The sequence below is a fragment of the Helianthus annuus genome, chromosome 4, assembly GCF_002127325.2.
Source record: "Helianthus annuus cultivar XRQ/B chromosome 4, HanXRQr2.0-SUNRISE, whole genome shotgun sequence".
NCBI classification, from domain to species: Eukaryota; Viridiplantae; Streptophyta; class Magnoliopsida; order Asterales; family Asteraceae; genus Helianthus; species Helianthus annuus.
The window spans coordinates 181,967,337-182,039,425 of NC_035436.2; the positions used below are offsets into that span (position 1 = coordinate 181,967,337).

General features: G+C 38.0%; 3 protein-coding genes and 1 long non-coding RNA gene across 4 annotated transcripts in view; 1 reads left to right on the forward strand and 3 right to left on the reverse strand.

Annotated features, from left to right (window-relative positions):
- Positions 1–6,789: 6,789 nt before the first annotated feature.
- Positions 6,790–10,730, forward strand: LOC110885435 (LRR receptor-like serine/threonine-protein kinase FLS2). Its single transcript, XM_022133124.2, has 2 exons — positions 6,790–10,167; positions 10,299–10,730. Exons 1-2 carry the CDS (start codon positions 7,032–7,034, stop codon positions 10,634–10,636), a joined length of 3,474 nt encoding a protein of 1,157 aa, XP_021988816.1. The 5' UTR covers positions 6,790–7,031; the 3' UTR covers positions 10,637–10,730.
- A 29,894-nt stretch (positions 10,731–40,624) lies between these two features.
- Positions 40,625–41,032, reverse strand: LOC110882187. Its single transcript, XM_022130268.1, has one exon. It carries the CDS (start codon positions 41,030–41,032, stop codon positions 40,625–40,627), a length of 408 nt encoding a protein of 135 aa, XP_021985960.1.
- A 14,228-nt stretch (positions 41,033–55,260) lies between these two features.
- Positions 55,261–55,962, reverse strand: LOC110882188 (uncharacterized mitochondrial protein AtMg00860-like). The gene has a single exon (XM_022130269.1). It carries the CDS (start codon positions 55,960–55,962, stop codon positions 55,261–55,263), a length of 702 nt encoding a protein of 233 aa, XP_021985961.1.
- A 13,657-nt stretch (positions 55,963–69,619) lies between these two features.
- Positions 69,620–72,089, reverse strand: part of LOC110885436 — a 2,509-nt gene continuing 39 nt past the window's right edge. Inside the window, exons 1-3 of the long non-coding RNA XR_004890630.1 lie at positions 71,737–72,089; positions 70,606–70,656; positions 69,620–70,464 (exon numbers count right to left, since the gene is read on the reverse strand). The exon at positions 71,737–72,089 is cut by the window's right edge and continues 39 nt beyond it. This is a non-coding gene — a long non-coding RNA (uncharacterized LOC110885436). The remainder of the gene's footprint in view (positions 70,465–70,605; positions 70,657–71,736) is intronic.

Consider the following 72,089-nt stretch of genomic DNA (forward strand, 5'->3'; position numbering starts at 1 on the left):
GGTGCACCGGTGGCGATTTATTTTTCTTATATTGCCTCTTATACAAGAGGCCGTGCGCTCTCGCCTACGGGTTGGCGCAATACTTCGCCTCCGCGCATCATCGACAGGAGCGCGGACAGTTATTCGGCGGAGCCTACGTGACTAGGATAACCCTTTCGTTGGGCTATCATCCGGAGACTGACCACGACAATGTAGGCCCGCCGGCACAGCCGAAGCGGATGGGGAAGAACGTTATATCTGGAATGCACGTTACCAAAGACTTCCCAGACGGGAAGCGGTTTAAGAACAAGGACGGCACGCAATATCAGCTTCAACAGCTGCCGGCGGAGTTCCCTCCGTATTATCCCCCGCACGATCCGGAGCCGCCGGAGCCGTATGAGCCGGCCGTCGTCATTCCGCAGCCACCACCGCCGCGTGGACCACAAAGGGCGCCTCAGTTCCCACACCATGATTGGCCCGGTGCTGACCCATCATATCAGCGGCAGCTTCGGTTATCTGAAATGAACAATTATCTGTTGGAGTGGGTGGCTGCGGCGCTGCAGCAGCAGCGACAGCATGACGGGTTACCTCCACTACCCTTCATTACGGATGCGAAATGGGATCAGCATCAGCAGCATCAGCAGCATCAGCAGCAGCAGCAGCAACAGTAGTAGTATTTTATCATTTTGTTATGTATGCACAAACTTTTATTGTATATATCAAACTCTTGTATATATCATTTTGTTATGTATGCACAAACTTTTATATTGTGGTGTACATATAAAATTATGGCAGGTTATATAACATGTTATGTTGTATCGATAAAGTTCTGGAATATAACAGGTTATTTAACAGGTTCTGGAATATAACAGGTTATTTAACAGGTTCTGTGTGCAATTAAAATTCAGAAGGTTATATACGCTGCGTATTGACCTATACGCAGCGTATATAAGTGTTCATATACGCTGCGTATTGACCTATACGCAGCGTATATAAAGTGTCCATATACGTTGCGTATAGGTCAATACGCAGCGTATAAGATAACTACTACATATAAGGATTAAGTTTCATATTCTAACAGCTCCGAGACGGAGGATAAACTAGTTAAGGCGTTGCGGTTCTAAACGATAGGTCCCGAGTTCGATCCATGCAAGGGCCGGTTCTTTAAAGAAGACCCCCTTTTATACAGATTTTAGATATATTTACACCTTGGTCCCTGAAGTTTCAATTTTTACACAAATGGTCCCTGAAGTTTCGTAAATTGACAAAAGCGGTCCCTGAAGTTTCATAAATTTACAAAAATGGTCCCTGATGTTTCTAGGATTTACAAAAATGGTCCCTGAAGTTTCAAAAATTGACACAAACGGTCCCTGAACTGTTCAGTTAAGTATGCTAACGGAGTTAGTGTTTAAAGAAGAAATCTTTATATGAAAGTTAACCTGGCTAAAACATTCAGTTAAAATAGTTTCAATAATGACCATATTAGTCCCTGAAGTATGAGTTTCATAAAATGACCAAATATTAACGTAACTTTTTTTTAGCGTTTCATGTCTCTAACTAATTTGAAGAATTGGGTACAAGAAACGGAAAAGAAGTATGGTTACGTAATTGTTACCCGCTACGCAGCGTATATAAAACAGCTGCAAATTTGGGGTCATTTTGGTAAGTCTGAAGTTACAAATTTTTGCCAGGTTTGTATACGCGAGGTTTGTATACGCTGCGTCGTATACGTTGCGACGCAGCGTATACAAACCTGGCAAAAATTTGACACTTCAAACCTACCAAAATGACCCCAAATTTGCATCAGTTTTATATACGCTGCGTATTGACCAATACGCAGCGTATAGGAACCTTGTTTTCTGTGCAATGATTGGTAATCAGGCACTGAGATCTATGGTCTATCTACGCTCCGTATTGGTCAATACGCAGCGTATAAGGTTAACCCTATACGCTGCGTATTGACCAATACGCAGCGTAGATAAACCCTAATTTTGCTAGGGTTTGGTGTGCCAATAGGCACACTCAAAAAAAAAAAAAAAAAAAACAAAACAAAAACCATACACTAATGAGTGGGCATAGCCACAAAATCAAAATATCAAAACATAAACATAAGGACTAAAACAATGAAACCGTAGAAAAAGAACGAACAGACAACAATTTGGATGAAAGAAATCTTGCTTTCACGCGAAACACTCACACATTCCGTCGCTGGCGGTCTCTGCACACTACTACAAAACAGAGCATTAGACGGGGTGATATGGGTTTTAAGACGGTGTTTTCAACACCATCTTAAAGCACACTGGTTTAAAATCAAGTCTTATTAGACGGTGCTCAATTTGAACACCGGCTTAAACTTGATGAACACCGTCTTTTAATATAAAAACATTTTCACATATTTATTAAAACAAATATTTATTAACACCGTCTTATAAGCATCTGCTGAAAAAAAAATTATATAAACATGTGAGAAACCATCGGATCTAGACATGGGAGACTGATTAAGGAACATATCACCGGGATGCAAAATTAAAATGGTTAGAACTTACCTATATTGGAGAATCGGCCCATAATTGTGTTGATTCAAAAATCATACCGGAAGATCCTTCTTACCGGAATCACCATGGAACCCTATATAAATCGTATATTTTACAAAGCAAATAAGAAATCCAACAAAAAGTTAAAATCAACAAAACCGTAATTGTCATGAACACGTTTTCAAGCATGTAATCAATAGGGTTTCCAGGTTTACCTTAGCCGTCATGATTTGGCCGGAACAATACATGCACTTTCTGATCTAAGCAGGATATCACCTGTTTTAGGGTCACCAATCAGGAACTACCCTCACAAGATACCGCTTCCTCTGCCATCTCACCCAGAACCAACCTCCATCTTGTTCACATGAATCATAATTTCATAACATTTTATCGAAAAACATGAAAATGTTTGATTTGTTTCTGAAATCATGATTTTTGAAAAACCCATAATCGATGAAGAAATGCCTAGACCTTCAGTTTTGTTTTAACAAATAACATGACAAAGGGAAAACATTTATCATAGGAGGATTCCAAACCTGCTGAATCTCTTCAATCTCTGTATAGCTGGAGTTATAGAGTTTGAAAAAGGAATGAAGAAACTAAAGAACGGATTGATCGGGCATATTATTCATTAGGGTTTGTTGATAGAATAAACGTTAGATGTGAAGTTGAAGCAGAAGCAGGATGATGAACAACAGGCGTGAAGGAGAAGCATGTGGTGATTGAGACATTTAGGGTTTTTGGATGGTTTTATATACCTAGATCCGAACTCATGGGTCGGGTTGCCTAAAAACGGGATTCGCGAGTAAAAAAAAAGACCCATATTATTTTCCCGCCAAAAATGAATCTAGGAGGCTCTAAGGTAATGACATCTCAGTCCAAATCTTTTGATTTATTATATATAATAGATAATAGAAATAGATTGTATGAAACTCATTTTTATTAAATATTCAGTTATGTGTATTTTTGAAATTTGAAAATGTGTTTATTTATGGCAGATTTCTAATTCAATTTCAGTCATTCTTTAATTTGTAATTATCATTTATTAACATCCTAATTTTAACAACTTAGGATCAATGCGTTGCAACGGGGTTGTCAATCAAGTAAAAATAGACTTAAAAACGTTGAACCACACACACGAACGTTGCAACGTCTAACTCGCATATTTTAGACTAAAACGTATTTTTTTATAAAACATGAAAGTATAAGAGAGTAAAGTTGAAAGTAGAAACGTGTTAGGTTAAAAATGAAGAACATTTTCTAGTGAATTATACATTATACATATTATACATAACTCATCATGAATAGTGAAATTCAACTTTTCATTTATTATATTATATTATTATTATTATGATGTTGTATTAATTATATTATATTATTATTATTATGTTGTATTACTATAAGTATAAATATTTTTATTATATTTTGTTTTTCGATGTCGTTCGATGTGGTTATTTTAATCTACGTCTAGATTTAACTTTTGCTCAACATGGATGAACTACTTTTTCGGTATTGTAAGTTGTAGTAAGTGTTGGTGCTGTATTGGTATTGTAACGAACCAAACCGATTGCAATCGAACAATATCGGCACCGACATCGAATATCGAAGCTTGTACCGGTATTTGTTTATATGGTTTTTACCGATGTTATAAACGTGTAGATATATATCTTTTAATGTTGTACCGATATTGTGACTTTCTAAACCAAATCCAACCATCGGCACTGGCATTGAATATTGAAGCTTGTACCGATATTTGTTTTTGTGGTTTTTGTCGGTAAAACATGTGTCATATCTTTTAGGGTATATAAAAACTTTTTTTTGTTTTTTATTTTGCTCGCTATAGCGAGTGTTGGTATGATATGGTAGCGATACGATATTAGTTTATCGAAAGCAAAAACAATAAAAATAACATACCGGTACCGATACTAATGGTGTTTAGTTGGTTTCGGTTCGGTTTAGTATGATAGCAGTACCATAGCCGTTTTCAATAAAGCTTGTATGGCAATGTTGAAAAAAATAAACATAGAATGCAAATCAACCGAACCGATATCAACTGGACAATATTGGTACCAAAATTGATATTTGTTTTTATTGTTTTCGATCAATGGAAGGTTTTCTCTTTCGATTACTATATATAACGAGTGTCAGTACCATAATGCACTCAACATATACCAATCAAATTTCCGCCGCGAAGCGCGGGGAAAAATCACTAGTTTGGAATTGAAGTAAAGTAGAGAGGTTAAAATATAATAGCATACACAAACAAAATCTCTTGGTCATTAAACCAAAAAAAACAAAATTACCGATTAATAAAAATGACAAGCACTGAGTGGATGTAAAAATAATAGTAAATGTGTGTCGATGGAGTAACTTGTAAATTAACAGAGGTATAATTTTCTTAAATTGTTAGAAAGAAGGAAAATCCAAAAACGAAATCGATATCACGAGTTGTCTTATTTGTTGCAACTTGCAAGTTGTACAATGGCTTTGAATTTGGCACACGGTTTTACACTACGGAAATATTCGAGACATGAGTGAGACGGCAGTCATTTTGAATCCCAAACTTGTACATTGTATATCTCTGCTTCTACATCCTTGTCATTCTTACAAGCAAAAAGTGATTGCATGCATGCATCTTTACAATATATGTATAGAATTGGACCCAATGGTTTGGACGCTAGATTCTTCACCGTAAAGCAGATGGTGATGAGGTGTGTTGTTTTGATTGGGTGGTGGGTTTTTATTTGATTTTCTTTTTAAATATAAAATAAATATAAAGGGTGTAAGTCATGTATCACACAATGCCACCTTTTTACGCCCCGTCCCACTCCGTCTTTTTTTGCACCACACCACTTTTTTGGCAGGTGCTGATGTGGCTAACACATGGCACTTCACGCCCCTTTTTCATGTCTTCCCACTCCGTATAGTCTAAGGTTAAAAACATATCATTATAATAACAAATCTTTTGTCGTATATCTAGGGGTATTCTAATATTTTCTCTAGGGACTTCCGATACATAAACGACAAATTATTTTTTTCACTTCACCAAAAACCGAGGGGAACCACGAGCACCCCCTTAACCCCACATAGGACCACCCTGTATTTACTGGATTTAAACTGATACATATGATGGTTTATTAAGGGTTTTTTTTATATAGGGGGGGGGGGGCGAAAGTAACAGGATCCAACATTTTTTTTGCATCGCTAAGTTTCAGGTCTTATGTTCAGTTCGCGATCCGGTTTGGGTCGGGTCAACCAATTATCACATTTATCTTCAATCGTTCAAATCACCGTTTTTACACAAAAAAAAAAGAACCAAATTTTGTTAATAAAAATAGACCTAAAATACTTATGAATACCTAAAAAAAGGATTATAACTCAGCTCAACGACCATTAAGATTTTTTGAAGTTATCAATTACGGATGTCAAATCAATTTTCAGCAATTTCTATTTCTATGTAAATCACCAAATTATTCGCGAGAAAGGCATCTGACATCTTATTTTGAAAATGATTTTGAATATTTTCATTGCTGAAAATCCCGTCTATGTTGCTTGCAATTTATACTTTAAAACTGTTATTGTATTTTACACATCCCTATATATATGATTAGAGGAATTGTATATTTTTTTTAATAACTTTTAAAATAGTAAAGTTGTCATATATTGAATGGGAAGTCAACTTTTTTTTTTTGGAAGCCATGCATGTGATTGATAGGTGGGGTGGGGGAGTATGACCACCATTGACTCGGAAGAGGCGTACTTATTATTTTCTAGACTCAAGGAATATGTATCATGGACAATATTTGGTGTTCTCAAAAAATATTGTATGCATATAATATTATCTAACTAAAATGATGACACTAATAATCTAATTTTCATTGTATTGGCGAACGACGAATTCAAGATATTTTACTGGGCCACCTAGACTATCAGATACGTAAATAATCTATACAATAACAAGTATTAGATACCATACCACACCGTATATAACTTTTTAGCGATGTCAAGTGACATTGGGGTTTACTATGGGTCAGACCCGATTGTCAACATAGATTCGTAAGTAAAAGTATTAGGCTGGTCCAGGTCCGAGAAATCTACAACTTTCCTTTCAAATTGAACTAGTTTGGTTAGAATACAAGAACAATACAACCCACTTGTCATACTCTAAATTCTATACACAATAAATAAGAGTAGAAACCAATAAATGCCGGAAAAACTCATCATACTCAGTAAATCCCACCAATAGCAAAGCTAAGGTAGGGTCTCAGGAGGGTAAAATGTAGACACTATGATTATTTTTTCTTATTTTCACATTTAAAATGATTGGTATTCAGTGGGTGTGAGTTTCGAGTACGAGTACAATTCAGAATAAATGGGACTTTTTAAGTTTCTACGCAGTAAATATTTTGCTTTCACACACTAAGGTTTGAAAAAAACAAACTCTCCAGTTGATCTATGAATTCTGCAATATAAAGACAGCTTCTTGCTCATACAATCATCACCACTTCAAAGTTAACAATGGCGCTCAAAAGCCTTATACTTTTACCTTTCATGCTACTTAGTGTTCTATCTGCAGGTTCCATCTTGGAAGATGAAGCAGAAGCTTTAAAACAGTTCAAGAATTTAATCACGGATGACCCAACTGGTGCACTCCTGGATTGGAATGCCGATTCCAACCACCATTGCAACTGGACTGGAATCCAATGCCATAATATCACCAAACGTGTCTTTTCTATTTCGATTCAACAAACATACCTCAAAGGCCACATCTCTCCCTTTCTTGGAAACCTTTCCAGCCTCCAGCTTCTTGATTTATCTTATAATTCTTTCACTGGCAACATTCCATTCCAGTTGGGATGCTGCACACACCTTTCCACCCTTATTCTTTACACCAATTCCCTCTCTGGCCCAATTCCATCAGAACTGGGGAGACTCCGGAATCTCCAGACACTAGACGTGGGAAACAACTCCATCACTGGAATCATTCCTGATAGCTTGTGCAACTGCACTTCTTTGCTAGAGCTTAGTCTTGATTCCAACCAACTTAGTGGTACAATTCCAGATGGAATCGGTGATTTGGTCACTCTTCAACTTCTTGGAGCATTTCATAACCGTTTAGAAGGTTCAATTCCACCTTCGATTGGCCGTTTGAAAGAGCTACAAATTCTTGATTTGAGCCAAAACCAACTTTTTGGTGTCATTCCTAGAGAGATTGGAAATTTGTCAAGATTACAAATTCTTCAGTTATTGGAAAATTCTCTTTCTGGAACTATACCAACCGAAATTGGCCGTTGCAAAAATCTCACTCTTCTGAGTCTATACAGCAACAAGTTCACTGGAAGCATTCCTAATGAGATTGGAAATCTTCGAAAACTACAGGTTTTGCTAATATACAATAATCAATTGAATTCCACAATTCCAAGATCGTTGTTTCAGTTGAAATCATTAATTGCTTTGGGACTGTCAAAGAATAATCTAGTCGGGAATGTTTCTTCAGAGGTTTCTTCACTGGAATCATTGCAATCATTGACCCTACATGAGAACAAGCTTACTGGTGAAATTCCAGCATCCGTAACCAGGTTAGTCAATTTGACTTACTTGACCATTAGCTTAAACTTTCTCACTGGATCAATTCCTTCAAGCATCGGGTCTCTTAACAACTTAAGAAATTTATCACTAAGCAATAATCTTCTTGAGGGATCTATTCCAGATAGCATCACAAACTGTACAAATATCCGCTTGTTGGATTTGTCTAGAAATAGGATGACTGGAGAAATTCCTTTGGGTTTAGGAAAGTTATCAAATCTTAAATTTCTTAGTATCGGTCACAACAAATTGTCTGGAAAAATCCCAGATGATCTCTTCAATTGTTCAAGACTTGTTACTTTAGATATAGCACATAACAATCTTACAGGGTTGTTGAAACCAGGAATTGGAAGACTTTTTGATCTCGAAATCCTGCAAATTCATGGTAATTCCTTTTTTGGGTTAATCCCACAAGAAGTTGGAAACTTAACGAGTCTTATGCTGTTAAATCTTGGGCAAAACCAATTTTCTGGCACCATTCCTGTAGAAATCTCAAAAATTCCTTTCCTTCAAAGCCTTTTAATGGGTAATAACAATCTAGAAGGTCAGATTCCTGATAAAATCTTCGAGCTTAATCAGCTGACTGAACTCTACTTGATGAACAACAAATTTGAGGGTCCGATTCTAAATTCTGTTTCAAGGCTGAAGATGCTTTCGCGGTTGGATCTTAGTGGAAACAGGTTTAACGGGTCGATGGGGGACAGCTTGACAAAACTGAACCAGTTAATTTTGATAGACCTGTCACACAACTATCTCACTGGATCGATTTCAGGGTCAGTGATTTCAAGTATGAAGAACATGCAGATATATCTCAGTTTCTCAAACAATTTTCTTACAGGAAACATCCCAAATGAGTTTGGGAAGATGGAGATGGTGCAAGCCATTGATATCTCAAACAATAATCTGTCAGGAGGTATTCCTGTAACAATTCAGAACTGCAGAAACCTGCAGAGTCTTGATTTGTCAGGAAATCAGCTTTCTGGTGGCGTCTCTGATGAAATATTCCCTACTCTTGGCGTTCTTTCTTACATAAATTTCTCAAGAAATCAATTGGATGGAAAGATCCCAGAAAGCATGGCGAATCTGACACTTCTTACTTCGGTTGATCTTTCACAAAACAAATTCAATGGCACGATTCCTGAAGACTTTGGCAACAACGTGGCCTTAAAACACCTCAATCTGTCGTTCAATAACCTTGAAGGACGTGTTCCCGATATGGGAATTTTCAAAAACTCTAGCGCAATTGGATTACTTGGAAATCCGTCTTTGTGTGTTACCAACGACACCAAGTCATGCGCCTTCTCGACTCAATCAAATCATTCACATCAAATATCAAGAAAAGCCGTATTGATTCTTGCAATACTCGGATCTCTAACGTTGCTTCTTGTACTGTTTTTGGGAATTTTGTGTTATCGTCATGTCCGAAAACCGAAAGTTAAACAATCTGAGGATCCAGAACCAGAATACACCCGACGGGCCACTCTCAAAAGATTTGACAGAAAAGAACTTGAAGATGCTACGAATGGATTCAGTGAAAGTAACATTCTCGGTACAAGCAGTTTAAGCACAGTGTACAAGGGTACACTAGCAGATGGAAGGATGATAGCAGTGAAGAATTTGAATTTCACTGAGTTTTCAGCTGAATCTGATAAGAGCTTCAACAAAGAAATGAACACATTAGCAAAATTGAGGCATAGAAATTTAGTGAAAGTTCTTGGTTTTGCATGGGAAAGTGGAAGACTAAAGGCTGTGGTTCTTGAATTCATGGAAAATGGTAATCTGGATACGGTTATACATGATTCTGGGACCGATCGATCAAGATGGGATCTTTCCGAGAGAGTTGACGTTTTGGTTTCAGTTTCAAGAGGACTTGTTTATTTACATTCCGGATACGATTTCCCTATAGTTCACTGTGATTTAAAGCCTTCTAATATACTTTTGGATGAAAAATGGGATGCTCATGTTAGCGACTTCGGGACAGCTCGGATTCTGGGAGTTCATAACCAGGATGGAAGCAGTGTTTCTTCTGCATCAGCATTTCAAGGCACCATTGGTTACTTGGCACCAGGTAATGCATCACCACCTCTTTTTTTATTCTTTAAGAACGAGTTTAAAGAATTTTTAACACTATATCAATTTTGATGTTAAGATAACATTTGACCGAAAAAGTCACACTAATGCATTTTTTATATGTATCAGAGTTTGCATATATGAGAAAAGTGACAACAAAAGTGGATGTATTTAGCTTTGGAGTAATAATTATGGAATTTATCACTAGAAAAAGACCAACAGGACTCACCGAAGACGACGGAATCCAACTCACTTTGCCACAGTTGATAGAACAAGCACTTTCAAAAGGAACGAATGAGCTGATTGAAGTTGTAGATCCTGATTTGGCTTCCGATTTCGCCACAAAACACGGCGTTGTAGAACAGATTCTTCAGCTGGCTTTATGCTGCACTCGAACAGATCCAGATGATCGACCAGACATGAACGAAATCTTATCTTCACTTACAAAGATCAGCAAGAAAGTGTAGTTAGGGTTTTAAATTGTTGATACACTTTTGGTATCTGTCGCTTGTTCTTAATTTTGTATGCGTTGTAATGTAATGAAACGGTCTTTTCGTTTAATCGAGTCTGTATGTTTGGTCGAGTCGACCAAGTCAAGATATCCTCCTATCTTGACTTGGTACGACAATTATGTTGTGTTGATATGTAATGCAACTGCTATGAAAGCAGTTTGCACATGTTTGGCTCTTAACTTTGTTGTCTGCACATAATTAACTGTCATACCCTTCTGTCTGCAGCCTCCCACGAAGAACCATTCTTCGTGGGGTATGGCTTGCACGAAGAACCTACTTCGTACACCTTTGGGTTCTTCGCAGTGATAGTTCACAAAGAACCTATTCTTCGTGGGCTTTGTTTCTTCGTGGGCCCAGTAACATCCTTCGTGATGTTATTGGGCTGGCAGGTCTATATAAGGCAGTTTATGGTGCAGAACAAGGTAAGAGAGCTGGTGAGTCTGTAAGAACACTGTGTGTATGTGTTTGTGTATGTTCTATTCCATTTAATCAAAGCTAGTGAATCTTTGGTTACGTGTGTTTGTTATACTTTGTTTGGTTGCATATCTACAAGGATTCTGCACTTGTTTTTGTGTTCTAACAGCAATAAAGTAGGTTTCTTGATCCTCCGAGTGGACCTACAAGTGGTATCAGAGCTCTCTTTCTTGTTGAAAACCAAGCTTAGTAGTGCATTTGAACAAGTTGTGAAGAATCTTGAAAGTGTTCTTGAGCTTAAAACAAGATTTTTAAAGTTTTTGTTGAAAAATGGCCTGAAGACTTAAGAAATCTTGGTGTTTTGCTGAAAATTTTTACAAAAACCTTGTTAAAATACATGGTAACATGATAAAATACGGTTTTTCTTGAAATTTCTTGCAAAACTTTGGCTCGACAACTTTTCCGGCAAGGGTTTTGACCGGAGAAGTCACCGGAATATTCCTTTTGTTAAAGGATATTCCTGTTCTTTTTCAAAAATTAGATCTATCGAATGTTTATCTGTTTACCAGGTTAAGTCTTTCACCAAACACCTTTCAAAGTGCAGGGATAAGATTTTGCCACTTTAAGTAATCTTTCACCAACCAAATAACGGAGAACCTATCCTTGAAAAACACTCCTAGACGAAGAACTCCTAGGCGAAGAACCTGTTCTTCGTGTGTTACCTCTCAACGAAGAACCATTCTTCGTGAGATTGACTTCCCATGAAGAACCTCCACTTGTGAAGAACCATTCTCAACGAAGAACCTGGTTTTTTGTTGAAACTGGTTGTTCGTGAGCCTATTCTTTGTAACAAGTACTTCATGTAACTTAGTTCTTCGTGTGAAGTAGTTCTTCGTGATACAACTGTAACAACCGTCAATAAAACTGGTAATTAGAATAATAATTATCCAATAAGAAAACCCTAATTAAAACACCCAAGTAATTTGGCGTAAACCCTGAAATTTCCGGAACAATCGGAATCAGGATCAGGGCCCCTAAAACTCGAGGGGGGCAAACCCTAATTGATAATTATCTAATTTAATTCGTTGCTAGATGCTGATTGGTTGAAATTTTTGATTCACCAAGGCTACAACCGAACTCAGCTAGGCTAGGAAGTAGGCTGCACCCTTTACGGACCGTAAAGGTTGGTCCTTACGGACCGTAAGCAGACCAGGTTCCCTTACGGACCGTAAGGGGTTAGGCATACGGTCCGTAAGCGAGACGAAATTCTGGCTATAAATAGCCGACCTTGGCACTTAAACTGTGAACTTAAAACGACGTAAAACTTCTGTGTGTACGTCGAGTTACATGCAATACAGTTCACAACACACACACACACGATCACGAGGTGCTGCCATAATCAGGGTAATAACTCAATCGCTATTACGATTCAACGTCCGATCGATTATAACTATCCAACGATAGTCCGGGTGCTGCTCGAATTGAGCTTATACTTTGATTATTTGTCGTGATTTCGACTTGAATATTAGAGTGCTGTTCGAATTCGGACTATGCTCTGTTATGCGTTGTGAATCCGACTGAATTATCGAGTATTGCACTGATTAATCGTTGTGAGGGTTTAATCTCGTGAATTGACGTAACTGCTGTATTAGTTACTAACCTGCCTGTGTGTGCATTGTGTTAAACTAGGTTTAATCAAGGCTAATCAGTAGGCTTATATCTATTGCTCGTTAATCTGCAATGTGAGTCATTCTTCTTTTAAACTGTTTTCTCACAGTTTGTGAGTAAGTTTACAAAACTCCAAGTTATTTTCAAAGGTTATAATTACAGGGATTAAGTCTATGTAATCACCATATTACAGCCGGTATGTGGGGTTTTGTATACATTACTTATTTCCCGTCACACTTGGACAAACGGGTGGCCAAGGGGTGATCTGACCACAGTCACAGACACCATTGGACAAATGGGCTAGCCAATGGTTGGTCGAGTGACAAATACTGTGGGTAGTTGGTTTGATATCAGAAACATTGTAATTCCCCTTAATACTGTAATTTATAACTAACGGGTCGTTTTAGAAAATAGAATGATTCACTCAGTATTTCCCCGCTGACAAAACCTTTTTCAAACATGTTTCAGGTGATCTGTGTGATCCAGGAAAAGTGCAGTAAAGCACTACAAGCTCAGAGAAGTGGCTCATTGTGAATAAATAAATAAAACATGTTTTGGCAAATAATGATTTCTGTGTGGAATCAACGTATTGTAAATTATGGGAATTTATCCCTAAAAACTTTGTATAATATACTAGCATTTTTACGGTGAAAAGATCCTATAATAAAAGACTTCCGCTGCCGCATAAACCAGATACCACGGGTACCACTGGACTGCTCGTGGCTCCCGATTCCGTCCAGGGTGGGTCGGGGGGCGTGACAACAACAGTTGAACAATTTTTCACAGAAGATTTTTATTTCTTTCATTGTCAATCATTTCACACTTTTAAGTACTTATCTTAACACAACCATTCAAAATGAGTTCAAATCCTTGGGATTGGAGTGATAACTCAAGTATACCACAAGATCCTTCACAATGGGTCAAAGGTTTAATGCCCAAACAAGAAATTACCGCACATCAATGGGCATGCGTCGCGAATCAGAATCATAGCATACAAAATCTTCTCTTAAGCGAGAGTGAAACGGGAAGCAACAATCGCCCACCCAAGCTAAATCACATGAACGATTATCTAACATGGAAAGGTCGTTTTCATACGTATGCCTTTGGGAAAAATACCGAATTGTGGACATGCTTTATTACACCGTACAACGTAGCTCTCGAAGAGGCAGGTTCCTATCCAGTTGCTTTGGTGGGAATGAGCGATAATGATAAGAAAGCTTATGATCTTGAGAAGAAATCCTTTGCTATCCTTACTCAAGCACTTCATAAGGATATTTATCATCAATTCGCGTATTGTACAATTACAAAGAATTTGTGGGACGTCTTGGAAGCTAGGGGAGAAGGAAATACCACAACGAGAAAGATTCGTTATGGCTGAAGAAGGAATTTGAAGGATTTATGTTCATGGAAAATGAAACTTTGTACGACATAGCTACTCGGTACTATCACTTGCTTAGTGAGATGCACTCATACAAGGTTACTGCTACACAACAAGAAATGGTCATGCGTTTTGCTGAAGCTTTACCACCCAAGTGAAGTCAATTCATTGACTTGCTAAAGCATACCAGTGTTTAAGATATGCTTAGCATTTATGAATTCGTTCAGAAGCTTGAAAACAAGGATGAAGAAGAAATTCGAAAATCAAAATGAATTCCAGTTCCTCAAAATCCCAAGATATACTTTGGAGGTATTAACACCGGAGTTAGTACCAGTCAGCAGCAACCGAAGCTCCAAACCGCATTTGTGTCAAATACAGATCCTTATGGGAGACCATTTGATCCAACAACCTACCTACCGCCACCGAAGCCAACTCAACCTTCTGGTCCTCTCGTAGACCCTTATGGAAGACCATTCGATCTGAATTCCTATCTTTAATTTTCGCAAGCTGCTACTCAACAAACCCAACAACAACCATCTTCATTTGATCCAAAAGCCTACTTTCCCTTCACACAAGCTGCTCAACAACAAACCCAACAATCTTCTCAACAACAACCCTTTTATGGAAACAACAACTCTCAACAATCAAACCCCAACACCGTCAGATTTGATACCTCAAACTTCACCAAAGTCAGTGTGGAAGGTGCTCAGGAACATATAGAACTTCTAAACACAATGGTGAGTGCTTATTGTGGATTAGTCGCCGGTCAAATTGGGAACATTAATTTGACAGATGAAGACTATCAACAAATAGACAGGGAGGAAATGGAACTGATGGATATTAAATGGGCGTTTGCAAGTGCAGTGAGAAGAGCTAAGGACTACATGAGAAGAACTGGTAGAACAAGCTTGGAGAGTAAAAGGGATACTAAGTATGGTTCTGATAAGGATGCAGTTACGTGCTTCAATTGTGGTGAGAAAGGTCACTTCAAGCAGGAATGCACTCGACCTAGCAGTCAAGGAAATCAAAACCCTTTCCGAAACCAATCAAGCCTGTCCAATGCAAATCAAGCAAACAATGAAAAAAGAATCGTAGCAGTTAACGACCTGAGTAGCTCAAACCGCCTTCTAATTCAAACAGAGCTTTAGTAGTTCATGCTGATGAAGGATGTGATTGGTCAGTTCAACTGGGAAATCAGGGAAATTAAGGAAATGGAGGAACTGCTTGTTATGCTAAGATCATCAAGTATATCAAACATGTTCACAGTGAAGAGTTTTCTGAGGATGATGATAGTTCTGTGTATAGCGGTAGTTCAGATGAGGAAAGCACCAATATGGGTGGTTATGGTTCAGATTCGGATGTAAAAGAAAATCTGGATGCTGAGGTTGACAGTTTGCTTAAGGAAGCTGAGGAACTGAAAGAAGCTGAAGAGCTTAAAAGTCAGAAATCTTTGTTGGTAAGGAAAGCTGAAGTCACATCCAAGGAAATGGAAAAGTTCTTCACTGAGGATGGATTTTTCTCTTATCAAATTGCCTTTATGGTGAGTGCTGCAGCTTCGACTAGTAAGGTACACACCGAAACTTCTAGTGTATGCAATGATTGTGTAGAATTGAAACATAAGCTAGAAGTAGTTACTAGTCACAATCAGGGGTTGGTAGTTGACCTTCGAAATGCAAGGAGGCAAATATGGCTCTAACTTATAATGAAAAAGAATTCAAATCTGTAACTGAAACGCTTAAGAAAAGTGTATCTGAGTTAACAAAAACATTTTTGAACAAGCAAATGAGTATTAATAATTATACTAATATCATTGAAGAATTAAAGAAAGAGTTAGCCATTGCCAAATGCGAGCATGATGCGATCAAGCTCAAATTGGAGAGTTATTCTAACTCCCGATATATGCTTGATCATATCATTGAGGTTCAAAAGCTGAAAGGAGATGTTAAGTGTATTTGGTATAAATCGTGTCCAGCTCCGTTGAGACACAATTATACCAAGTTTCCTGATGAGGAAGAAATGCCACGGTTTGAACCATCTGTACCTCTTAATCCCGAAGAGTTTGCAGCAGGTTTAGGGTTCAAACTGGATGATTCATCTAAGGAATCTGAAAAGACAGAAGGTGTGTCTTGTGTTGCGGAACAAAGTCCTCCAATAATTGAGGATTATGTTTCGTCAGATGATGAATCAGATGAATCAGATGCGAGTTATCAGGATTAATCTCTTGATAAGAAGAAATGAGTAGAAATTCCAGTTGAGAATCATATCTTGTGTGACCCTCCTACTCCAGTTGACCCTGTTATATAATCAGCTGCAAAACAAGAGATTGATTCGATCAAATCTGTGGAGGAATTTGTGTTTACGTTTAAGGGCGATAATGTGTTGTATACTTTGATTGGTGATGATAAAATTTACTCAAACAAGGATTTCCCAATTAAAAATGTTAATCCATCCATGATTGATAGAGTTTTGGAAGATTCTACCAGTAAGTTTTTGGGTAAGGCGATCCCAAGACTTATAGTAACTCAGTGTGATCCTATTCCAAAATCTGAAGTTAGAAAACAATATGGGAATCAAAAATTACCAACTGAGGAACAACCAATCGCCCCTAAAGGTAAACAACAGGAAAAACAAGCTCAAAAACCTAAGTTTGAACCAAAAGGAGCTCGAAACAAGAAAAAGGGAAGGGATGTTAAATTTGTGGCCTCAAGCGGTACTGACAAAGTTGAGACTTTTGAAAACAAATCTAATACTAGTTTTGTCCAACAAGTCAAAATTTTGAAATGTAACAGTGATAACAATTACACTCAACATACAAATGGGTGTGATAATGAAGCAAGTACCTCAAGGCCTACAAGTTCAACATCGGGACATCGAAAGGAATCTCCTAAATTCGTTGAAAGGAGATCATGTTTTAAATGTGGGGAGTTTGGTCATATAATCAAAAACTGTACAAACCCACCAAAACCAAAGTTTGTTGAAAAAGCCCCTCCTGAAAAGGATTACCAACGTCGTCCTGTGTCACCTAAACAAGACAAACGTACTGTTAAGGAACAAGAAACAAAACAACGACGTAAAAATGTTAAGGTCATCGAGAAAGCGTTAAAACCGGATGTTATAGATAAGAACCAAGTTCATCAAACTCGTCAAAACCAGAAATGTCTAAATCCGTAAATAATAATCAATCTGGTAAACGACAACAATCTTGGAAACCTAAAACCGGTACAGTTTCAGGGGGAGGCACACCATTTCCAAATCATCAAGAAATAGAAATCACATTTCTTGATGATAAGGGTCGACCCAAGACCACTAAGGCTTGGGTCCCCATCTCAAACTGATAGTGTAGTGTGTTGTGCAAGGTGTTCCAGGAGGAACTGTGAATAGTCTTTGGATTGTTGACAGTGGAGCATCCCGGCACATGACAGGCGACTTAAGGCTCCTGTATGATGTGAAAAGCGTTAGGGGAGGTTATGTTGCCTTTGTTGGCGATAAAGGCGGTTACATCACTGGAGAAGGAATGATTTCCAATGGTGTTGTGAGTTTTGACAAGATCAATTATGTTCGGCAAATTGATCACAATCTTCTTAGTGTTTCACAAATCTATGATAAGAAGTTCACAATTCATTTTAATGATACTGTTTGTTATGTGCTGAAACCCGGTTTCAAAATTCCTAAAGAATGGATTCTGTTGCCGGCTCCAAGAATTAATGATCTGTATATTCTTGACATGAGCCAAGCTATTACCACGTCTGCACAAGTTACATGTTTTATCTCAAAAGCCACTGAAAAGGAGTCTATATCTTGGCACAGACGTATGGGTCACATTCACTTGAGGAAAATGAACCATTTGGTGAGAAATAATCTAGTGAATGGTGTGCCAGTCAAGAGTTTTCTTTTACAAGACGTCTGTGTATCGTGCCGAAAACGAAAACAAGCGAAGAAGTCCCAACCAATCAAGAAAGTCAACACCGTCAACATGCCTCTTGAATGTCTTCCTATGGACCTCTTTGGACCTATGAAGCACAAGACTACATTTAGAGATTCTTATTGTTTGGTTGTTACTGATGACTATTCAAGATTTTCATGGGTAGCGATGATGGCACATAAGAGTGAGACTCTGGGAATCCTCAAAATTTGCTCACTATACTTGAGAATTTGTACACTTTGAAGGTAAAGCGAATCATAAGTGACAACGGCATGGAATTCAAGAATCAGGTTATGGACGAGTTCTGTACTTCTACGGGAATTCTGCATGAATACAGTTCTCGTTATACTCTTCAACAGAATGGTTTCGCTGAGAGGTAGAATAGAACGCTTATCGAGACAGTGAGAACTATGTTAGTAGAGTCGGAGCTTCCTGTTCAGTTTTGGGGGAAGCTGTGGCTACTGCATGCTATACTTTGAACAGAGTTCTTACTGTTAATACATGGGAAAACATGTTTCAAATTGTTACATAAAAGGAAACCGGATGTGTCTTACTTAGAACCTTTTGGAGCTCCATGCACTATGATTGATCCACATGGAAAGTTTGGTCCAAGGGCTATCGAAGGCTTCTTTCTTGGTTATGCTACTCCAAATTTCAGGGTGTGGAATCTGACAACTAAGATTGAGGAATGGGGTGAAGTTAGGGTTCAAAGGTACACTGAATGTGTGAGAGCTCCGGGTGCTCCTTGGATGTTTGATTATGATGGACTGTTTGATTCCTTTAATCTGCCAACTTTTGATGATGCATCTGCAGTAGCACAAATGTTACTTGAAGGTGATGCAGCAGTTGACTCATCATTCGTACGACCAATTATTGTTGACCGACAAGAGTCTACTTCGGTTAATAATGTTGTTCAAAATGAGGAGTTTGAAGATGCAGCTGATTATAATGTTTCTTCGGAAGATGAGGAGTTTCATGATGCAAATGAAGCAACTTCAGCTCCTGTCCAAGCTCTTGTTCAAGGTGTATCTGAAGCAACTTCTCAGGTGCAGATTCAAGACAATGCTGAAGGAAATGCAACCACATCTACCGCGTCTCCAGGCATCGATTTGGTTGTTGATTTGAATATCAACAATTTGGGTATTACTGCTTGAGTTCCTGATGTTCCTGAAACTCGAATTCATGATACTCATCCTCGGCAGAATATTATTGGAGATGTCTAAAGCGGTGTGCAGACACATAATCAGCTTCGAAACAACCAGAATGCTGGATTGTATTCGGTAATTAGAGAATCAGGGGAACAGAATGATTGGTCTTTCGCCTTCTATGTTTGTCAAGTTGAGCCGAAATCGTGGAAGGAGGCAATGAAAGACGATTCATGGGATGAAGCAATGCAAGAGGAACTTCAGCAGTTTCATAAATTGGGTGTGCGGAAATTGGTTGACAGGCCCCCGAACTCGAAGAAGATTGGTACTCGATGGGTTTACAAGTGCAAGAAGGATGACAGAGGTGTCGTTGTGAGAAATAAAGCGAGATTGGTTGTCCAGGGCTTTAATCAGGTAGAAGGCATTGATTATAATGAAGTTTATGCACCTGTGGCACGTCTTGAGGCGATAAGGATTTTCTTGGCTTATGCGTCCTACAAGAAGTTCATTGTTTATCAGATGGATGTGAAAAGTGCATTTCTTCATGGTGTGGTCGAGGAAGAAGTATATGTTGAGCAACCACCTGGTTTTGAAGATCCAATTCATCCTGACAGAGTTTGGCTTCTGAACAAGGAACTTTATTGTTGGTGCATATGTCTGTCGACTTCGTCTTGTATCGAGCCTTGTAACTAGATTGATAGACCAGGACACGTAGTACGAGAAAAACGAAAAACAGGTCAGAACTGATCAGTTCGTGCGAACTGGCAGTTCGTGCGAACTGGCAGTTCGTGCGAACTGGCAGTTCGTGCGACCTGGCTGGGTTAGTTCGTGCGGACTGGATTCCCTATAAATAGTGGTCTTGGGTCTTTCATTTGGAACTTTCTGATTCCGGAAGTGAAGCTCTGCCGAAGTGTCTCCAGCTCGTGTAAAGTTGTTATATCAATACAATCGACAGTTAATCTACTTCTAAGTGCATATCAAGCTGAATGAAGATCAAATCAATGAATTCCGCCTCTAATTTGGTCTAGAACTCGTCTGATCGACTCGTTTTGATCGATTCCCCAATCCTACAAGTGGTATCAGAGCACAGGAGGAAGAGTTCTTACCATTTCAGCTTGTTTTCAAGGATAAAATCTGTTTTCTACTCACTTCTACTCATTTTCTACATTTTTTCTTAAAAATTTCAACGAATCCACAGTTAAAATGACCTGATTTTCACATATAACACGTAAAACACTGTTTTAATCAATCCTTGAAAAAATCAGAACTAAATCAACCTAAAACTTGATAAAATGGACCAGACCGCGTGAAAATCTTGTTAGATCGTTCGAGTTTCTGCCAGGTCGTGTGAAAAAATCATCAAGTCGTACGGTTTAAATAACTCAGGTTGCACGAGTTGTCCAGGTCGTTTGAGATATTGTTAGTTCGTTTGAAATTGAATCAGGTCACGTGAAAGTTGATTAGTTCGCACGAGTTGAAACTTCTCAGTTCGTTTAAAGGTAGTTCACATCGCACGGTTTGGGCAGATCGCACCAGTTCAGTTCGCACGGTTTGAAAAAGTATTTCAGGTCGTACGGGGTGTTTGACAGTGAACCAGGTCGTTTGAAGTTTGAACCAGCTCGCACGAAGTGATTCAGGTCGTGCGAGGTGATCCAGTCCGTTTCATCCAGTTCGTTTCAAATCTCCAGTTCGTTTGAGAAATCTTTTATTGTGGACTTTTAAAAACCGAAACATGGAAAACAAATTTTACAACGCATTTTCTACCCCAATCACTATGGCTCAGAATGTGAACTTAGAAAATGAAATGGGTACCATGCAAAAACCGCCTAAGCTCATAAATATCGAGGAGTATAACGGATGGGAGGAACGTTTTGAAAATTGGGTTCAAGCGAATCACTTAGATGCGTGGGAATGTGTTGAACAACGATATGTTAGACCGATTGATGAAGACGGAGAAATTATTGCTATTAAAGATTTAACTGAAGATGAGAAAAAGAAATACAAAAGTGAAAAGATGATGATCAGTATATTGCAACAAGCCATTAAGGAAGATATCTTGATCTTATTGCAACACAACGGAAGTGCACACTCTATGTGGAAAGCACTAAAAACAGAGTTTGTTGGAAGTTTAGACATGATCAAGAACAAAAAATCGCTTTTGAAGAAAGAATTTGATCTATTTCGTGGATTGAAAACTGAAAACACCAAAGCGATTATAGAAAGATATTGTAATTTGGCGGTTAACATGAAGCGATTGGATATCAAGAAAGATAGAGAAGAATGGGTTGAAAAGTTGGCTGATGCGTTACCACAAGATGTTTGGGGCACGTATCTTATGATTTTGAAGGAAAATGGTGAATTTGCAAATCTATCACTAAGCAAGTTTATTGAAACACTCGAAGTTCAAGAGATGGAACAACGGAAGATAGCAAAAATGAAGAATTCAAATGGTGATTAGGACATTGGTCTGTACTACAAAGGAAGCACGAGTGATAAGACCAACATTGCACCAAAGATCGAAACTGCATTTAACGCAAACAGTTCTGGAGGGTCATCTCAAGGATCAAACAACAAAACTGGATTCTCTTCATATCCATCATTTGATCCAAATTTTTCAGCAACTAATAATGGCCAAGTACTACATTGCAACATTGCATTCATCTTCAGAATGGTCAAAATTTCTCAGAAGAGGTTGCCAAAGGTCTTATGTCTTTATTGGTGACTGTATTAGAGTCTTATGAAAGTTTAGTTGCGGGAAGAATCAGGAATCCTATGTTAACAAAAGAGGATTACGATCAGATTGATGCTGAGGAAATGGAACTTACGGACATAAAGTGGTGTATGGCTAGTGTGTTGAGAAGAGCTGAGAAATTTAACAGATCACGGGAAGAGATGATTTCCGTGATGCTGGAACTTCACCTTTAGGTTTTGATAAATCTAAAGTTACTTGTTTTCGTTGCAGGGAAAAGGGGCACTTTAAGCGAGAATGCACAAATCGCGAAGCAAGTGGAGCTCAAAATCCATTCGACAACAATGATTACCATCGAAAAGCGATTTATCATCAAGTTGCTCTGCATCAACAACAATCGCCACAAACTTCACATGCTAGGAAGGAGATCGAAGAACCATCGAAGAGAGCTTGTTATGCTCTAATAGATCAAGAAGATGAAAGAATTCCAGAAGGTTTCAGTTGGGATAATTATGATCCTAACAGACCTTCAGAGTCTAAAGCATTTGTTGCTCAAATTTTTGAAGATTCAACTGCTGAAGAAGAAATGGCGTATGCTTATTACGAATCTCAGCAATGCAGTCCTAAAAAGATAGAGGAAGAACCTGTTTCAACATAAAAGGCTTCAGAAAAAGCACCAATCTTTGATCACTCATCAGATGAAGAGAGTGACGATGATAGTGAAGAAATTCGTAAACTTGAATATTACAAAAGAAAATTTTCATCTGATAGGTATAATTTGTATTCTGCAGATAAAATGGAAGAGATCAAAGAAAAGGTCAAACCTGAGGAAAAGGTTCAAGAAGTAAAGAAGCAGGTTAAAGAAATTCCAGCTATCAAGGTTGAGAAGGAAACTGATACTGAAAAGATGCCTGAGAAATGTGAAAATTGTGATACTGTGAAAAGGCACAACAACAAATTGATTCATAACATGAACAGACTGAAGGAATCTTATGATGTTTTAAACAAAGCTATGAATCAATATAACAAGTCAAGCAATGAACAAGCGATAGCTATGAAGAGACTTAATGGAGCGTTCATGACGAAACAGAAAATCATCGATCAGTACATTGAGAAATGTGCTGAACTTGAACAAAAATTGGAAACTCGGAGGATAGAAACTGAAAGGGTAAACAGGTTATTGAAAAGTTACTCATGTGCTTCTTACGTGATTGACAGGATTTACCCTACAGTAGAAGGCATGAAAGCGTTTGAAGAGAAGAAGTCGGAAGATTCGGATACTGGTAAGAAACAAAGTGTAAATTACAACAAGTGTCCACCTCCTCTTGAAGAATGATATTCTCCACGAAATCCTAATTCAGAAAGAGTCAAAAAGGCAACCAATTTAAAGTGGTAATCTGAACCTTCAAATGGATTGCCAGACAACATTGATGTCACATTCACATCGTCTGAAACTGATCATGAGTCTGAGTTAATAAAGAAAGTGGTCAATCAGGTGTTGGATAAGGATGAGGAGTCAGAGTCTAAATCTGAAAACTCGAGTTCATCAGACAGAATCTCGAGTTCACCAGTCAAAAGGGTTTATAATAAAGATTTTCTGATGTCAAAAAATAATTTGAGTGACGAAACATTAAAAGTAGCATATACTTTGAATGATTCAGACAAATTATATTCAGATGAAGAATTTCCAATAATAGGTGTTAAAAATGAAATGATTAATAAGGTTTTCAAATTAACAGAAATTAATATTTCTGAAATAAAAGATGTAAATCTTACTGAAAAACCTAAAAAGTACACCTCAAGAGTTCAACAAAGATTAAACAAGAAAAAAGGTTACAGTTCTGGTTCTGGTTATCAAAAGAAACCAAACCATAACAGTAATTTCAAAAAGAAAGGTTTAGGTTTTATTCCACCAGAAAATCATAAAAATGAGAAAATTTATAAACCAAAAACTAAACTTGTTTCAGGAGCAAGTTCTGAAGAAGAGGAAAAGAACTCATTCTGGAAGCAATCGAACAAAGAATTCCTTGCTAAGAAGCAAGAAGGAATGAAGAATGATGTTGCTCAGAAGAAGGAAATGAGAACCTGTTATCAATGTCAAACAATTGGGCACATTGCATGGAACTGTCCAATGGCAACCAATATAAAGCAGGGAGTATCTGAAAAATTGAAAGAAAAGATGGTTGATAATGAACCACCAACCGAACAATTTAAAGTGTTCAAAAATTCAAAATTTGAGGTTGGTGAGAGTTCAAAAAGTTTTTACAAAAGAAGAGTGAATCTGAACAACCACAAGTGGGTTGTTAAGAAACCAGAGGTTATTTCTGGCGATGAATTTGTTTCTGCGGAAGCAAAGGAGCCACTTTCTGGCGATGAATCTGACTCGTCAAAGTCAGAGGAGCCATCAGTTGAACTAAAAAGAGAAAATTCAGTTCCGCCTATGGATGACGCAAACTTTCCACCATTGCGGGCTAAAAACTTAAAACAAAAAGTTGGCAAAGTTGAGATTTCAAATCAATTCTTTTCTGAAAAGAAAGAATTTGATGTTGAAAAAGCCTTTAACCCTAAAGTTCTAAATATTTTTGGAAAAATGGTTGACGGGGAGGTCAAAGGGGTAAAGGAATTCTATGAGAAGAATAAAAAAGGAAAGAAACCGAGTAATGATAACTCGGAATCTCCCAAGGACCGTCAGGCTTGGGAGAATCTCTTTAACTAAAAATCCTGACTTGCCGGAGCTCCTAAGTTGGTAATCGTGGAGCATGAATCGGCATCATTCTTGAAAAAATGTTTTTGAAAAATGTCAAATGATCGTTTTTACAAGTGGTATGTTTATGTAAAAAATTTACAAGTGATATTGTTGTTAAGAACCTACAAGTGGTTAATCAAGGTCATTAAGTTGAACTTGATTTAACTTTCATTCAAGTGGTTAAAGAAAAGGAAAAGTGATCTTACAAGTGATAATTTTTACAAGTGGTTAAAAGAAAAAGGGGTTTCATTCACAAGTTGTTGAAAGAAAAAATGATGATCTAATCCCCATGTTATGTGAAATCTACAAAACTAATTTTCCGGAAAAACCATTTTGATTAAAACAAACTTAAGTGTTTTGAAATCATAATGGGAAAATAGTTTGTTGTCGGGGGAAGTTCTGATTGTTTACGCCAAGTGGATGGCGAATTGGAGCAATTCACATCAGTTTGTCATATTAATTGTACAGTTTATTGCGTTTATTTTCAAATTTTCCTTGAAAATAAAAAAATGAAACATATTTTTGATTATAGGGGGAGTAAAAATTAAAAATTTTGAAAATTTGAAAAATCCAAAAACATGATAAAATCTAAAAACCAAAAACATTGAAAATCAAAAACAAGTTTTGTTGTGAAAAGAGGAAATGATAGTACATCAGTAGACTATCACAACATGCTAAAGAAATGGAAAGTCAAAATGTTTTTAAACAAGTCTCACTGATGATGTGCCAGTAGACTTCGCACGACTAGTAGATTGAATTTGAGATATAAACCTAAATATCATTACTTACTTATTTCATGGGGAACATCTCTCGGATATATGGGTAACCCCCGAAATCTTGTTTGAAGGGCTTACTATTTCTGACATACTAGGTCTTTGTACGTGATGATATCTGGGTTATTATACCGGGACTTCTGATTTTGCGGAAGCAATAGCCTAGTCCTCGTATAATACTCTGCACTGCTTTAATCATAAAGCCCACCCTCAGCATAAAAAATATAAAAAATGATGAAACATTGAAAAATGCTAATCATGTGCTGTTGAAAAAAAGATCCCCAAATGGGACACACCTAAAGACGAGCCATCATCTCTTTGTCCGAACGGAAGTTCTAACCTGAGCTCTCATGGTCTCGCATTACCCATTTACATATATCATTAGTGTACATTCACCTGTAAGACTGAATATAGGAGTCTGGATACGGGAGTATATTCTGAGGTGCGACACGCAAATAAGTTTAAGTCCTTAAAACACTAATCCGTATCTCGAATCAATTGAAACTTGTGTAGAGGTTTAAGTGGACAACAATACTGACAATCTAAGTGAATTTGTTTAAGACTTAAAGTGTTTAAAGCTCAACGATGTTAGTGATTTGTCTCATAAACTGATATGATCCTCTTACACAATCTAACAAAAATATTGTCTGTAAATATTTCTTTACTGTTTTTCACTAAAGTCAAAATCCAAAAAGAGTTTAAGTGAGTTTTAGCATAAAATTTTGAAAAATCAAAAAGATTTTATTTCATCTTATTTTCGACAACTGATGTTGGAAAGCTGGTTTTCAAAATTCCAAGTGCAAAACATGATGAAAACAGGGTTGGGAGAGTTTGTTTGAAATGAGAAATGATTTTGAAATAATCAAATGGTTCATAGATTTGAAACCAAATTTGTGTGTTGTGAATACAAGTGGATAAGTAGTGATTATGAATGAATAATATCTACAAGTGGTTTCTAAATTTGTTAGATCTTAAAAATTGAGAAATTTATTTTTGGGTAGAGATTTGTGCAGATCCCTGTGTCTAAACCTGAGCAGAGTTTGAGCCAGGTTATAATCCTAGAACGAGTGCTATTCCAGACTGCAATCCCAGCTTATCGAAAGGGGGAGTCTGAAGACATAAGAGCCAGATACAGATTATGGATCAACATCTAAGGGGGAGTTTAGCTGCTGATGCTGATAAACTTAAGGAATCAAGAGATCTGATCAAGAGAATTAGAGAGAGGAAGAGTCAGATTGAGATTCAGAGAAGAAAAGATAGAGGTTGAGGATGCTTACAGAGAAAGATACTTTGGAAAAGAGCGTGAAGACTGATCAAGACTGAAGACTCGACATACTGAAGACTCGTAGTGAAGACTCGTCAACACCCAAGAGGGAGTTTGTTGGTGCATATGTCTGTCGACTTCGTCTTGTATCGAGTCTTGTAACTAGATTGATAGACCAGGACACGTAGTACGAGAAAAACGGAAAACAGGTCAGAACTGATCAGTTCGTGCGAACTGGCAGTTCGTGCGATCTGGCATGTGCCAGTTCGTGCAACCTGGCTGGGTAGTTCGTGCGGACTGGATTCCCTATAAATAGTGGTCTTGGGTCTTTCATTTGGAACTTTCTGATTCCGGTAGCGAAGCTCTGCCGAAGCGTCTCCAGCTCGTGTAAAGTTGTTATATCAATACAATCGACAGTTAATCTACTTCTAAGTACATATCAAGCTGAATGAAGATCAAATCAATGAATTCCGCCTCTGATTTGGTCTAGAACTCTTTTGATCGACTCGTTTTGATCGATTCCCCGATCCTACATTTATGGTCTTTATCAAGCTCCAAGGGCTTGGTATGAAACGTTGTCTACCTATCTGTTGCATAATGGTTTTCGGCGTGGGTTGATCGAATGTACTCTCTTAATCAAGGAAAGAAACGAGGATTTGTTGCTGGTTCAAGTGAATGTTGATGATATCATTTTTGGGTCTACAAATGATGAAATGTGCAAAGAATTCGAGCGGGTGATGCAAGAGAAGTTCGAGATGAGTGCTATGGGAGAAATGAATTTCTTTTTGGATTTGCAGGTTCATCAGTCTGAGAAAGGGATCTTCATTCATCAGACAAAGTACGTTGGGGATATCTTGAAGCGATTTCAGATGGAAGACTCGAAGCCTGCGGGAACTCCTCTGGCTCAAAATCATGGAATTACTCCTGACGGAACCGGTGAACATGTGGAACCATCTCTCTATCGTGCTATGATCGGATCTCTCATGTATCTTCCCGCTTCAAGGCACGATATTAAGTATCCAACATGTCTTCTTGCTCGTTACCAGTCAAATCCGAAGGTTTCTCACATGATGGCTGTTAAGAGGATTTTTCGTTATCTGAAGGGTTGTCCAGACACCGGTCTGTGGTATCCTAAGGATGATAACTTCGATTTGATTGCCTTCAGTGATTTTGATCATGGCAGCTGCAAGATTGATGCAAAGTCAACATCAGTGGGATGTCCATTCTTGGGGAATCGCCTAGTCACATGGCAATGCAAAAAAGAAGACCTGTGTGGCCACTTCAACATGTGAGGCTGAGTACATTTCGGCTTCTAGTTGCTGCTCCCAGGTTTTATGGATCCAACAGCAAATGCGCAACTACGGTTTTGAATTCCTAACTACTCCTATTTATGTTGATAACGAAGCTGCTTTACAGATCACTCGTAATCCTGTACAGCACTCAAAGACCAAACACATCGAGATTAAGTATCATTTCATACGAGATTGTTATGAAAAGAAACTTATTGATGTTGTGAAAATCCACACGGATCACAAACGTGCCGACCTGTTTACAAAAGCTTTTGACAAATCATGTTTTGATTATCTTCTTTTGGTCAGTGGCATCAAGGTGAAACCTGAGTAGATCATCTTTGGCAAATCGTTTTTGTAAATATTTTCTTAAAAAAAACTAAAAATACAAAATGATTTTCAGTTTTTTTACCTTTTGCATTTTAGAGGGAGAAATCTTATGAAAATACAAAAACATCAGAAAAATTCAAAAACCCAAAAATATGTCCTTTATTTATTTACTGCTTTTCATCTTTACTTTTGAAAAATGAAAAATACAAAAACATCAGAAAATTTCAAAAATACAAAAACACTAAAAAATCCAAAAATAAAAAATGAGTTTCTTGGAAAGATAAGAGAAGATGATGATACACCAGTGGTTGGTCAAATACGGTTGAAAATGAAAAATGAAAAATGATAAGCAGCTCTACTAATGATGTATCGGTAGGCTCACAATCAGATTCAAACGTGCACGTTGATATAAACATAACGAACTGAAAGCCAGGTGGGAACCATTCATTGGCATATGATCTTGGTACCGAAATTTCGTTTGATAGTATGCCGAGGTTCTGAGATATGCGGTCTTTATGCTGATTTATCATCTGGGTATCATGGTTGAATCTTTTACCAAAAAATAACGGGGACGCAAGTCAAGATCTTCCATGATACCATACATATGTGTATATATTGCATACGACCTCAATAAGTGATAAACAATCACATGTCCAAAATGAATAAGTGATAAAATATCACATTTATCTGGAAGTCAAGTTCGTCTCTTTGTCTGTATGATGGTACTAACCTGTTCACGGACTTGATCCTGTGCCCTGCATGCATCTGAAAATCAAGTTCCTCGTCAATAAGTGATTTAATCACATAGGGCTTGTTTTCAATCAAGAATAAGTGAGTATCTCACAATCTATACGTTGAAAACAGATGATAAACGGTATACTCAACGGTAAGATGAATTCTCGTGCATGTCTTGATACGGGAATGTGTCGTGAGTGGTTGAACACCGGCGAGTAGTATAAATCATACACTTAAGCGTATCTCCTAATCATGATTACATCTGATAAGCTGAGCTTATGTGGACAACAATACCAATAATTGTGGTAGGATGCTTATTGTAATTTTTACAAGAAACAAAATCCGTTTTTGACAAGACCGTAGGCTGGTATGATTCTCTTACCTTGAAACTCGAAAAAGATGGTAACTTAGTGTACAGGTAGTTAATGATGTTAATGTTTGTTTTAGTTTTACCTTTTTGCATTTAGACTTTTAGAATTTAATTTTTTATTTATTCTTATACTTGATTGTTGATTAGCCGAAGTTGACGCTCGAATGTTTTCTACCGGGAAAAAGCTCAAAACCAACTTGTTTTTAATATCACAACTTCATAAAAATCTTCCTTGCAAAAATGGTAAACATAAAACAAAATCTGTTAATCTGTTCATGTGTTCATGTGTTTTTCTAAGTTGGTGATTGCTGTGTTTTGAAAAAGGTTCAACGAAGAACCTCTGGTCAACGAAGAACCCCCTGTAGTCAAGGAAGAACCATTCTTCGTGGATGTTCTTCATTGTATTAGGCCTTCACGAAGAACCATAGGATTCTTCGTGGATCATGGTTATTTGGGCTTAACTGTTTAGCCCATCTTAGGTTCTTCGTGGGCCATCATAGGTTCTTCGTGGGGATAAGGTTTTTCGTGAGAAACGGGTATAAAAAGGTGCTTTTTGTCACTTACTTTATCACAAAATTCAAACTCACCTTTTCCTCTTTCTCTCACTACAAACGACTCTGTTCATCCTCTTCTCTGAAAACCCTAGCCGGCTCAAAACCCACTTCGATTGTCTGTTATTGTGTGTTACATCTAGGTAAGAAAATGGATCAAAATCAAAATCGAGACCTTACAAACCCTCTGTTTTTGTATGATGAATGTTTGAAGCCCTTTTGCGATCTCAAATATTTAATAAACCCTCATTCAAATCTGGCTTTGATAATTTTGTGATCTATATGAAGATCTGTAACAGGTTTCTTGGAAGGTTTTGAATTTGGGGTTTCAACTTCTGTCAAATGTTCATGATAAAACTCTCTTGAACTGTTCTTTTTGTTCGAAATTTCCGCTATTGTCGAAAAATCAGAAACTAGACTAATGCTTATCTGATATTTTGTACACGGATTGAACATTTTTGAGTGAAATTAACTGTTTGAGTGTTTAACTGTTTGAACATGGATTTAGGTTTAAGTGTCAGAGATTTGGGTTTTGTTGTTTTGATTAAAACAGTTTTGTGTAAACCTGGGTTTTGTGTCGATTCGGTTTGTCTGTTGTTATAAATGGTTCATGTCAGTCTGAGTTAATGCTTGAATTAAACACTTGAATTAATGAACTGTGAATGAATTGGGGACGAAGAACTGATAACAGACGAAGACCCCTAGTATCAGACGAAGAACCATTCTTCGTCGTCTTTTGACGAAGAACCCCCTCTGTGGTTAACAAAGAACAACAATGATTTGACTTAGATTCTTCATGGAACATGGTTACGAAGAACCTAATTCTTCGTGGAGACAGGATTTTCGTCCAAGTTTTGGTTCTTCGTCCAGTACTACACAATGTAACATGGCTTCTTCGTGGGACTTATACTTGGTGAAATTTTAGGTTTTTTCATCAAGTGTCAAGTCCACTGTTCATGTTCACATATTCATGTTTAATGACAAGTGTGCATGTATATCCTTCTTATTGTGGACGTTTTCATGTGTAGATGGCTCCTAAAGAACAGAAAAGGAAACCCACTACTAAGAAGACGGATAAGACAGAGGAACAGATCATGTCTGAACCTCGGCACAATATGGTAGCGTATTTGGATCCTGAAGGAAAGGTGACTGAATTCAAGGATATTACAAGGTGGTTACGCGAGTCAAGGATTAACGAGGCGATTACTCATCAGACGCCAATATACAAGACGCTAGTGAAAGAGTTCTGGGATTCTGCGAATGTAATAGAAGTTGATGGAAAAGAAGTTATTCATGGGCAAGTGAAGCAAAGGAATGTGGATGTGTCTGTCGATATTCTCAACACCTTCCTGCAACTGAATGACAATCCAGAAGCTCTGGATTCTGTTCCGATTATGTGCCAGCGTGGGTGTTTGCTGCGTATGAAGTGTACTGACGATATTTTTGGAGGGCAAATCAACAAAATAACGTTGCCAATGCGTTACAAGTTCTTACTGCACATCCTCATTCAGTGTGTGAGCAATAGACGGAGCGGTTACGACATGGCGAGCAACGACTTGATTGGTTTATGTCACACCCCAATTTTCGGTTTATGCGGAAGCGTATTGTGAGGTGTGGCCAGAGCAGCAATCGTTACAATCAATCGAGTCAACAACATATGTAAACCATAAAAGGATGTTCATCCATACATTTGTTTTGAACCCATAATTTACATAACAAACATCTTGCTCGGAAATTGAAAACAAAACTTTAACCACATTGTTCAAAGTTCAAAATAGTTTCACACAACATAACAACTGAAAACGGATGACATCTCAAAAGCTTGCGTTCTTGATAAAAACTCGAACATATTTTTCCCAAAGCCGTCCACTAATCTCCTGTAATACATGTTAATTTTGAAAACTTCAACAAAAGTTGAGTGAATTCATGTTATTTTTTTTTCGCATCAATTGAGTCTCCAAAACATTTGAAGAAGTAAAATTCGTTTTTGTATAGTATGATGAAAAATCGTATGATCATTAGTGTTTTGCAAGGACACTAATATGTATGCCGAATAGGAGGCAACCAAACCTTGACAATTTATCGTGTGTGTCAACGACACTAGTTTGGACACAAAGGCACTCTTAATGATCATGGTTATCGTTGCCGATAAGAGTGGGGCTTTCCAAAACCCAAATAGATCTATCCGTTTGTTCTTCGGTACTTGTTTATTCATTAATGTTCCCTTTATTTTAAACACCTATCCGCATGTGATCAAAATTGTTTCATCGTATCATCATACTATTTGTAACATGTATACATCCTCGAAAGTTTAAAACCATAAACATTCAAAGTAAAAGGGGAAAACATGAACTCACAGATTTGCGTTCCATGCAAATCTCTATTCGATTCCTTGTTCGTGGTTCGTTTCTTGACCTACAAGTGTTCTAATCTCGTTAGATACTTAGGTTTGTGTTTGTTTATCATACAAGTATTTCATCTTGTATTTCGTTTTTAGTTTCTCGTAATCATTTGCTTCCTTTGTTGTGTTTTCGTATATATATATATATATATATATATATATATATATATATATCTAACTTCTTTGTATATATATATATAGGGTTAGGTTAACGTACAAATGCCCTTATCGTACATTACGTACGCTACAATCTCAGCCGTCCGATCATCTTCCCGCATTGAATTCGCATGTTATTTTTTTGTAACAATTTCGCATGTTGGTTTTTTAACATGCGATTTCATCAAAATTACCACATGCGAAATTATTACAAAAAAACAACATGCTATTTCATCAAAATTATCACATGCGAAATTGGTACAAAAAACAACATGCGAATTCATAAAAAATTATCACATGCGAAATTATTATAAAAAAACAACATGCTATTTCATCAAAATTATCACATGCGAAATTGGTACAAAAAAACAACATGCGAATTCATCAAAAATTATCACATGCGAAATTGTTATAAAAAACAACATGCGATTTTAAAATGAGGGAAGATTATCTGACGACTGAGATTGAAGCGTACGTAAGGTACGATAAACAATAATGTACAGTACTCTTTACCTATATATATATTGTCACACCCCCAAAATACCACATGCGGAAACACTCCGCTAGGCGTGTGACATACCAGGATCTAGCCACTAATCAGATTGAACTCATAAATATATTTAAATAGAACTTTCATTCATTAACATAAAGTGTTACAAACGTTACATATCATTCTTTGTATAAAGCGGAAGCATAACTCATTTGTTAAGTGTTTCGTTTTTCAAGTTCATATATATATTTTGTAATTTTCTTGGATGTGTATAAATTTTGTATTTGTTCTTGAACCAAACATATAATGTACACATCAAAAATATATGCTTATGATACCTGATGAATATTTCTTTTGAAAGCATATATTTTATCTAAAATATATACTTGTCACTTTTGTTTATAAATCTTTTATAAAACATGGATTTATAACTTTGTCCAAAATTTGTTTAACCATGTTCAAAGACTTCAAATAGTTGTTCTAGTTACATATTTCTTTGTTTAACAACTTTTTAAACATAACAAAATTTATAAAAAGAGTTAATTGCTCGGATGGTCCCTATGGTTTCACGTTTTTTCACGTTTAGTCCCCACCTTTTGAAAATAGCAGTTATGCTCCCTATGGTTTGTCATTTTCTTACTCGGATAGTCCCTGGGTAGATATCAGTTAGTTTAGAAATAGCAGGTATGCTCCCTATGGTTTGTCATTTTGTTACTCAGATTGTCCCAGAGTAAATGTCAGGGACTATCCGAGTAACAAAATGATAAACCATAGGGAGGATACCTGCTATTTTCAAAAGGTGGGGACTAAACGTGAAAAAATGTTAAACCACAGGGACCATCCGGGTTTATACAAAACTTGTGTTCAATTTATTTCAACATAAAACATCATCAAGTATCAACATCCATCAAAATTTGTCAATAAAAGTAGCATGAACATGATATAGTTCTTAACTTTCCCCAAAAGGAAACTTTATTCCCTATTTTTGCCAAAAATTTGTAGAACAAGATTTTATTGAAAATTCTTGTTTTAGATGACTCACAAGGTCATTTGAAACATAAATATGTGTTCAAAACGTTTACTACTAACATATTTCATACTTTTGATCCTTTCTAGAAATGGAAACTTTATTCAAGAAATTTTTCAAAATTTTATTTTCTTGGATTTAAATGATTTTTTATACTTTACTAGCATGCATGTTCATCATAACTCATGTTCATCACTTTTGTTGATGAATCTTGGTTGATCCTACATGCATGTATGTATATCATATTTTTAAGCAAAAATAACCAACATTCAAGTTTACTAGTCTAGATTTCTCCAAGTCCATCCCAAAATCATAGAAAAATCATGGATAAAAATAATGATTTTAGTTGTTCTTGTTGTTATTCATGTGGGTTTTGTTTTGATTTCTGGTTTATGATGAACTTGTAAAAGAAATCAAGAATAAAAGTAAGATTAGTATAGTGTTCTTACAATTTTTGCTAGAAAATAAGGATGAGGATAAGAGAACAAGATTATCCAAAGTTCGTAGTGCTTCTTCAAGTCTTGAACCCTTTTAGAATCATCCATGCATGCTTGAATTTGGTGTTCTTGAGTTTGAAAAAGATGAAGATGGTGTTGTTCTTGGCCTAGCCGATTTTTAGAGAGAGAGAGAGAGAGAGAGAGAGAGGAAGAACTTGATGGTTTTTGGTTTGATGGTTTTGGAATTATGGAAAAAAAGTGGAGTGTTTGAGAAGATTCGGGTTTCTCTAGTTCTTACACTAATCATCATATTATGTTCCCAACACATCAAATTGAAAGCGAGTGGCAAGTGGGGGACCCACTTTCATCGTGAGTAAGCAATGGGGAAGAGTTTACTTCTTTTTTTCTATAAATGTTGATTAATATACAAACTTTATAAACTTTGAAATTTTATATAAAAGTGTCTACAATGTTTCAAGCCCTCATATTTTAAAGTAGTGTGACACTAGGTAAAACTAGTCCACCAAAATTATTAGTTTGTTGATCGGGAGAAAAAGTTGGTTACGAGGAGAAGTCGTAACAGGACCCTAACCAACTTTTTTGTTTAATTGTGGCCGACGGCCAATTTCACTGTCTACGGACAATGCATGCGACGGAATATTGCAACAACCGTCGGCGACGGCCCATATGGGCGTCGGCGACGGTGCCTGAGTGTCTCAACTTTCGTTTTTCGCGTTCCTTGCTCCCGGTTGACCCGTAAAGCTCCCTAGTAGCTCGTTTTTCATCCCGGTGACCCGTAATGCTCCCGAAAAGCTCCTTTAACTCCGCTAGACCTGCAAAATACATATTTAATCAAAAGTAGGCTATTCGAAATTAAAACTTGTGTAACAACATCAAATTAAGCAATTACGATCACCGCTTTTCGACCACGTATCACATCCCCACACTTGTCTTTTGCTTGCCCTCAAGTAAATCTGTTTTTCACTTTCACGTGGGTTGAACAAAGAATACACTCCCCATTCCCAAGACGAAGGTTAAGGTTGATTGTCATACAAAAGTTCAAACTCTTTTACAGTTTTCAACATATTTAACGGTCAAGTGAATAATCACATATAACAATGGTTATCCAAGATTAACCCACCCGCGAAACCAACAATTCATGCACATCCCTCACAATGTTCTTTCCGCTCGGCTTGTTAATTGGCTAATGTTTATAATGTATTAGCACTTCAACAATAATCATTCAAAACCGATTAGAACACATACCCGCATAGGCTTGCAACTCAATCATTCTCCACCACCGATCACGAATACTAAGCACAAGTCATAAGGTCTTTTTAAGGGTTGTAACGGGGCTAGGCTAAGGGTAGGAAATCGGATATTTTAAAGTGGCTAAGGTGATGAAAATTTTATTTTTATTACAAATGACTACTCTAAACAAAACTAAACTATAAACATCACTACGAGGCAACAACTTTAGCCTTTTATTCAACAACAACTAACTTCATATTTTTGTTATTTTCTCAATGATTTTCAATTCTTTTTCATAACATTTTCTGATTTTTTATGCAAACAATCAAATACAACTATACAAACTCGACTCCTATATTCGAATTAGCATCACACGGGTTTAAAAGAAAAAGGTTTAAGGTTCTGTGCTATAGGGTGGTCAATCGAAAGGATTAGGCTCAAAATTGGCTACTAGGGGAAAATTTTTGGGTAAGGATATAAAAGTGGTGTAAAATGGAAAAGGTTTACCTAATGACTTAATCATTCTCGTGCTTGTATTCGGTCTATGGCCTCAAACGTATCAAAAGTTGCAAGTTCTACAATACATGACTAATGGTCCACTCAAACAAAGAAACATAAGCATGCGCTATATAATGTAAAAATGGCTCAAAATTTCACATATGTAAAGGGTATGATATGTGACATGCATCAAATGCTAGTTTCTTAGGCGGATTATTCCCAAATAACCACCCGCTAAATACCCGTCATGCTATTAATTTGAATTTGACCATGACAAAAGACCAAATGGTTTGTGACATCCCTCGTTGACTTAGTTACTTGTGCTTTAAGATCGCTTTCGAAACAAGACATTTTTGAAAAATTTTTGAAATTTTCCCCATCCCCACACTTGAGGTAAACATTGTCCTCAATGTGTAGTGTTTAAATGTACGGGTCAAAATCGAAAACTTTTACTACTCCCCCATCCCCACACTTGAGGTAAACATTGTCCTCAATGTGTAAGAACTAGAGTTTTAAAACGCACAAGGGATGTGACACGGCTAACTTCCCAAAAAAATTCCACCCTGAAAAACAATATACAATTACAATCCACTTATTACTAATCTAAGAATCAAAGTAAAAAGGAAACGCATGCACCTGATATTTGTCGCTAGATGCTCCTGTCTTCTTCTTCTCTTCACAAAAATGGTTTTCCCGCGAACATCGTGTGCGTACAAATCTAAACCCTTGTGTAGAAGCATGCTTCTCATAACCATTGAAGTTTGTTAGGTTCTTAGTTCTACCATTTTTATGAAAGTTTTACCAAATCAATGCATTAATTTACCTTAATTTTTGTGGAAAAATAATTTACAACAATAACAAACTTAACTCACTTTCGTAGGAATCACGGTTGCATTTAGCTTATACAACAAGCCCTTTTAAACCCCCCAATAGCTTGGGAGGACGAGAGATCTCGCGAGGGTTATATAGGGAACACACCCACAACGTTTATTTAACTAGGCAAAAAGAAATAATGACAAAATAGAAATAAAGAAAAAAAATATACAACAACAACAACACAAAACATACCTCGCCCTCACCGCTGATATCTCTCGTTGGGGTTAACTGGCGGGTTTGGCTGGTATGGATAACCAGTGAGGGCCTCAAACATCTCCCTGTAGTTATCGAGGGGCCCTTGCTCTCCTTGGGGTGGTGGCTGGTAAGGTATCGGAATGAAGTTGGACCCAACTGCCTCGGGCCAGTGAGGGGATGGATCGGATGGGCCTCGTGGAACGAGGAGGTTGGGGTAGTCGGTCCACCCCGAGTGTTCGGCATAAGGAAGGCCGGCTTCATAGTCTCTCTGATGTCGCTCCTGATCGTGGAGGACCTTGGCATTATTAATATCCATTTGATTAGAAACATATAAAGCGCTCCATCGGCGTCGTTCCAATTCATTGCGCTCGTTTTGACGCCTCTCCTCGTCTGACTCCCATGCCCGCCATCGGGCCCTATATTCCTCCTGCAATTGTAACAATCGTTCCATTTGTGACCTTTGGAGCGCCTGCTGCAATTGCTGCTCTTCCATCTGTTTTTCCATCATCTCATGATGGACTGCTTGGAGAGCCCATTGTTCTTGCATCTGGCCCCCAAGCATCTCTTCCCATGCCTTCCTTCTCACCTCATATTCCCTTCCTTCGCCTATACATGCCGACACATTATCATAAACCGCCTGTTGCCCGCGGTTAAAATTCCTGTACGTCGGCCCCTGTCTTTGATTCACAAAATTTTCTACATCGGCAGAAATTTCCTGATGTTTCCGCCTGTACCTCTGCCTTGGTCCCCGTGGACCGGCAGGCTCAGTCTCATCTTCCATGTCAACCATCTCCTCATCTTCATCACCCTCTTTAGCCTCACTCGGATCAGTGTACCTGTAACTGTTTCCTTGATCATCCTCCACTGTATGAAGATGACCAAAGACTTTAACCGTTATCTTCAAATGTCGCTTCATTGAAGCGAGCTTAAACTGATCGATGGGTTTAGAAACCCACAGCGATTCCTGGGGCAATGCGTTTTGCTGCAAAATCATCCCGCTGATTAACCTCACATAGGGGATCATCTTCCGTTTGAACGACTCCCTTGTATCCCACGTGTTTATCATCACGATTTGATGCCATGATAGCCTTGGTGTCCCATACAACAACGAATGTAAGACCCTGTAGTCGGGTGCCTTTACTGTCCCGCGGTCTCCGAACCGCACCATAACATTTTCCAACGAAATGCCTTGTAATATTTTACCCTCCAAGGACAAATCGTTCCTAGATTCCCCCGCACCCCCAGAACCTGGCAATACCGACGCTAGCATTTGATCCGGATCGGCAATGTTTGTTTTGTTATCCAAAAATTGATTATAGTCATAATAATCATATGCTTCAACCCCCAATGAATCAAATCTCACGATGGCATTCATGTGCTCAAACGACATAATCATTTGATTCTTGCCAATATGCCAATTAACAGCCACGTAGGAGCCGGCCCATCTGAATTTTCAAACCTTAAAGTTGACAACCATTCACAAACCGCAACCAAATAGACTCGTGTGGTGATATCCTCACACCAATCTAGTACTCATTCCCACCCGATCTTCTCAAACCTTTGAGTTATGCCAATTGTGCGGAATTCCTCGACATTCACCGCACGTTCACATACTACTCTATCGGGTACAACCTTTGAAACACCCGTGACCATTTTCATCTTCCACATCTTTGCCTCTAACCTTTTGTTGTTGTATCGGGAAAGAGCCTTCTTCTTGTCATCTTTCCATACTGAAGCCGACCGGCTATTCTTGAACTCCTCCCAATTCCAATCATGTCGATATAGTTGCCCATCATCTTCTTCCACATTGCTTAACTGTTCCCATCGTCTTTGATAATGTCCCGAACCTGAACCGGCTCCAGAAGATGAACCTTGTCCGGAAGTTTTTGATCTCTTTCTTCCTCCGAACATAGTTACAATCAAAAGACAAAAGAACAATTAGTACACCCAAAGCTTCAAACAATCACAAACTTTGAACATAACCTATGATGTTGAATTTCAATCAATACTAGATGTAAAATCGCTTTTTTAAACTTCCAAAGTCGCACATTTTATCATCTTCATATCAATTTAACATGTTTATTCACAAAATTTCTCAAAGTTTCATGGTTTCAACAATATTCAACATTACAACTATGCTCAATCATGCAACTAACTAGTGTAATCACATCACTAAGACTAGAGCATGTTCAAATCCCACCCAAATCAAGCAAACATCCTTAAATTTATGCTAAAACATCATATATTATGATAAAAAACCTACTCTTAAACAAAAAGCTTAAAATTTCGGAAGAAATCAACACTTCATATGATAATCATACATAAATTTAATGAAATTCCATACCTTTGATGTAGATGAACAAGAAAAACTAAGAAAAAGTGCAAAGCAAGAGACTTGATAAACACCCTTCAAAAACCCGAATTTTTGATTGCAGAAATCTTGCAAACCAGCAAGAATTAATGAAAACCGTTATGGGGGTTTTGTTCCTCTCGAAAAAATTACACAAAATAGGCTCAAGAATCAAGAGATTTGGCTGAGAATCGAAGAAGTTATGAGAAGTGCAAGGTTAGGGTTCTTGAATGGAGTTGTGGGGAAGATGAAGTGAATAAGAGAGGTAGATGTGATGAATGCAGAAGTTAGATGGTGGTAAAAGGTTTATGGGTCAGATGGTGGTCCTTGGGTCGAATTTTTGTGGTTACAATTGACCTTGTTTGAGTTTTAAAAGGTTAAAAAGGCCATGGGTTCGAACTAGCTGTTTAATCAACAAATTGCGTCGGCTGAGATTTTAGGGACCGTCAGCGACGGACTTAATCACCGTTGGCGACGGTTAGCGAAAATGAGTGGGGCATGCGACGGACTAAATCACTGCCTACGGACAATTTTGGGCGACAGGGTTTTGGGGGAACCGTAGGCGACGCACACCTATACCGTCGGCGACGGTTTGCCTAAGTTCAATTTTTTTATTTTCAAAATTTTATAGTTATTTTTTTTTTTGAAAAATAGAAAGAAATTTATGAAATTTTTGTAAAGGGACTATATACATTTAAAATTCCTAAAAATTATTAAAAATCTTTTTTGTAAATTTTTTTTATAAGTTAATTTTTTTTTATCAATTAAAAGTCGTTTACGGTCCTACCACCCCCTCAAAAAGTCGTGTATTGTCCCTAATACACACAAATAAGTCTAAAAACATACCTTTTGTCTTCAAGACCCGTTTATGATGTCCGGACTTCACACAATCAAGAGGGTTAGTACAAAACGAGAACGATTAACACAAAAAATACTCGCATAATTAAATAAATTGTACATAACTTTACAAAACTCATTACCGGTCCTTTCAATTGACCTCATAAGTTGGCACACTTACCACGAAGTTCACCAACTCCACATTCTCATCCTTTTTATCATTGTTACCGTAAAGGAATGGTTTAAGGCGATGCCCATTAACCGTTTGCTTCGACCCATCCTTCGGGTCCTTGATTATAACATCTCCAAGTTTCCCGACCCTTGTAATCACGTACGGGCCCATCCATTTGCTCTTGAGCTTACCGGGAAAGTATTTAAGCCGTGAATTGTGAAGCCAAACCTTTTGACCCACCTCGAACTCTTTCAGCTTCAATTTCGCGTCATGTGCTTTCTTCATATCATCCTTATATTTCGAAGCACACTCATACGCTTCTTCCCGAAGCTCCTCCAACTCGCAAAGCTTTAATTTTTGCTCCTTTCCTACATCGTCATATTTCATGTTAACCTCTTTTTTAGCCCACCACGCACGATGCACGAGTTCGACCGGTAAATGACAATTTCGCCCATAAACTAAGCGATAAGGTGTAGTTCCAATAGGTGTTTTATGAGCCGTTCTATAAGCCCATAAAGCATCATTCAACTTCGTCGACCAATCCTTTCGGTCCGGTCGAACGGTCTTTTGCAAAATTTCTTTTATTTGCCTATTTGAAACTTCCACTTGACCACTTATTTGTGGGTGATAAGGGGTAGCAATCCGATGGTCAACACCATACCGTTTTAAAAGTTTGCCAAAATTAAAATTCTTAAAGTGAGATCCCCCATCACTAATGATCACTCGGGGAATCCCAAATCTAGAAATTATGTTTGTTTGTACAAAATTGCAAACAACAGTATGGTCATTCGTCTTAGTGGCAATCGCTTCAACCCACTTGGATACATAATCGACCACCACCAAGATGTATAAGTTGCCATGCGAATTAGGGAATGGGCCCATGAAATCGATCCCCCACACATCAAAAATATCTACAATGAGGATCGGTTGCATGGGCATTTCATCCCTTTTAGAAATACCCCCTGACTTTTGACACTTAACACAATTTTTAGCGAGATTAAAAGCATCCTTGAAAAGAGTCGGCCAATAAAGACTGCTATTGAGCACTTTATGCCCGGTTTTGTGACCACTAAAATGGCCCCCACAAGCAAATGAATGCAAGTGCATCAAGATGCTAGGATTCTCCTCGTCGGGTATGCATCTTCGAACGACTTGATCCAGACATATCTTGAATAAGTCCGGTTCTTCCAACGTGTAGTACTTGATTTAAGAAAGGAAGTGCAACCTCTTCCTTCTATCCCAATGAGCCGGCAAGTCACATGTGACCAAACAATTAACAATATTAGCATACCATGGTAATATTGAAACTTTTAGAATTTGCTCATCTATGAATTTCTCATTAATCTCTTCACGAGAAGAATCCTCCTCCACAACCAATCGAGACAAGTGATCCGCAACCACATTCTCACTCCCTTTCTTGTCCCTAATTTCCAAATCATATTCTTGTAGCAAGAGAACCCATTGGATTAATCTCGGCTTTGCATTCTTCTTGTCCATAAGATACCTAACTGCAGAATGATCAGAATATACAATGCCTTTAGTACCCCATATATAAGCATGAAATTTATCCAACGCATATACCACCGCAAGTAGCTCTTTCTCGGTAGTTGTATAATTTAATTATGCATCCGAGAGAGTCTTACTTGCGTAGTAAATGGCAACCGGTTTCTTGTCCACCCTTTGACCCAATACGGCCCCCAGCGCATAATCACTTGCATCACACATGATTTCGAATGGTAAAGACCACTTCGGTGATTGCAAGATTGGGGCCTCAACCAACTTTTGCTTCAAAATGTTAAAAGCGTTTTGGCAATTTTTATCAAAATCAAACGGTTTATCTTTTGATAATAAACTACATAGGGGTTTTGTTATATCACTAAAGCTTTTTATAAACCGCCTATAAAACCCTGCGTGTCCCAAGAACGACCTAATACCCTTAACACTTGTGGGATAAGGCAAAGTGGATATAACTTGCACTTTTGCTCTATCCACCTCGATCCCGCGACTCGAGACGACATGCCCCAACACAATCCCTTCTTGAACCATAAAATGGGTCTTTTCCCAACTCAAAACTAGATTTTTCTCAACACATCTTTTTAAAACTTTTTCGAGTTGGTCAAGGCATGTATCAAATGATGACCCAAATATTGAGAAATCATCCATGAAGATTTCTAAAGACTCCCCCACCATATCTGAAAAGATACTCATCATACACCTTTAGAAGGTGGCGGGGGCATTACAAAGTCCAAAGGGCATTCGCCTAAATGCGAAGGTACCGTATGGACAAGTAAAGGTAGTCTTTGCTTGGTCTTCCGGATGTATAGCAATTTGATTGTATCCTGAATAACCATCCAGAAAATAATAAAATTTTTGTCTGGCCAATTTCTCAACGATTTGGTCAATAAATGGCAAAGGGAAATGATCCTTGGAAGTTGCAGTAGTCAATACAAATACGCCACCCGGTTACCGGCCGAGTGGCGACCTCTTCACCTGCGTCATTTGTGACGACTTGAATGCCCGCTTTCTTAGGAACTGTTTGTGTTGGGCTTACCCATTGGCTATCCGAAATAGGGTATATGATACCCGCATCTAGCCACTTCAATACCTCCTTCTTAACCACTTCTCGCATGTTCGGATTTAGTCTCCGTTGTGTGTCGCGAGAAGGACTCATGCCATCTTCCGTGATGATCGTGTGCATCACCACCGAGGGACTAATTCCCTTCAAATCCGCAATGGTCCACCCAATAGCGGCTCTATGAGTGACCAACACTTTCATCAACTTTTCTTCTTGCTCCCCGGTCAAGTTAGATGCAATGATAACCGGGAGCGTGCTACCCTCACCCACATAAGCATACTTAAGATGTTTGGATAGCGCCTTCAACTCTACCACCGGAGGCTCTTCCAATGATGGCTTCAACTTTGTGTCAATGCTTTCCAGGAGGCTTTCCACTTGATGTGTCCAAGCGGGCCTTCCTTCCCTAGCCACTAATACCTCCAACTCTTTCACCTCCTCATCCATGCTCTGATTCGTCTCTCCTTGTAACCTATCAAACATGAAACATTCCTCTATTGTGTTTTCCTCTTCGACACTAATGTCGCGTAGAGGTATACACTCGTCAACAATGTCCGCCATATAGCATTCATCGCCAACTAGAGGATCCGTCAATCCTGAAAAGACATTTAACCACAACCGACGGTTACCAAAAGTCATGTCGACAGTGCCCGACTTGCAATTAATTTGGGCATTCGATGTTGCCAAAAATGGTCGACCGAGGATCACCGTTGGTTGCTTGGTTCGGTCCAAAGAAACATAATCTAATACCAGAAAGTCCACCGGATAGTAAAAGTCCTCGACCTTGACTATTACATCCGTGACTATCCCACGGGGTAGTTAGGGGTCAAGTCGGCTAACACCACGGTGGTATTCGACACTTGAAGTGGACCAAAATCATATTGGTCATATAAACTACCCGGCAAGATACTCACACTTGCCCCAAGATCCAAAAGTGCCCGGGTCATTTTAAATTCACCGACTTGTATTGAAATAATGGGCGCCCCCGGATCTTGAAGTTTTGGTGGAAGTGCACCCGAAAGAATCGAACTCACATTTTCGGTTAAATCAAGTTTCTTAGGAAACTTGTGAGTCCGCTTTTGGGTGCATAAATCTTTCAAGTACTTAGCATATGAGGGTACTTGGTTAATTGCGTCTAAGAGTGGTAAATTGATTTTAACTTGTTTAAAAATTTCCCACATCTCTTCTTGTAGTGGGCCACGTTTATTCACCACTTCCTTAGATGGTCCCAACAAAGCTTCGGGATAAGTGGCGGTATTAACCTCCACACCCTTTTCCTTAGCCTTTGGGATGGGGACGGTCACAACGGGTGTATTTTTAATAATTTTAAATCATTTTTATTTTGACCCGTTTGACCGTTATTACCTTCATCATCACTCGCATCTTCCACCACCCCTTCAACAAACTTGGGTGGTGGCTCAACACCATTATCTATCACTCGACCACTACGTAAAGAAATTTTATTTATTGGTACCTCACGTATGTTTTTCGAGCTCGACCCTTGATGCTTAGGGTTCACCGTGGTGTTACTTGGAAGTCGTCCTCCACTTCCACGAATTTGAGCCATCTCTTGAGCAAGTTGTCCCACTTGCTTCTCCAACGCCTTATGAGATTTATCTCTTACTTGAAACTCTTTCTTCATTTCAGTTTTGATCTCTTGATGTGAATTAGTAAGGGCTTGATGTGAATTAGTAAGGGTACTCATAGCATTCATGAGGGCATCAAATTTAGAATTCATCGAGTCATCACCTTAAGAGTTTGAAACACCACCCCCATTTGCACTTTGGTTGTAACCACGTTGATAATTACCTTCACGGTTTTGATACCCTCTGTTACCCCCTTGATTGTAATTCCTTTGGTAACCCCCTTGGTTACCACCTTGACGATTGTTATAAGAGGACCCACCTTGAACACCTTGATTGCTCGATTGAAAATTCGGGTTCATTTGATTCGAGGCATTACCATACCGGAAGTTAGGGTGATTTCTCAAACCCGGATGGTAAGTGTTGGAATTCATGTCGTATTGCTTTCAATCCCCATACACTTGGTTTACCTCCTCAATGTAATGACCCGGTCCCGTTGGACATTGATCGGTCCTATGGCCGATATCCCCACAATCTTCACACACCGCGAATTGTACCGCATTCACCTCCTTCTTTTTCATACGGAGCTATCTCTCGTTCTAAAGTAGAAATTTGATCCTTAGAATCAAGATCAAGAAGTGACCAGGAAACGAGATGTTTCTTAGCTCTATCGGCTGATTCTTTTTCCTTTGACCGCTTGCTCATCCGCTCAAGAAATTCCCAATCATCATTTTCATGATTGCTCAATAGAGTTCCATTGCTCGTTGACTCGAGGCGATTCCACGTCTCATCATCCAATCCTCGTACAAAACACTTAACCAATTCCCAGTTCTCTATTTGGTGATGTGGGCATTTCCGAATCAATTCTTTGTATCGAGTGAACGCTTCATGCAACGGTTCACTTGATAATTGGCGAAAAGATCTAATTTCGTCTCTAGCGTCATCGGTCTTCGCCATTGAATAGTACTCATCAAGAAAAACTTGTTGCATCTCACCCCATGTCCGAATACTATTCGCCGGAAGTGTAAGAAACCATTGCTTCGCTTTATCTTTTAGCGAAAACTGAAATAATCTAAGCTTAACCTCCTCCAATGCAAAATTATGCCCCCCCCCCCCCGATAGTGCTACAAATGGAGGAAAACTCCGCCAAATGAGTGTACGGTTCATCATTAGACCTCCCATTAAAGTGGGGAAGTATGTTGATGTAGTGAGGCTTGCAATCAAACATTCTCCTTCACAAACTATTGGAGAGTCATTATCAGTACCCACCGGTCTAAAACGGTCATTTACTCCCCGTGGAGGTTGTTGACGACGATGAGGACCATTAACTTCTTGATCAACCGGCCTTCGATTATCCCTTTTATCACCTCCCCTACCACCTCTTCGGTTTCCACCTTGGTTACCCCTTTGATTACCCCCTCCCACGAAACGAGGAATCTGGTTAGGGTTAGCATTGTTGTTGTTATTGTTGTTGTAAAACCCATCATTTTGGTTCGTTTGATTGTTGTTTCGTGGTTGACGGTTGTTTTCACAACCGTCATTTCTCACATTCCCATACCCGTAGTCATCATTCCCCACAAAGTTGGCGTTTTGATAGCCAAACTCATCATCTTCAAAACCTTTATCATTGTAGACATTACCCCTATTCACATACCCCCAATCTTCATCATCATTAGCTTGATCATCGTAATATCCCCCATCATCCGAATTTTCCGTATGAACACTCACATGTTCTGGCGATTGGTAACCGGGAACACTAAACGGCTCATCGTCGGGGATAGCGTTTCTCAAATCATCTATATTAAAAAACGGGTCTTCATTCGCGGGATTGCCACGATCTTGATTGCCTCTACGGTCGGAATTGACATTCCAGTCATCGAGGTGAATGGGTAAGGAATTTTGTCGGTGAAGGTTTTGTTGTTGGGGTGTTCTTTGGGTGTTGTTGGGATTTTGGTTTCGGAAAGGTGGTGTGGGTGGTCTAGAGTTGTTATTACCACCCGGTTGCTCTTGAGGTATAGGTTGAACATTTTGGGTGGGATTGAAGTTGCTTCGGTATTGGAATTGGTTCGGATTTTGGTTTTGGTTTAGGTTTTGGTTCGAATTTTGGTTTGCCATTGAATCGGTTTTAATGGTTGGTGCGAATTGTGGTGTTTGATTGGTTTGATTAGAAGCAAGAGTTGCTTCTAACCGGCTTGCTAAATTTCTTCTTGCTACTCTTTCGATTTTCGGTTCGTAAACCAACGGTGAAGTCCTCCTGGAGTTCCGCGTATGCATACACTACCTGTAACCTGCACAAGTAACACACCTCGCGTAACAAGGAAAAAGACAAAGTAGATGAGAAGAAGCTATGCAATTTAAACAGTTAATCACGTAAATTCAAACAATATCCAAACACAAAGCGCACGCACTCCCCGGCAACAGCGCCAAAATTTGATCGGAGTGTCGCGCTCCGGTCAAAGATAATATTTATATGCCCAAATTACCCTTAACAAATAGTTAGTGGTAGCAAGGGGTCGAACCACGGAGAGTATGTGGTTTGCGATTGGATTTTGATGAATTCTTAAAAGATATCACAAATTTTGAAGCTTGCTATCTTGTTTTTGTGTATTTTTGTTTAGTTGAAAAGATGTGAATTGAAATTACTAAAATAATTTGGTTAATAACTACTAATGATTAACAACTGCAAAAATGTAATTAAAAGTTTAAACAAGATAGAGAAAACAAGGCTCACACCCAGTTCGGTAATTGCAATCCTAGGGTTCTTACACGTTTTAAATTTGGTTTACTTGAATATGTTATTAACGGATTTCTATTGATGTGCGTGAAGTGTGATATATTTTAGATGTATATTTTAAACCCTTTTTACACTTTTAGCCAAGTTTTAAATTTATAAAACACGATATTTACTAACACTAAAGACACATATGGGCAAGTGCACCCATCGTGGACGTAGTATAGTCTTGGTAAGATACCAAGGTCGTCCAAGGACACAAGCACTTTTAATACCGGTTTATCCTCGACGTCTAACCAAATCAAAATGTTAGAAAAACATTTTTAAACTAAGAAAATAAAACTAACTAAATGCTGAAAAATAAAATAAAAATAAAAACAGATAGACAAGATGAATCACTTGGATCCGACTCGTGTATTAGTATAACCTTTGATTATTTTCGCACTTGTTTAAGAGATTATCTTAGTTATTGTAGTAGACCCCTCTTTTGAAGGCGACGTTACCCTCAACCCAGTAGTTTGAGTCAGCAAGGATACAATCCTAAAGGGTCGGATTATTGAAAGATAATGAATTAAGTTATTAATGCAAATTATGGTAGGCCCCTCTTCTGGAGGTGACTTTATCCTACTAAATTTGACACAGGTCCCTTGCAGGACCTCTAAACGCTGAACAAGGGCAAGACCCTTACCAAACTGTTTCCTTAACCCCCGACCAGGTAGCCAACATACCTCCATATAGACCGTGGAGATATAATGGTGAAAATCTTTTATTTTATATAGACAGTAAAATAATGCCAAGACACCACGGACAAACGATAAGGAAGAATCACCTTCAACATAAGCAACTAGTTATTAAAGTCATTAATACAAAACCAAATAAAAAGTGCAAAAGATTAAAAATAAAAAGTATTATACTAAACACTTGTCTTCACCAAGTGATGTAAGAGACTTAGGCAAACATGGCCTTGATTGTCAAGAACTCTTACGATCAATCTTGGATCCCGAGACAACTCACACACTCTATGATGGACAATGGATGATGGTGGTGGATGATGGTGTTGTGATGGTGGTGGATGGTGGATGAAGTGTGAGAGAGGTGGTGTGCCAAGGGATGAGTTGCAATGAAACCAAGCACTCCTATTTATAGGCTGAACAGAAGCCTGGGCACGGCCCCGTGCCTGTCTGACAATCTTTCTCCTCATTAATTGTAATTCGCAATTACAATTAATGCGCCTGCAGTACTTTCGCCACGCCCCCGTGTTCACTGGGCACGGCCCCGTGGTGGGTGATAGAAGCTTCTATACGTTTGTCTTATCTGCCGCTTCTTGGGCACGGCCCCATGCTCGCTGAGCATGGGGCGTGTTCAGTCTTCTGCCTTCTCTGTTTTGCTTGGGAGGATGCTGTCGAGGGGTCGGGCAATCCACTTATGTTCCTTTTCTTGTATTTATGTTAGATTTAGCTGCCTTTTTGCTTCTTTTGTTAATTTGAGCTCATTTAATCCTGAAAATACAAAAGGAAGACAAAAACACTCTTTTTCCAACATTAGTACTTAAAAAGGGTTAGTTTTATGCCTCATTTGATGTAATTTATATGTTGCATTTTACACAAATCAAATATCCCCACACTTGAATTTTTGCTTGTCCTCAAGCAAAACTCTTTAATACGTGACTTACACTCCCAAATGGAATGGGTAGAAGAGAAGGCTTTGGCTTGTCATAGAGTGTCGGGAATCCAAGATCTTTATTGGGTTTATTTTTATTTATTTACAATCCTATTCGTTATGATTTATTTAGAACGTTTCATAAGAGAAATTACTTAATTGGGCATAACATGCCTTTTTAAAATTCCATTTATATACAAGTTCACATACCTCACGGGAGAAATCACTCACACTCGGCCGAAGGTGTCTTTTTTTAGTGAATCACTCGAGAGCGGCATGGAACTTATTCCTACCATAGGCTTGCCAAGCAACAATCCTCCTCCTTTTTTAACTTTTTACCTTTGTAAATATCAAGAGGACTTTTTGGGTAAAGGCTTGGGCTAAAGGTGGGTAGTTGGGTTAGTGGTTAGTAGAAAAGGGCGAAAAGCATAAAAAGTGTCGGTTTTCGTAAAACATTTTGTTTTAGTGACTTTTTATTCTTATTGAAGTATTTCTTCAAACAAGCTTTTGCTTTAGGAGCTTTGTTTGTTTATTTCTAACTTCATTGTAAAATTCTTTTTTTTTAGTCACATGAAAACCGAGCTAGTTACTAAAATAAAGTGTAAAAATAAAAGGGTTTTTTTGGTGGGTAAAAAGGGTTTTGGGGTAAGAAATAAAAAAGGTTTAGGCTCAAAGGGGTTAACTAGGGGGATTTTTGGGTAGGTAAAAAAAATAAAAATAATGGTGTTGAAAGAAAAAGGGTTAGTCCTAATGCCTCCATCATATACTTACTTGGGTTTAAGTTGGTAAAGACCGGGAATGAATTGTCGTGGCAAGTTCTAGAGTCGTAAGAACCAAGCGGCTATTCACACAAGAAACGAAAAATGAGCATTTAGCGTAAAGATGTATATTTGTATGCTCAATAAAGGCTCAAAACTCACTTTTTGTGGGAATGGGTTTTTTTATGTGATCAAGTATATATAATCGGATTTTAACTAAGCTTGTCATGCCGTTTCATAATTTTCTTATGTTGGTTCTTTTTATCACGACGCTATCGGTTGTAAATTTGCAAAAATATAACCTTTTTAGAACTTGTTATTCCCAAATTAAACCAAGACAAGTAAAAAAATGAAAAGTTTTTGAAAAAATTTGGGGTGTTTAGTGGTTCCAATAGAGTTTTGTGTAAGGCTTGTAATTAGGACTTGCAAAATTCAAGGTTTTAGCATCCCCCCACACTTAAATTACACATTGTCCTCAACGTGTCCCAAAAATAAGTTTTTCGGTTGATTAAAATGTGTAAAAGTGGGTTAAAAACAAGATTTTATGGTACTGGGTAGCTGAACACGGGGTGGTGTTGGCTGAGCACGGCCCCGTGTCCAGACTGCCAGTACCAAAAGTAAACAGAAGGCTGGCACGGGGGCGTGTTCAATGAGCACGGCCCCGTGTCCAGGTACCTGAACTGGGCATTTCTGCAGATTTTTGGGCACAGGGGTGTGTTGGGTTGAGCACGACCCCGTGCTGAACTTGCTGTAATGAAGAAAAATTGTCGAAAGGCTCAGTTTTTGTGCATGGGGTGTTGGTTCAAGCTTCCCTTAGTATCCTTCACCATCCCGAGTGTGTTTTATTCCTGCAAATTAAAACTAAACAAGAAAGCATAAAAGTTAAACTAATCTAAAACTAAAGATAGTTCCGCGGAATGCCTCCGTGGTGCGCCACGTTTATAAGGGTCCTTGGCTAGACCCTCCTTATTGGGTGGTTCTAGCTCATCTTCAATTAGGGGGTCATTATTGCCAAAAGGATATTTCATTGAGTGCTCAAGATCTATGCTCCTTTTGAATGCCCCTAATTGAAGAGGTAGATCGCTGTACTTCCGGTTTTTCAAAGCTTTATGAGTTTTTACAAAAGGTCGTCCCAACACTAGAGGAGCGTCATCAAGGATGACAAAGTCGGTTGGGATTACCATTTGATTTGTTTGAACCAAGATATCCTCAACTACAACGATTGATTTTATTACTTTCCGATCGGATAGAAAAATGGGTATTTGAAGTGGAGAAAAATCACTAATACTTAATTTTTCGAAAACGTAGTTAGGCATTATGTTAACACAAAGATCTTTTTCGATTGTGATATTACTAATAAATGAATTTTGAAAGAAACATGGAACCGGTGTAATGTTAATTTCAAAAGGGTCTTCTTTTATTAGCGAAGTTTGATCATTAGTTAACTTAACACTTACCATTTCTTCAATTTTAGTGTTAGTGTTTAACTCTTTTAAAAACTTAACATGAGTGGGTACTAAACAATGGTTTTCAAAAGAAGGTAACAAGAGATTAATTTCTTCAAAATTAGACTCTTCTTGATTTTTAACGTTATCGGCCTCCCCTTTTTCGTTGTTTAGCTCATGTGTCGGTTTTTCACTTATTTGTTCTTCCATTTTTAATTCCTCAATTATCGTTTCTTCCTTTTTTTAATTCTTCTCTCACGCGGGACTCCTCTTCCCTTGCGCGAGATTCTTTTATGCATCTTTCGATAAATTTAAGGTTTTCTATTATCCTATCGGCTATGTCGGTGATAGAGTAAGGATCGGGATCCTCAAAGCTTGAATCCGGTTGTTCGATCCTTGGTTCCTCATAGTACCCATATGAAGTAGATGGCTCACACCATTGTTCTTCATTGTAAGCATATGATGGATAAGGGTCGTAATTTTGTTCTTCATAATACTCATATGAGGTGGGTTGTTCACGCCATGGTTCCTCATAATAAGTATATGAAGGTGGTGGTTCATATCTTGATTCCTCAAAGTATGAGTATGAAGGCTCATACCTTGGTTCATCAAAATATGAGTATGAGGGAGAAGGTTCATACCTTTGGTCTTCATAGGATGTATATGAAGTCGATGGCTCGTACCTGGGCTCCTCATAATAGTTGTATGAAGTGGATGGTTGAAATAAGTTACAATATTGTACAGAGTGCGGGTTACCACAATTTTTGCAATAGTCTCTCATATAATCATCCTCCTCATAGGTGTAGTTTTAGCCTCCTGAGTATTGATCCATAAGAATCACTCAACAGACCACAACTGAGTGTCGGGACCAGAAAACAAAAACAAAGACGGAAACAGAGGCTGGACACGGCCCCGTGTTCAGTGGACACGGCCCCGTGTTCAGGGTCTGTATCTGGGCGTTTTAATTAAAGTTACTGGTCTCGTTGAGCACGGGGGCGTGTTCAGTGAGCACGGCCCCGTGTTCAGACTCTGTATCTGGGTATCTTAACTAAAAATATGCAGCACGGCCCCGTGTTCAGGCTACTGTAAATGCAAACTAAACTAAAATGCAGGAAAATGTGCGCGCTTTTTGAAAAACTGATTAGGCCGTCGATTCTAAGCTTTCTTAAAATCCTTGTGTCCCCAGCAACGGCGCCAAAAACTTGATGTGCGTGAAGTGTGTTATATTTTAGATGTATATTTTAAACCCTTTTTACACTTTTAGCCAAGTTTTAAATTTATAAAACACGATATTTACTAACACTAAACACACATATGGGCAAGTGCACCCATCGTGGACGTAGTATAGTGTTGGTAAGATACCGAGGTCGTCCAAGGACACAAGAGCTTTTAGTACCGGTTTATCCTCGACGTCTAACCAAATCAAAATGTTAGAAAATGATTTTTAAACTAAGAAAATAAAACTAACTAAATGCTGAAAAATAAAATAAAAATAAAAACAGATAGACAAGATGAATCACTTGGATCCGACTCGTGTATTAGTATAACCTTTGATTATTTTCGCACTTTTGCACTTGTTTAAGAGATTATCTTAGTTATTGTAGTAGGCCCCTCTTTTGAAGGCGACGTTACCCTCAACCCAGTAGTTTGAGTCAGCAAGGATACAATCCTAAAGGGTCGGATTATTGAAAGATAATGAATTAAGTTATTAATGCAAATTATGGTAGGCCCCTCTCTTGGACGTGACGTTACCCTCGACTAAGTAGTCTGAGTCAGCAGGGATACAATCCTAAATAGCCGGGTTATAGTATTAATAGTAGTTAACTTATGAGGGGGTCAAAGAGTTTGGATCCCCGCCATCCAATACCTTTGGGTATTGAAGGAGATCCTACTAAATTTGACCCAGGTCCCTTGCAGGACCTCTAAACGCTGAACAAGGGCAAGACCCTTACCAAACCGTTCCCTTAACCCCCGACCAGGTAGCCAACATACCTCCATATAGACCGTGGAGATATGAATGGTGAAAATCTTTTATTTTATATAGACAGTAAAATAATGCCAAGACACCACGGACAAACGATAAGGAAGAATCACCTTCAACATAAGCAACTAGTTATTAAAGTCATTAATACAAAACCAAATAAAAAGTGCAAAAGACTAAAAATAAAAAGTATTATACTAAACACTTGTCTTCACCAAGTGATGTAAGAGACTTAGGCAAACATGGCCTTGATTGTCAAGAACTCTTACGATCAATCTTGGATCCCGAGACGACTCACACACTCTATGATGGACAATGGATGATGGTGGTGGATGATGGTGTTGTGATGGTGGTGGATGGTGGATGAAGTGTGAGAGAGGTGGTGTGCCAAGGGATGAGTTGCAATGAAACCAAGCACTCCTATTTATAGGCTGAACAGAAGCCTGGGCACGGCCCCGTGTCCGCTGGGCACGGCCCCGTGCCTGTCTGACAATCTCTCTCCTCATTAATTGTAATTCGCAATTACAATTAATGCGCCTGCAGTACTTTCGCCACGCCCCCGTGTTCACTGGGCACGGCCCCGTGGTGGGCTATAGAAGCTTCTATAGGTTTGTCTTATCTGCTGCTTCTTGGGCACGGCCCCGTGCTCGCTGAGCACGGGGCGTGTTCAGTCTTCTGCCTTCTCTGTTTTGCTTGGGAGGATGCTATCGAGGGGTCGGGCAATCCACTTATGTTCCTTTTCTTGTATTTATGTTAGATTTAGCTGTCTTTTTGCTTCTTTTGTTAATTTGAGCTCATTTAATCCTGAAAATGTAAAAGGAAGACAAAAACACTCTTTTTCCAACATTAGTACTTAAAAAGGGTTAGTTTTATACCTCATTTGATGTAATTTATATGTTGCATTTTACACACATCACTATCATCAAAGCTTAGGTGCTAATTGCTATCAACGCATATCACGGACCACAATGCACTTCGTTACTTCGGACAAGTAAAACCTTTTGAATGATAAGGCATAATTGCACAAACTTGTTTCACAAAGTCAAATTTCATAACTCACTCGACAATTTACAAATATAATTCAAATGTAAGACAATTATCAATCAATTCAAATAGAATTCAAGTTGTCACCAAATCAGACTAAAACATTGTTCAAACCCTAGACTTACAATAACCTACATCGGGGTGAAACCTCCAAGAAATTAGCCGCTCATGGTCGAAGAGGCACGATCAACGAATGATGAGAACTTGAACATTATTATCTTGAAGCTTCGATATGATGGAATGGTGGTTAGGGTTTGTATTGGAATTGTGGTGATGAAAAGATGGATGATTGATGGAATTAGGGTTGAGTGAGTGAAAGTGATAATGATTCGGGTGATAATTCGGCTGATTCGGATGTTGAATATGGATTGGTGATGAATGGTAGGTGAGAATAGGCTCCAAGATCAAGTTCAAAACTCTAGTCAATCTGTAACTCCAGGATAATGATGACTAAGATGTTTTTAGATCATTCAAACACCCAAAGAAACATAGTTACGCGTCGTCAACATTGGGAAGCCGTCGCCGACGACCTGAAGACCCGTCGGCGACGGTGCGTGTTTTGTTTAATTGTGGCTGACGGCCAATTTCACTGTCTATGGACAATGCATGCGAGGGAATATTGCAACAACCGTCGGCGACAGCCCATATGGGCGCCGGCGACGGTGCCTGAATGTCTCGACTTTCGTTTTTCGCGTTCCTTGCTCCCGGTTGACCCATAAAGCTCCCCTAGTGGCTCGTTTTTCATCCCGGTGACCCAAAAAGCTCCTTTAACTCCGCTAGACCTGCAAAATACATATCTAATCAAAAGTAGGCTATTCGAAATTAAAAATTGTGTAACAACATCAAATTAAGCAATTACGATCACCGGTTTTCGACCACGTATCAGTACCATAAAGGTAATGACGCCAAATTTTTAGTGCAAATACCACTGCACCTAACTCTAGGTCATGTGTGGTATAGTTCCTTTCGTGTATCTTTAGTTGGCTCGATGCGTATGCAATAACTTTTTCCCTTTGCATCAACACGCATCCTAACCCTTGTCGTGAGGCGTCACAATAGACTACGAAATCATCTGTACCGTCTGGGAGTGACAGAATAGGTGCATTACAGAGTTTGTCTTTAAGCAGTTGAAAAGCTCCTTCTTGTTTTTCTCCCCATTCAAATTTCTTATCCTTTTGAGTGAGAGAAGTGAGTGATTGAACAATCTTCGAAAAATTCTCAATGAATCTTTGATAATAACCGGCCAATCCTTGGAATTGACGTATTTCAGTCGGTGTCTTTGGTGCACTCCAATTCTTTATGGCCTCAATTTTCGATGGATCAGCATGTATGCCTTTCTCGTTGACTACATGTCCGAGAAATTGAACTTCGCGAAGCCAAAATTCGCATTTGGAAAATTTCGCATACAGTTTCTCCTTTTTCAACAACTGAAGAATAGTTCTAAGATGGTGCTCGTGTTCGTCCTTGTTTCGTGAATATATCAATATATCGTCGATAAACACTATCACGAATTTGTCAAGGTAGGGCTTGCACACGCGGTTCATTAAGTCCATGAACACCGCTGGTGCATTTGTTAAGCCAAATGGCATAACAAGGGACTCGTAATGACCGTAGCGAGTTCAGAATGCTGTTTTTTTTTTTTTTTTGAAACACTTTCTTCTTGAATCCTAAGTTGATGGTATCCTGATCTCAAATCTATCTTCGAATAATAACTCGATCCTTGAAGTTGATCGAATAGAGCGTCAATCCTCGGTAATGAATACCAATTCTTGATTGTGAGTTTATTCAACTCCCGCTAGTCTATGCACATCCTAAAACTTCCATCCTTCTTCTTCACGAATAACACTGGAGCTCCGTAGGGCGAGTAGCTTGGCCTGATGAAACCTTTGTCCAACAACTCTTGAAGTTGTGTGGACAATTCTTGCATTTCTGAAGGAACTAATCGGTATGGAGACTTTGCCACATGTGCGGCACCTGGAATTAAATCTATTCGAAATTCGACTTGTCGTTGTGGAGGTACTCCCGGCAAGTCTTCTGGAAAGACTTCAGGGAATTTCTTCACAACCGGGATTTCCTCAAGTTTTAGCTCCTTGGCCTTTTTGTCAACTATGTGCGCTAAGAATGCTATACATCCTTTTCGTAGGCACTTTCGGGCTTTCATACAGGAAATAATTCATAACAATATTTCGTTTGTCTCACCGTGAACAAGAAGTTCTCGTTATTAGGAAGGGGGATTCGAATGATCTTGTCTTAACATACGACTTCGGCTTGGTTGGTGGATAGCCTATCCATTCCAATAACAATATCAAAACTACCTAGTTGAACGGGTATTAGGTCAATTTTGAATTTGTAGGATCGTGTAGTTGACCCGAACGAGTCGTTCAGAGAAGTTTTGATCAGTTTCAGAGGCGGAAACTAAGAAACTGACTTAGAAACAGCTTGTTCTTCACTTTAAAACACCTTTTAGATTGATATAACACTGATTACAATCAAGAATCAAACCGGCAGCACCTCGGTATGATTTTTCAGAATTGTTCTAACTAATTTCGCTCGAACCACCTATCTCCTATATATAGCCTTCATGATTCCGCTTGAAACACACAAACAACAGTTCAAGCGGAATAAGGATTGTAGTGATTCCGCTTGAAAGTAACCAAAATCATTTCAAGCGGAATAGCATCCTCAAGCGAAATCACCCTAAATCAACTTATAAAACACCTATTTTCTCGTACAACGTGCCCTGATCTAACATATCTAGTACAAGACTCGATACAAGACGAAGTCGACAGATGCATGCACTAACATAATTTTTGTCCTTCTAGTTCTAAGGAACATCCTTTAACAATTTTATCGGATTTAATCACTTTTCCATTTGCTAATTCGATAGTGAATGGTATATCTAGTTTAGTTGACTTTAGTCCAAGCATATCTTTAAATTCTAAAGATATAAAACTAAAATCTGTACCGGTATCAAATAAAATAGAAGCGAAATGATCGTTGACAGGGAACGTACCAGTGATTACGTTGGGATCCTGTCGCGTTTGTTTAGCTCCAACCACAAAGGCTCGTCCGCGGCCTTTGTTTTTTTTTTTGGGACAGTCCTTCCAAAAATGTCCCATATCACCGCAATTGAAACAGCCTTGTTTTTTTTTCCATCGTTCGTTATCGTTTCCGCTGCCTCCTTCCTTCTTAACCACCTTGTTGTTACCCCAACATTTTTCTATGCAGTGACCCATTTTTCCGCATTTATCACACTTGGTGGCTTGGCATCCATCATAGTGGTGATAACCACACTGGTTACACTTAGGTGCATTTCCATTATATTTCTTACCACACGTTTCAGTTGTGGCAATGAATGCCTTGGTTTTTCTTAGTCGTAGGGGTTTTCTTATGTTTGTTGTTCGATATAGAACCTTTCTTGAAATATGAATACTTTCTCTAATTGTCACCCAAAGAAGACTCCACATGCGTCTCCTTTTTCACTGCACCTTTATTCAGTTTTCACATCCTTACTACATCCTCGGTAAGACTTAAGGCAAGGGTTATAGCCTGAGCAATCCTCAATGTGGTTCCTCCAGTTTCGCCATTGTGTGTAGTGTGGTTTGCTTCGTTTTGTACGATTGCTTTTGTGACTCGCTAGTCCAGTAGAGCATCGAGCTCAGCTCGTGTTGTAGGTAAGGGTTTTGTTTTGGCTTGAAAAGTGTTACTTCGTTCTGGTGCCATGATCTTCATATACATATAAAATATATATCGAAGAGATTAGACATGAACGATAATAAAAACACATTGTTACGCACTACGAGCATGAGTGCAAGATAGAGCATAATGATACTTGTGCAAACCTTCCGCACCATATTCATCACATCCTTGCAGGGATGTTAAATAAATTACAACAATGTGTCAATAAGAAAATACCAACTTATATATGCCATGTCACCTTTTTACAATTCTTTTTAGTGAATAAAACAAAAATAATCTCGGAGTTACATCACTTCGGTCGATACAAGACCTATAGTAATATATAAAATAAGGTGAAGTCTTTTCTTCACATTGTTCCTTGCTTGATATTCAAGTATCCAAGTCTTCAACAGTCTTTAGTCTTTCACAAAATCGGGTATACTTCCCAAAAGATAGTAATTGAACATAATTACCGTGGTGTGGGATGTGAAAGTGAAGACATAGAAATTGGACCGTGAAGGCACGTAACCTCCTCCTCGAGACCAAAAATGTGCCTAATGGTGGCAGTCGAGTGGTTCTCAAGGGTACGAATGCGTTCCTCAAATGATAGAGGCGCTATGCGGAATGGAGAGTGTGGAGGTAATGATCGGGGAAAAATGATAGTAATGGGGCATTCCGGGGGAGGTCGAGTAGCAGAAATCTGAGTCTCAAGATCATGGACTCGTCGAGAGGGGATACTAAGATGAATCTTGGAAGATAAAACTCATAGTTTATAGTAATAAGCCGAAAATGGCATGGACGACAACGATTAGATGGGCTCATGTCCGGTGGTGGAGGTTAAGAATGTGCATCGGGATAGTAAGCTAGAGAGTCGTGGGTGATAGGATGTATGTGTTGTCCATATGCCTAAGCGGAACAACCATCTATTGAGGAGGGGAGACCAAGCGGTCTCTTTTGTCCTTACAGTATGCATTTCATACTCCATGGACCTTAGTCGTCCAAAGTAGGAAAAATCCTTCGTCGCATTAACTTATGTGACGGATACATTGGTATTGTTTGAGCTCAACGAGTTCCAACAAAGTTGTTATGATTTCCATAGATGTCGAAAAGAATGTGGTAAGAGAATTGTGTCATGGCTCGTGCCATACTATCCTTTGAGATAAAATGAATGTCAAATGACGGATTTTATCGTAATAACTCCAATAAATATGATAAGGTGTTATAGGCACCGTGAGCTTAACTCAAATGTTGGAGTTTTAGAACGTTTGAGGAACATCCTTCCTGGATGGTTATCCTAATTTGTTTGCTTAGATGACTAGTCTCAACTGACTTATGATATAGATCGAATGCTAGGCACGAAATCAATACGTGTAGTCTTTAATGTATTGTGGGGAGTCATAGTAATCACCTTAGTTAACGTTCTAAGAAATGGAAAATTGAACTCTCAAGTAACAACTCAAGGATTTTGAACAGGTAGTGATCATTAGTCTGACCCGCAGTGCCCACCAGGATTCCCATCCACTGCAAGTTATTATTACGTGGGCCCCCATAATAATAAATTGCCTTGTATGGTCACCCTAGCGTTCCCTCGTTCAAAAACAGACGATCAGTCGGAGTGGGGGAAATGACTGTTTATTTACCTTAAACATAGAATGGACCTTCATGATGGTCCACGCGTTAATACTTGTTGCCATCGCTCGTGGAATGGCACGACGTTAAGAATTATAAGTAAAGAGGATTCTTAACAATAATGGTTGAATGGGCACCTTCAAGATGAGTGTTTCATCTTCCTTATCTTGACAAGAATGTCACCAATCATGATTAATATGAACCATAGGAACCTCGTTCCTACTAGTAGAGTGTTCGTCCAAGGCTACCACCTCCGCCTCATTGTCATCATCGAGGTCAGGCATTTTTCGTATCCGAGGGAAAACAACCATCCTTTATGGAATGTCGATCTCAAGGTTTCACTTAGGGACTACGCCCTACCATAAGTTCATCAACAGATGCGAGGTCAATACGCTTGTTATGAGAATCCAGAATAATAGAATTTGAATACTAAGATATCATGGTCGTGGCAAAATAATCCGTACAACGTATACATGTGAACAACTTATAAATAATCAATTTTATTGGGCAATTGTACTTTTGTTTTCATCGTTGTTTATATCGTATATCGTTTCCAGTTCGACTTATTGTTATCGTGTCTAAACCCCATAGACTTGTACCAAATAAACTAGTCTTTGGTATCATCGTTTCGAACTATCATTTAATACTATCACATAGTATCCTTGCATTATCGTTTCGAATTCATCGTTTTGTATTAGTGGACGCTTTGTAATAATATAATGTAGAACGCTTGTTTAAAGAACATCGTTTTGAAATTGTAGACTAGACTAAAAAAGAATCTTAGTTCACTACAATTGATGCTCTGATACCAGGTCTGTCACACCCCAATTTTCGGTTTATGAGAAAGCGTATTGCGAGGTGTGGCCAGAGCAGCAATCGTTACAATCAATCGAGTCAACAGCATATGTAAACCATAAAACGATGTTCATCCATACATTTGTTTTGAACCCATAATTTACATAACAAACATCTTGCTCGGAAATTGAAAACAACTACAACTTTAACCACATTGTTCAAAGTTCAAAATAGTTTCACACAACACAACAACTGAAAACGGATGACATCTCAAAAGCTTGCGTTCTTGATAACAACTCGAACAAATTTTTCCCAAAGCCGTCCACTAATCTCCTGTAATATATGTTAATTTTGATAACGACAACAAAAGTTGAGTGAATTCATGTTATTTTGTTTTCGCATCAAATGAGTCTCCAAAACATTTGAAGTAGTAAAATTCGTTTTTGTATCGTATGATGAAAAATCGTATGATCATTAGTGTTTTGCAAGGATACTAATATGTATGCCGAATAGGAGACAGCCGAACCTTTTATCGTGTGTGTCAACGACACTAGTTTGGACACAAAGTCACTCTTAACGATCGTGGTTATCGTTGCCGATAAGAGTGGGGCTTGCCAAAACCCAAATAGATCTATCCGTTTGTTCCTCGGTACTTGTTTATTCATTAATGGTCCCTTTATTTTAAACTCCTATCCGCATGTGATCAAAATTGTTTCATCGTATCATCAAACTATTTGTAACATGTATACATCCACGAAAATTTAAAACCATAAACATTCAAAGTAAAAGGGGAAAACACGAACTCACAGATTTACGTTCCGTGCAAATCTCTATTCGATTCCTTGTTCGTGGTTCGTTTCTTCAACTACAAGTGTTCTAATCTCGTTAGACACTTAGGTTTGTGTTTGTTTATCGTACAAGTAATTCATCTTGTATTTCGTTTTTAGCTTCTCGTAATCATTTGCTTCCTTTGTTGTGTTTTCGTATATATATATATATTCTATTTGGTTTGTTTTTTAATGGGCTTAATTTATGTATTAGATCTTAAGTCCATTTTGTGTATTTGGTGTATATGGGCCTAGCCCAAATAACTTTGTTTAAAATGGGTCAAGCCCAAATTGATTTGTAGGAGTGGGCCTTAGCCCAAAACACTTTTATAAAAGTGGGCCTAGCCCAATTTAGTTTATAATTGTGGACTTAGCCCAAATAATTTGTGTAAGAATGGGCCTAGCTCAAATTATTTTCCAAAAATGTATCTAGTCCATAATAATTTACAAAAATTGGGTTTTTAGTCCAAGTATTTTGTAAAGTGGGCTTTAGCCCAATTTTGACTAAAAATATATTTTAGTCCATTGTTTTGTAAAAGTGGGCCTAGCCCAATTTTTATTTATGAGAAATGGACATTACTCAATTTAACTTATGGACTACTTTTTAATTTACAAGATTTTGGGCTAGTAAAAAATAATGGTAATACTTGTATTTTTATAAAAATCATTACTTATGCCAAAATTGAACTTTTTAGTGCATAAGCTTTTGTGACGGCTCGTATTTTGTTATGACCATTTTCTATGTTTCGGCTTGGTTTATTCGTCTCGTTTGTCCCTTTTGTGGCGTCCGTCTCGTTTTTACCATTTGTTTGGTTTGTGTCATTTTATTTTGTCCAAAAGTCCATATTGCCAATAGTGTCCGAATTTGTTCGTTTGTGTGTTCATGTCCAAGGATGGGCATTTTATTTCGTTTTTCAAGTTCATATATATTTTGTAATTTCCTTGGATGTGTATAAATTTTGTATTTGTTCCTACTTGAACCAAACATATAATTTACACATCAAAAATATATACTTATGATACTTGATGAATATTTTTTTGAAAGCATATATTTTATCTAAAATATATACTTGTCACTTTTGTTTAGAAATCTTTTATAAAACATGGATTTATAACTTTGTCAAAAATTTGTTTAACCTTGTTCAAAGACTTCAAATAGTTGTTCTACTTACATATTTCTTTGTTTAACAACTTTTTAAACATAACAAAATTTATAAAAATTTTGCCATAGTTTGGTTTGAAATATGGATTTTTCCCCAAATTTATACAAAACTTGTGTTCAATTTATCTCAACATAAAACATCATCAAGTATCAATATCCATCAAAATTTGTCAACAAAAGTAGCTTGAGCATGATATAGTTCTTAACTTTCCCAAAAAGGAAACTTTATTCCTTATTTTTGCCAAAAATTTGTAGAACAAGATTTTATTGAAATTCTTGTTTTAAATGACTCACAAGGTCATTTGAAACATAAATATGTGTTCAAAACGTTTACTACTAACATATTTCATACTTTTGATCCTTTCCAGGAATGGAAACTTTATTCAAGAAATTTTTCAAAATTTTATTTTCTTGGATTTAAATGATTTTTCATACTTTACTAGCATGCATGTTCATCATAACTCATGTTCATCACTTTTGTTGATGAATCTTGGTTGACCCTACATGCATGTATGTAGATCATATTTTTAAGCAAAAATAACCAAGATTCAAGTTTACTAGTCTAGATTTCTCCAAGTCCATCCCAAAATCGTAGAAAAATCATGGATAAAAATGATGATTTTTAGTTGTTCTTGTTGTTATTAATGTGGGTTTTGTTTTGATTTTTGGTTTATGATGAACTTGTAAAAGAAATCAAGAATAAAAGTAAGATTAGTATAGTGTTCTTACAATTTTTGCTAGAAAATAAGGATGAAGATAAGAGAACAAGATGATCCAAAGTTCCTAGTGCTTCTTCAAGTCTTGAACCCTTCTTGAATCATCCATGCAAGCTTGAACTTGGTGTTCTTGAGTTTAAAAAATATGAAGATGGTGTTGTTCTTGGCCTAGCCGATTTTTAGAGAGAGAGGGGAAGAGTTTGATGGTTTTTGGTTTGATGGTTTTGGAATTATGGAAAAAAAGTGGAGTGTTTGAGAAGATTTGGGTTTCTCTAGTTCTTACACTAATCATATTATGTTCCCAACACATCAAATTGAAAGTGAGTGGCAAGTGGGGGACCCACTTTCATCGTGAGTAAGCAAGGGGGGAAGAGTTTGCTTCTTTTTTTTATAAATGTTGATTAATATACAAACTTTATAAACTTTGAAATTTTATATAAAAATATCTACAATGTTTCAAGCCCTCATATTTTAAAGTAGTGTGACACTAGGTAAAACTAGTCCACCAAAATGGTTCGGGTCCTGTACCGGGTTAAATACTGACACTATGTTTTATTTATATAAATACATGACAAAAATTGTTTTTGCACATGTTTTATCATCCAAATAAATAATCCAACTTTTTGGACTAAAATTTTTATTACTTCTGACACAGTTCCGGTACCGACTTTGCTGTCTGGCAGTTTACTGAACTAGCCGTGTAGCTTAACGCAATAAGATTCGATTGCGGATTTTGTGTCGTTTTTAATACCCATTATATTATTTATGTCAAATAATATTTATTTTTGGGTTTTTAGACAGTTACTATTCCGTTCTGCGTAATGTTGTACACTTCCATAGGATTACTGTATTTTTCTGCGGACTTGGACAATTTGGTATTTAATTGGAATTTTCTAAATATTAAGGCACATATTATTCTGGACAAAGCTTTTATAGAATAATTGTGTAGACATATATGTATGTCTTGTTTTTATCTTTTCAGATTGTACCGCAACTAGTACTGACAAGTATTGTTTATTCGCATTCTTATCGTCAGTCTAGGATATTGTTTCTAATCGCAACGGATTTGTTATCATACTTCAATATGATTTTTGTAATTCCTAGACTTTTAAGACTTGATTAAATAAAATCAAGTCAAACACGCGAAAATAATAGTTGAAATAGTTGTTCAGGTTGTACGGAATTACCGGAATTTTGCCGATTGTCACAGTTTAATGGTCGCCTTGATACTGAACAAACCGTTCTGTATCTCAAGATACTTATTCTCGAACATGAATGAGAATCTAAGAAGAACTGTTGGTAGTGGTCATAAATTTTGGATGTATCCAAGATTTCTTCAAATGATCATGAATGTGCAACACCCTGATCTACCGAAGGAGACAAATGATGTTCTACAGATCGATGTGATGATAGACCACTCATTGAAGATTTTCAAAGGTGTAGCAGCTAAACATTACCCTGAAGAAACTCCTTGGAAGTTGTTTGGGGCACTGGGAGATAAGAACTATGTGGCACCGGCTAACGACAAATGGCGTCATGATGATAGTCAATCTGACAACGAGGAACCGAGGTTAAAGAAGATGATGGAAGATAAATTTGGTCGAAAGAAATTGGATATCTTTGGTGATACAGATTCTGAAAATGGTGGTGATGATGGTGATGATGAAGGTGGTGAAGACGGTGATGGTGGAAATATAGGTGCAAGTGCAGCAAGCGCTCGTGGTGGTGATGATGCAGAATCTGATTCGGACGAAAATCCGCCTGAACCAGGTTATGAGCACTATATAGACGAGCGTGAGATTCGTCAATTGCGTAGGATCCGTACCGATCAGGATCAGGATGAAGACTATGTGCCTTCAGACACAGAGGCAGCAGATCTTTGGAAAAAGAAACAGACTGCAATTCGAAGAAAGAAGAAGATGAAAAAGACTGTTGGTACATCTTCATCAACGCCTGCCTCTGTACAACAAGAAACAGTTGCTGAACTTGTTCAGGAAGCGGAGGTCAATCCTCAGTTTGCCTTCACTGCTGAGGAAACCACAGCACTGATGGCCTCACTTTCTGAAACATCTCAACCGCCTCCAACGACCACATCTGCGACTAAGACACCAGTTGTACCTCCACCAGTTGAACCAAAACAAGCTGGAACTTCACTTGTTCAGCAATAATGATCTGAAGCTCATCAGCGGAGTTCAGAACGCCGTGGCAGAATGTTCTCACAGATGGGATCGGAAGAAAAGGTAAACTTTCTTTTCTCTCAATTACAAGCTGCTGCAGAACAGATCAATCGGCACTCGGAGTTTATGACTGCAAACAGAAATACTATGCTCAAACAACAAGTAGAGATTTGCTAAAGGAGACAGTGAACAAACAACAAGCTGAGATTATACAACTGTGTGCTGAAAATGAACGTTTGTAAGCCGTCGATGATGAATGGGCTAGACAGATGGTTCAGTTACAAGCTGCAGATGATGAACGTGCAAGGTAATTGTTACAAATGCGAGTTGCTGACAACACTCGTGGTATTGAGCTTAATCGAGTAAAAGAACAAAGTAATGCTGTGAAGCAGTCTGCTGATAGTCAGGCTAAGAGGCGTGACTTTATGAAAAATTGGTATGATACAAGGAACACCACATTGGTGGATGGTTTCAAGCAGATTAAGGATTCTTTTGAAATTAGCAGAAAAAGGGTGAACATTATGTGGAATGATCGATGCAAAGCGCAAGAAGTTCAGCGAAAACGTGATCATGATAGTGAAGATCAAGGCAACCCTGATGCATCAGCCTCTTCTGAGCCACAAGGGGCATCTGCTTCAACTCAGATCATAGTGTATCAGCCTTAGCAGACTGAAACAGTTCAAGGCACGTCAGGTGGTTCAAAGGATGATGTTGCACAGCTAGAAAGCGGTATTGCATTGCAAGAATGTCCTCCTGAAAGTTCAACAGCTGATGCGAATGTAGCGTCAAGCTCAGCTAATGTTGACTTGCAAGCATGCCCAACTGTTGATCGAAAAGACTTAGAAGACGGGGAGTTTATCTCTGAAATGACGGATGAACAGATTCTGAGGTTAACATATATGAAGGTAGTCGATGATAATACCATTAACGAGACTCCAAGTGAACCTGATGCATCTAACTTAGATGGTCTTGAAGAAATTGTGTTCGAAGGCGATGTCGAGAAGTCAAAGTATGTTAGAGAAGACGACACTGAGTTCAATCCGTTCGATGAAGACTGGCTGAAAGATAATGTGGATGAAATCGACAGAAGATTGAAGAATCGTGATTCGTCTGATGTTCCAGCCGATTCATTCGAGGAATGGAGGAAGAACTCTCTTTCTAAGACTGCTAAACCAGCCCCTTCGGTCACACAAGTTGACTACATGAAGTATGAAAAGAATCGTCATCTGGGAAGAATACTGAGTTGGATGTTTGTGAAAGAACTTCATTGTGTTGCTGTGAAGCGAGAACATGGGATTCAGTCTTTGAAATCGCTTCTAAGTATTCTTACCTTGCCATTCTACGATGTAGCAGCATTAGCACGACTAGAGTTGATAAACCGGTCAAATTTTGATGGTGCTAAGTTCTTTGCTCGGAAATTGAGGATGGAACGACGAAAGGGTTGGAAGGATGAGTTATACAAGCCACAGTTCCCAATGTATGAACAGATAAAGTTTACGTTGGATCCATCAACCAACATGGTTAGGTACAGGCTCGTGTACAAGCCAGTAAGGGTGTTGGATAGGATTCCGTTAATGCCGATGGAACAAGACATATTGGCGAACATGGCTCTTTGGTGTTATGACTCAGACACGCACTAGGCAGTCATCGTCTTCAGAAACGACAAGGAAAATTTTCGTATTCTCGACCCGACGTGGATTGTTAACATGTCGGCGGCCGATATCGACAGGTTGTTTTCATGACATCTTCTACGAAGATAAGGATGCAAGTCAGGCTCTACGCTTTCAACGCGTCGCCTGTTACTGTTACTATCGGGGTATTCACGCGGGAAGCTCGTGGTCGGAAGCAGCTCACTAAGACAGAAGACCGAAGACCAGGCAACAGCCAAAGGGGAGTTTGTTGATACACTTTTGGGGTCTGTGGCTTGTTCTTAATTTTGTATGCGTTGTAATGTAATGAAACTGTCTTTTCGTTTAATCGAGTCTGTATGTTTGGTCGAGTCGACTAAGTCAAGATATCCTCCTATCTTGACTTGGTATGACAAGTATGTTGTGTTGATATGTAATGCAACTGCTATGAAAGCAGTCTGCACATGTTTGGCTCTTAACTTTGTTGTCTGCACATAATTAACTGTCATACCCTTCTGTTTGCAGCCTCCCACGAAGAACCATTATTCGTGGGGTATGGCTTGCACGAAGAACCTACTTCGTACACCTATGGGTTCTTCGCAGTGATAGTTCACAAAGAACCTATTCTTCGTGGGCTTTGGTTCTTCGTGGGCCCAGTAACATCCTTCGTGATCTTACTGGGCTGGCAGGTCTATATAAGGTAGTTTATGGTGCAGAACAAGGTAAGAGAGCTGGTGAGTCTGTAAGAACATTGTGTGTATGTGTTTGTGTATGTTCTCTTCCATTTAATCAAAGCTAGTGAATCTTTGGTTACGTGTGTTTGTTATACTTTGTTTGGTTGCATATCTACAAGGATTCCACACTTGTTTTTGTGTTTTAACAACAAGAAAGTAGGTTTCTTGATCCTCCGAGTGGACCTACATAAATTTTAACATTTCAAACCACCAACTCATATTCATCCAAATGAGTTTTTAATAACAAGTTTCATTTCACGATTCTTGCACTTTTATAGTTGTTTGAGAGCATTCCTTTGATTTCAACAATATGCCATAAAGAGTATTTACTTTCCCAAGTTCGCTCGTAAACAAATTTAGCTCATTGTTTCTACCCTCTCCTTCACTTCCTATATTTGTCATCCGATAAGGAAAATGCATGATGTTCCGATGCAAATTGCACCAAACGTGTAATAAAAAACTGCACAACTTGCATCAAAAGAACAACAATTTACTACTTAACTAAGTGTATACAATTAGTTGACAAGTTTGCTAATCATCAAAGAAGTATAAACTTTCTTGTTTGGGGGGCGCATTTGGTACTTTGCATACAAATAATTAAGCAACTTAACAAACCTGTTAGCAGCATCAGTGTGGGTGTATAAGCTCCATCGAAAGTTTGTTCTATGTGCAAATTCCCTAAAAACCAAATAAATAGTATAATTAAAGTCATATTACAGTGTAACAATTTATGAGAAAATGATAATAATGTATTAGGACATTTGTTCTGCAAAAAGATAATAATTTATTTGAGTGTATTCTGAAACCCAGAAACCATGGTTAATAACTTCATATTGCATCTATTTATACATATAAAACGCAGTAGTCACTTCGCCTAACCGAGTGTGAGACCCAATAAGGTACAACATTTCTCTCAGGCATTACATCGAACACTTGGCTTGCAGCGCTAGAATTTTGTGTAACAAGACCCCTAATACTAAATATAGCGTAACATGAGGTTATACAAAGAAGCAGCAATGTAGGCGTACCCATTAACGATGACATGAGTTGGTGGTGAGATGAGGTTTAAAAAGTACAAGCTTTAAGCATACTTGGGTTAGGTCTGCGTAAGGGTCTCCGGGGGAATGTTAGCAAAGGCAGTTAGTTGCATTAGTGAGAATTTCTAAAGCAATGGGTCTTTGACTCTTTGGGCTCCATGGATGCATGGGCGTAGCCTAGCGTGGGCCCCATGTTTTTAATGTAAATTTGTCCAATATTTATATGTATTCTATACTTACTCAAAAAGCAAAGTCGGTGTTTGTGTTGCCCCAAAAGTTTTATATAATTGCATTTCAAGCCCCTTAGTTTTACTATAGCCCTTTCACTTTTGAAGTAATCAATTTTAGTCTTTTATCTAACTTTATTATTCTTTTATTTTAACAATTGTCATTTTTAGCCCCTAGCTTTTTATTAATTTAAATTTCCTTCGACGACGTTAGTTCGTTGATTTCTTTTGTTTACCAATATCATTTTTGACTTAAAAAACTATTTTTCAGTGTATATTTTTATGTACGTATCCGTATAAATTTAAGGGTGTCTACGTTTCGACATAAACTTTTTCTGTAAACAAGTTAGCTCAAATATAACACGTTTTCGTTTTAAAAAACCATTTTTACGTGCATATTTTTATGTATGCGTCTGTATCAATTCGAGTTGGTCTACAACTGGATATACTTTTTTTTATTATAATACGTTTTCGTACTTATGTTATGTACGTTTCATAAATTTTGTTCCAGACAGAGTGGAGTCAAATTGTGGTTTCTTTTTTTCTTTTTTTTCAAAGCTTTAATTCATCCTATAGAATAATTTATGATTGTACGAGAAAGATTCAATTTACTTTATGTTGTGATCCAATCGCAATACTTATATAGATTACATTGAGTTCAATCACATATGTCGAAACACGCGTTTTCATATGCTTAACGCATTACCTAACACTTAAACAAGTCTATTCAATACTTGCGATCTCCTCGCGTTGCAACGCGCACGGGTCTTATTACTAGTGATAATAAAGTGCTCACTACTCAAACTTTATTTTTCGTATGTATTGAAATTTGTTAGCTCTAACATACATTTTGTTAATATATAAGAAAAAAAGCGATACATGAGAGATTATTCCCATATAACGTTCATACAAAAAATGTAAATATAAACTTTGGAAAATAATATGAGTCAACGTATGACTAACTTATATTGTATTACTAGGTTAGAACCCCGTGTATTACACGGGTTGAATAAATGTAATTTTATATATTAAATAATAAAAAGCTATATCTTTATAAACCCTGTATCTTGTATTAAAATCCATATGTATTACACAGATTAAATAAATGTAATTTTGTATACTAAATACTAAAAACATCGTGTCTTTGAAAAACCCGTGTATAATCTGGTTGAATAAATTTACCAAATAATAAAAAAATTACATCCTTAAAAACCCCGTATATTACACATGTTGAATCGATCTAAAAAAGAGTTATATCTTTAAAAACCATATGTACTAGGATGGTGCCAGATGCCGCGCGTTGCGGCGGCGATATCTAGGTTTTTTATAGTCGGCGGAATTATGGTTGTTTACGGTCTTAATGCATTTTCGGGCTTAACACCTACCTTAAAAGTACAGTAGCGAACTTTAGAGAATCTTCAAACAATCCCAGCCACCTAAAAAAAGGAAAAGGTTAAAAAGTTGTCCATAGAATGCCAAGGTCTACACATTGACAATTTCAATAGCATGCAGTTATACATATACGAACATAGCATTCTAAATTTTACTTATTTAAAAGAATAGGATATATAACGTACAAAATCCATTGTTGAAGTACTTAATCTGGATGAAGTCAGAATCAGAAATACCTAGATATAGAGGAAATAACATATTAGTAATGTGAATAGATGTCTTGTAAGTTCAGTTGTTAAAAGCTAAATTGTATTTGACGAATTCACACAAATTAAGCCTTCATGAACACTGTACATAACTTAAAACACTAAGCAATCTTCTAATGTAGCGATTCAACCAAAAACTTAAATCTTTAACTAACCCTAGAAGTTAAAATTTCAAAAAACTATTTATACATTGTAACCTATATGCAGCCTAACCAGTCCCAAAAGAAACATAATTACATTTAGCCCATAAATAGACATACATTACAATTGACAACCCACATTCACTACACCGATATGGCCCTTATCCAAAATTGCAAAGATAAAAAAAAAGTGTATAGTTGATATATTGTAGATATACAAATTATTATCAAATTTTTGAGTGCTATAAAATTAATAACGCACCTGTCAACCCTTCATATTGAGTGGTTCCTTATGATAATAGAAATTTTTTTTCGACTTTTATTTGGTAATTTAAATAACAAAAAAAAAGTTTACCCCAAGTCCCAGTTAGTCCCAACTTTCAAAATTTGATTCAAATCACCGCAAAGGATGTCCTCATTTTTCTTAACTGCCCCCACCTTCATAGTCTTCTTTTCCCTTTTTAAAATTCTTAAACAAATTCAAAACCCAAAACCGAAACACCCCATTCTTTAATCATCTGCAAATCTCATGGTGCAATCTAAATTAGATTCAAAAGTCACTCAAACCAGGACCGACCAATCATGTATATTGTGGGAATTCCATTACTGTATTACCCTTTTAGGTCAACGTAATATAACAACTTTTGTTAAGAATTAGAAAGTAATATAAAATGTATAATTTAAGCAAGAAAATTGGGGGAATTCCATTACGGCAATTTCCCTTTTAAATGACCGTAATGTAACATATTTTGTTAACAAATTAAAATAAAAAATAACAGAACGAAACCCTAAAATAATCCCCAAATAATTAAAACCAAAATTAGGGCATAATTCACAAACAGTTGTACAACAAAACATGAATAAACAATAATCAGCTTCAGAATACCAACAAATCGAATAGCATGCGTACCAGAATAAGATCAAACAAAGTACCCTGATCGACTTTCACAAAGTCAGAATCAAAGGATTTAAGATCCTCTTCAGCGACCTCTCGTCACTATTCGGTGTCTCCACATGTTTCTTACAGTATTCGATAACCTTTGAGAGGATCTTACTGGTGACGTTGGGCAGAGGGATGCTGGTGTCAGCACAACCGTCTTCGATCATGTGCTTGATCGTCTGAGACTCCACCGCAACAACCTCGTCAACCACGAATGTTTCACCGTCGGAGCTTCTTAACACGATGGTTTTTGATGACGACATATGAAGACAAAAGAGAAGAAATTGAGACTAACCTAATGAGAGGGGCAATGGTCGTAGAAA

Excerpts from the sequence above, each read along its gene's own strand:
- LOC110885435 (XM_022133124.2), top strand. The coding sequence starts at position 7,032 with ATGGCGCTCAAAAGCCTTATACTTTTACCTTTCATGCTACTTAGTGTT. Across the intron at positions 10,168-10,298 it reads CATTGGTTACTTGGCACCAG|AGTTTGCATATATGAGAAAA; the intron begins GTAATGCATCAC and ends TATATGTATCAG.
- LOC110882187 (XM_022130268.1), bottom strand. The coding sequence starts at position 41,032 with ATGAAATATGACGATGTAGGAAAGGAGCAAAAATTAAAGCTTTGCGAG.
- LOC110882188 (XM_022130269.1), bottom strand. The coding sequence starts at position 55,962 with ATGAACCGCGTGTGCAAGCCCTACCTTGACAAATTCGTGATAGTGTTT.